This window comes from Centruroides sculpturatus, unplaced genomic scaffold (assembly GCF_000671375.1).
Source record: "Centruroides sculpturatus isolate CEXI.00-Female unplaced genomic scaffold, Cexi_2.0 scaffold2139, whole genome shotgun sequence".
In the NCBI taxonomy this organism is placed as follows: domain Eukaryota; kingdom Metazoa; phylum Arthropoda; class Arachnida; order Scorpiones; family Buthidae; genus Centruroides; species Centruroides sculpturatus.
In genome coordinates, this window is record NW_019386469.1 from 1 (window position 1) to 70,181 (window position 70,181).

The 70,181-nt window shown below is 29.3% G+C and overlaps 6 protein-coding genes across 6 annotated transcripts; 2 read left to right on the forward strand and 4 right to left on the reverse strand.

The window, feature by feature from the left end:
• The first annotated feature begins 4,542 nt into the window (after positions 1 to 4,542).
• On the forward strand, positions 4,543 to 14,495 carry LOC111615080 (venom metalloproteinase antarease-like TtrivMP_A). The gene is made up of 19 exons (XM_023356468.1): positions 4,543 to 4,683; positions 4,778 to 4,947; positions 5,196 to 5,285; positions 5,350 to 5,473; positions 5,549 to 5,727; positions 5,827 to 5,895; positions 5,969 to 6,124; positions 11,123 to 11,211; positions 11,306 to 11,433; positions 11,528 to 11,697; positions 11,818 to 11,907; positions 11,972 to 12,095; positions 12,171 to 12,349; positions 12,449 to 12,517; positions 12,591 to 12,745; positions 13,785 to 13,834; positions 13,914 to 14,028; positions 14,096 to 14,263; positions 14,342 to 14,495. Exons 1-19 carry the CDS (start codon positions 4,626 to 4,628, stop codon positions 14,376 to 14,378), a joined length of 2,220 nt encoding a protein of 739 aa, XP_023212236.1. The 5' UTR covers positions 4,543 to 4,625; the 3' UTR covers positions 14,379 to 14,495.
• A 16,661-nt stretch (positions 14,496 to 31,156) lies between these two features.
• Positions 31,157 to 35,611, reverse strand: LOC111615081 (venom metalloproteinase antarease-like TtrivMP_A). The gene is made up of 9 exons (XM_023356469.1): positions 35,480 to 35,611; positions 34,946 to 35,124; positions 34,782 to 34,871; positions 32,375 to 32,498; positions 32,123 to 32,289; positions 31,945 to 32,013; positions 31,508 to 31,665; positions 31,394 to 31,446; positions 31,157 to 31,311 (listed from the first exon to the last, which is right to left on the reverse strand). Exons 1-9 carry the CDS (start codon positions 35,535 to 35,537, stop codon positions 31,196 to 31,198), a joined length of 1,014 nt encoding a protein of 337 aa, XP_023212237.1. The 5' UTR covers positions 35,538 to 35,611; the 3' UTR covers positions 31,157 to 31,195.
• Positions 35,612 to 38,709: 3,098 nt separating this feature from the next.
• LOC111615082 (venom metalloproteinase antarease-like TtrivMP_A) lies at positions 38,710 to 44,245 on the reverse strand. The gene is made up of 10 exons (XM_023356470.1): positions 44,176 to 44,245; positions 43,907 to 44,073; positions 43,707 to 43,793; positions 42,811 to 42,934; positions 42,512 to 42,678; positions 40,526 to 40,683; positions 40,412 to 40,464; positions 40,217 to 40,328; positions 38,836 to 39,000; positions 38,710 to 38,761 (listed from the first exon to the last, which is right to left on the reverse strand). Exons 1-10 carry the CDS (start codon positions 44,231 to 44,233, stop codon positions 38,710 to 38,712), a joined length of 1,143 nt encoding a protein of 380 aa, XP_023212238.1. The 5' UTR covers positions 44,234 to 44,245.
• A 5,473-nt stretch (positions 44,246 to 49,718) lies between these two features.
• LOC111615083 (venom metalloproteinase antarease-like TtrivMP_A) lies at positions 49,719 to 57,844 on the reverse strand. Its single transcript, XM_023356471.1, has 13 exons — positions 57,788 to 57,844; positions 57,207 to 57,373; positions 57,063 to 57,115; positions 54,517 to 54,695; positions 54,353 to 54,442; positions 52,628 to 52,751; positions 52,375 to 52,541; positions 52,198 to 52,266; positions 51,669 to 51,826; positions 51,555 to 51,607; positions 51,360 to 51,471; positions 49,978 to 50,142; positions 49,719 to 49,903 (listed from the first exon to the last, which is right to left on the reverse strand). Exons 1-13 carry the CDS (start codon positions 57,842 to 57,844, stop codon positions 49,852 to 49,854), a joined length of 1,446 nt encoding a protein of 481 aa, XP_023212239.1. The 3' UTR covers positions 49,719 to 49,851.
• Positions 57,845 to 58,792: 948 nt separating this feature from the next.
• Positions 58,793 to 59,669, forward strand: LOC111615079. Its single transcript, XM_023356466.1, has 3 exons — positions 58,793 to 58,924; positions 59,280 to 59,458; positions 59,533 to 59,669. Exons 1-3 carry the CDS (start codon positions 58,867 to 58,869, stop codon positions 59,641 to 59,643), a joined length of 348 nt encoding a protein of 115 aa, XP_023212234.1. The 5' UTR covers positions 58,793 to 58,866; the 3' UTR covers positions 59,644 to 59,669.
• A 4,225-nt stretch (positions 59,670 to 63,894) lies between these two features.
• Positions 63,895 to 65,251, reverse strand: LOC111615084 (venom metalloproteinase antarease-like TpachMP_A; the record flags this gene model as incomplete). The annotated part of the gene is made up of 6 exons (XM_023356472.1): positions 63,895 to 63,967; positions 64,043 to 64,207; positions 64,277 to 64,388; positions 64,459 to 64,511; positions 64,602 to 64,768; positions 65,183 to 65,251. Coding segments are annotated over 6 exons (639 nt in total), but the record flags the coding sequence as incomplete, so codon positions are not given.
• Positions 65,252 to 70,181: the final 4,930 nt, after the last annotated feature.

The following is a 70,181-nucleotide window of genomic DNA, read 5'->3' on the forward strand; positions in this document are numbered from 1 at the left end:
CTCACAGCGGCTACATTTATTATTATTTTCCGAATAAATAAATATAAAAGTTTGAACTTACTCGTATTTACTTTACCAGACGATACTGTCACTTCACGCATGCTCGGTTTCGCTATTTTGTAAGCAGACGATATTTTTTTTTCGTGGAAAAAATTTTTATTTCGATTGTTATCCCACATTTTATTTCTTGTTAAGATAGTATTTAAATTTAAAAAATGTTTTCACAAATAAAATAAAACGTAAAAACATAAATAATAAAGTAATGCAGCATATACTGTATAAATTTATTACAGTTAGATATGATTTAAAAGTGAAATATTTCATTTTCTATACAAAGATCATTTTTAAACTTATTATTTTATATATTCGAAAAAATGATATAGAATTATCAATGACAACGAATTTAAAACTAGTTCGCTGCACTATAGTCTCTAGCCATCGGCAGAATTCGTGGCTAACCTTGGGCAAGATGGGGTACCCCGTCTTGCCCCAACGTGCACTTTTCATACTGACTGCAAACACAGTTAGATATGATTTAAAAGTGAAATATTTCATTTTCTATAAAAAGATCATTTTTAAACTTATTATTTTATATATTCGAAAAAATGATATAGAATTATCAATGACGACGAATTTAAAACTAGTTCGCTGCACTATATTGCGGTGTCTCTAGCCATCGGCAGAATTCGTGGCTAACCTTGGGCAAGATGGGGTACCCCGTCTTGCCCCAACGTGCACTTTTCATACTGACTGCAAACACGGGTCAACTTTATTTCAAAATTAAACAATATCCGGTCTTAAAGGTTACTTCGAATACCATAATATATTCATCTAAAAGGTAATGTAAAAGTTCGCAATGATGCTTACTTTGTAGAAACTTTGTAGCGGGCGTAAAATTAAATGAAGTATTGCCGAAACGTGGAAAACTGTCTTACTTCCAGAGAGCGATTCGGACGTTCTCTCGTCCTGTAATCCCTTTTGAGGTTGGCATTTGGTTCCCCAAATAACAGCTAGATGAAAGCGCGTTAACCGCGAATAAACAGACTTACCACATGGTCCCATCTTGCACCACCTTCCCCTACTGCTCTGGTAACTATCTCAGGGACGGGTAAGTGCTGAGACTGAACGAACCGTACAGTTGAGCCACTCCACAGGCTGACTGAGGCTTAATAATTCCCGGAAGCCAATCTAGTACGTCAGGCACCACGCTTTGTGTATCCTGTATTTACTATGTTTTCCAACTTGTATACTCCATATATATATGTTGTAAATAAACTGTAAATATTGTCTATCTTGAGTGTGGAGATGTACTTTCAACGAACCCGAATCAAACTATATGGAGTCGTGATAAATTTGGCAAACCAACTCAACGAGACGAAGTTTGGGGAAGAAACTTCACTGGTACCGTCGGAGGCCTTACACATGAAAAAGATTTAAAAAAATATTTTTCTCTAATCCTGTAAGAACAGTAAAAGTATTCTTCATTGTTTTTTAATCTTTCTCTAAGCTTTACTAATTTGATTAAAAAAAAAACAAAAAAATATGAAAAATTTTCGACGAACTCTACGATTGCCTGCTGATTTTCTTCGCCAAGGAAGATTTAAATACTTGAAACTAGTAGCAAATTTCATCTTTTACTCCTGTATATTTATATTTTGATATTATTACTAATGTTTATACAGTATATTGGTTATACACTAAAGTAAAAAAATAACAAATTTATTTTGAGATATAAAGAAATTGAAACTATTATAGCAATATAAATTAATACTTAAAATGCAATCATCATCTAACTATTGTCCATCTTTCCTTCCTTCCTTCCTTAATGGTGTTAGATGAAAATCAAAGGTTTATGTTTTCAAACGTTCTTTTAAGTGGTCATCCAAAGTTTGTGCAAGGCCGACGAGAGGGGAGATGACCACGAAAAATTCCCCGACTCCGGGATCCACGGGGGACTAAATATGAGAAATAGCACGAGGAATTTGGCATGCCAAACTCCTCGTGCTATTTTTCGCGACTTTTTTTTTGATTATCCGGTATAAAGAAATTTACGATATACGATATTTAAAAACATACGTGTGCATCATACTTGTAATAAAGTAAAATAAAAACACATTTATTTAATTTTTCGATAATATATTAAAAATATCAATGTTATTACAATCATAATCCAGTAAGAATTTTAAGAAAATATACAAGTAATTTGAAATCTTTTAGATAATTTAAATTATAAAATATAATACAGATAAGTAAGAATTTAAAATATAAATAATAAAATGAAATTATTGTTTCAGAAATGTTTATTATATTATTTATATAAACAAATAATAGTATCCTGATTCACTGGAGAATCAAGGAAATGCTAAGCACTAAGATAATCCCCCAGAAAATATTTAAATAGTGAATTGTCTTTTTGATCTTGAATAGGATAACTTTTAATTGAGGCAATCGCTCTAATCTTGCAAATCAATTTTAGAATATAGGATATTTTATACCTATTATTATCTAAATTAAATAATATTGGGTTATTACTATTTCGAGTTTAGTTCTAACTACTGATTTCTATATTGGCTACTGAAACTCTTAATGCTAGACAAGTCTAGTAATAAGAGCCTCAGTAGCCAATAAAGCAATTACAAAATAATATCTATCTCTATTTATATTTTAATTATTTAATGTTTATTTAAATTTTCTCTCTCTTTATTTGCATTCTGAGATAACTTTGGAAGTATATAGTAGAACCAACGATATTCCTTTAAATATATTTGTTAAAAAGGACCATCAGATATTGAATTGGATAATATTTAATCAGAAAGTTCTCCCAATCTCTCTCTCTCTCTCTCTATATATATATATATATATATACATATATATTTGTATATAATAGTTTCAAATTAGTCTAATAAATGGCTTTCTTTTTATAGTTTAAATTAACGTTTTTAAATTTAGCAAAAGTAAGTCAACTTGAGTTACATTATTCAAGGTTAAAACTAATTTTTTTCATCAATATTCAAGTTAAGAAAGACATTATTAATCGGCTAAAGAATATGGCCCGGTGGTGGTGAAATCGACTCTGAAATTTTAAACCGAAACCTATCAAAGTATAGAAAAGCAGCAAATTCTATAGGAAAAAGCCTAAATAATGGTTAAGAAATGAGTAAAGAAGTCTATTTGAAAAGAATTATGAATTTTTATTTATTCAAACGTAACCCAATTTACATTCAGACATTTATTTAGTCTCACTACATAGTTTCTTCGAACATCTGCTAACGGTGTAGATGTCATTAATGCACAGGTTGTTTCTGTTCCCTCTTTCATAGCTTAACGTATTTGCCTAACGAGACGAAATAAACGTATGGATTTAAATGGGATTTTTGTTTTAAATAAAAAAAAATCCATAAATTTTATGTTTCAAATTTATTTCTATACCATTATAATTATTATGCCTTTGTGTCTTCTATTTTGATTTAAAATTTATCTTGTATACTAGTACAATATCAATTAATAAGACTTATTATACTGGATTTATGGATGCAGAAACTTTTACTTATAGATCAGAAATAACACTTTTTATTTAATTCACCTGTTTTCTGCGTTCTCCAATTCTGCATAAATCCAGTATAATAAGTCCTGTTAATTGATATTGTACTAGTATACAAGATAAATTTTAAATTTTTTATTTCTATACCAATTTGTTAACCGTTACTTCTATTTTACACGACGCTTTTTATTAAAGCAATGCGAGTTTAAAGATCCGAATAAATTGCAATATTGGAATTCTTTAGCTGAATGGCACCTTTCCTTACTTGAACACCAAACAAATTACTTTTAATTATTGATTGATATATGAGATATTGAGCTGTAACACTTTCTTTACTCATTTCTTAACCATTGGGCCATCCTGTATAAACAATGAACAAAATTCAGAAAAGTTAAATGTTTATTTTTACTTGAATAAACGAACATAAATAGATTAATTCTTGGTTTTGAATATGATATAAGGAGGATATTTTAAATCATATCGCCACGAGTTCAACTAGGCCTTTAATGGCAGCGAATGAGTGTTAAGGGATAGGGCCCAACTTATCAGAGACAATCTCTCCGAAAAATTACTAAGGTTTTTCTGCCTCACGGATTTTATCAGGGTCTTCCAGAGCAGGAATGCTTTAATCGCTCGGACCAACCTTCCATCTGTTATATAACTTAATAATTATTTTACATTTAAATAATTGAAGTTTAGTAATAATACAAAAAAAATAAAATTTTTAAAATATATTTGTTAATACCATAAAAATTAAAATTATATAAAACTATTTAATAAATAAAATTTTGAATTGTTTTAAATATTTATGCCGTTCTTGAATATTTTCAGACATATGGAATAATTTATGTAAGCATTTTAATGAATGACGACATAACACCTGTCGATACCGCCAACACAATAAGGCCGGATCCTTATTTGTGCGTAAAATCGATCGCCTTCTCAAATGACCAATCAAAATGAGATTTGTTATTATATTTGTGATATGATTGGTCGTTAGATATGATTACATAGAAGTCGAAATCTGGCCGAATGTTACGTATATAAAGCCGATAAGAAATTATCAACGGGATACATCGCAATTATGTTCGTATATTTGACAATTTCTCTTTTCATTACTATTACTTCGGCCGTTCCAACAGGTAAGTGAATACATTTTCAATTCGTACAATTGAAACCAATATATTAAATCAAAATCGAGTGAAAAATGATTTTACATTTTCTGCAATTGTTTAGGCCGAGAAGATGTTGTTTATCCATCCGTAGAGACATTAAGATCCGGGATAAAAAGGATCAAATTTAGAGCTATCGATCAGGATATAGATCTCAGATTAATACCGGCCGGTGAATTAATTTCGGACGATTTCGTTATTTACGAAGGAGATCACGAGAGAAGACAACCCACGGTAGATTTTTTTATATAACTCTTAGAGCTATCGATCAGGATATAGATCTCAGATTAATACCGGCCGGTGAATTAATTTCGGACGATTTCGTTATTTACGAAGGAGATCACGAGAGAAGACAACCCACGGTAGATTTTTTTATATAACTCTTATTTTATAAATTCAAATTTTTACCGAAGAATATGGTATAACACGTAGAGTTACGTACATGAGCTATTGTATCTAACCAATCCATTTTATATCTCAAGGAGAAAATTAAAAGCTTGAAGAAGAAGTTGTATAGAGACAGTGAAAAAGGAGCCGCTCTTCATATAGAAGAAGATGGTTTTACATCTATTGTAAGTTTATTTTAGAGTAATGTGAGGGTTTCGCGAAACTCGTCTGACTGCTAAAGTTTTACAGCACGGAATTATAAGTAAGAAGTTGAGAATAGAACCCGAGGAAACAATTACGGAAGGAAGGAGAGCGCATCGTGTTTTCGAAGTGGAAAATATGGAGAGAGGTCGAATTCGAACGAATGACGCCTGTATGTTATCGATGTTTCTTAATAGAAACTGGGTATTTTCTATGAGGCGATTGTAAATGTATATTTCTTTTGCAGTGATGATTCCTCCAGGGGCTATAAGAAATGTAACTGAAGCTGAAAAAAGATCAGGCATTTGCATCGTAGTAGAAATTGTAATTGTTTCAGAAAAAACTTTCACACATAGTTTCGGTGGAAAATATGATGAGACTGCAGAATATTATCATCTCCGTTATTTATATGTAACTATTACTCAGGTAAATGAGAAAAATGATTACGTTGTAGGAAAATTTTGATAAATTTCTTTGGAAATATCACACATTTAACAATTACAATATTAAACTTTTCTTGTGTAGGTGCAAAATTTAATGGACACTATGAAATTGACGTTAAAAGTACTTCTAATTGGAGTTATAACATATGACGTAAATATCATTAATAAGTCATATCTACTAATTTATAGAAAGTTTATGCAGATCGTGTCTGATATATTTACAGAATACCAATGAAGCGTCTTTTATCCAGAAGAGTGCTATTAAAATATGTCCTAATTATCTCGACTCAGGAGACTTAATAGAAAATATGGCTGAGTACTATAAAAATGCAAAAATTCCGTTGATCGATGAAGCTGATGGAGTTATGCTTGTAACACTGTAAGTGTACTGACTTAATATTTAAAGTTTCTTACCGTACTGTACAATCAGTAGGGTGAGGCAGTCGCCTCAGGCGGCAATTTCGGATTATATATTGAAATTTTTATTCATTACAATGTACAGNTGTTACACATTTTAGAAGTCAACCACTTTGAACCCCATATCTGCCACACCCTTATAGCTATCGAGACACAACCAACATAGTGCACGATGGGAGACATGAGGCTACTACCGCACACAAACACCATTCATGTGCGATGTGTAGTTTCGGCTGCAGAGTGAAATATAGGCACACACACGTCCATATATATATATATATATATAGGTATATATAGATACAGATATAGATTATATAATAGCAATCTTATCGTTTTTCTCACATATAGTATAGAAATCTGTAATAAGTTACATAATGCGATTATAATAAAATATTCATTTTAATTAATCCAAAATACGTTAAAATATGAAAATAATCGCACAAAATGTATTTATTTTTTTAGAAAATCTAAGAGAAACGGCGCTTCCACCGCTTCCAATGACGACACGCCACTGAGCATAGGGGAAGGTGGGGCAGGATGAAAAGTTATAAGATGGCAACCACTTTAATGAGAACAATAATTCTTTTATTTTCGGCAACTACAACATTTGGTAATTTATTGATATAATGCCAAATTTAATTTTTGAAAAACGTTTTTAAAAACAAGAAAATTTAATATTTTAAAATTATACGTAAGCCTAAATGCACCATCTTGCCCCACCCGTGGGGTAAGATGGGATTATTTTTATATACAAGAAAAACAAATTAAGATGGTTAAACTGTCGTTTTCTTTAATATTGGCACAAGAACAACGTGCCCATTTATCACAACGGCTACATTTATTATTATTTTCCGAATAAATAAATATAAAAGTTTGAACTTACTCGTATTTACTTTACCAGACGATAGTCACTTCGCGCATACTCAGTTTCGCTATTTTGTAAGCAGACGATATTTTTTTCCATGGAAAAAATTTTTATTTCGATTGTTATCTCGCATTTTATTTCTCGTTAAGATAGTATTTAAATTAAAAAAATGTTTTCACAAATAAAATAAAACGTAAAAACATAAATAATAAAATAATACAGTATATACTGTATAAATTTATTACAGTTAGATATGATTTAAAAGTGAAATATTTCATTTTCTATAAAAAGATCATTTTTAAACTTATTATTTTATATATTCGAAAAAATGATATAGAATTATCAATGACGACGAATTTAAAACTAGTTCGCTGCACTATATTGCGGTGTCTCTAGCCATCGGCAGAATTCGTGGCTAACCTTGGGCAAGATGGGGTACCCCGTCTTGCCCCAACGTGCACTTTTCATACTGACTGCAAACACGGGTCAACTTTATTTCAAAATTAAACAATATCCGGTCTTAAAGGTTACTTCGAATACCATAATATATTCATCTAAAAGGTAATGTAAAAGTTCGCAATGATGCTTACTTTGTAGAAACTTTGTAGCGGGCGTAAAATTAAATGAAGTATTGCCGAAACGTGGAAAACTGTCTTACTTCCAGAGAGCGATTCGGACGTTCTCTCGTCCTGTAATCCCTTTTGAGGTTGGCATTTAGTTCCCCAAATAACAGCTAGATGAAAGCGCGTTAACCGCGAATAAACAGACTTACCACATGGTCCCATCTTGCACCACCTTCCCCTACTGCTCTGGTAACTATCTCAGGGACGGGTAAGTGCTGAGACTGAACGAACCGTACAGTTGAGCCACTCCACAGGCTGACTGAGGCTTAATAATTCCCGGAAGCCAATCTAGTACGTCAGGCACCACGCTTTGTGTATCCTGTATTTACTATGTTTTCCAACTTGTATACTCCATATATATATGTTGTAAATAAACTGTAAATATTGTCTATCTTGAGTGTGGAGATGTACTTTCAACGAACCCGAATCAAACTATATGGAGTCGTGATAAATTTGGCAAACCAACTCAACGAGACGAAGTTTGGGGAAGAAACTTCACTGGTACCGTCGGAGGCCTTACACATGAAAAAGATTTAAAAGAAATATTTTTCTCTAATCCTGTAAGAACAGTAAAAGTATTCTTCATTGTTTTTTAATCTTTCTCTAAGCTTTACTAATTTGATTAAAAAAAAAACAAAAAAATATGAAAAATTTTCGACGAACTCTACGATTGCCTGCTGATTTTCTTCGCCAAGGAAGATTTAAATACTTGAAACTAGTAGCAAATTTCATCTTTTACTCCTGTATATTTATATTTTGATATTATTACTAATGTTTATACAGTATATTGGTTATACACTAAAGTAAAAAAATAACAAATTTATTTTGAGATATAAAGAAATTGAAACTATTATAGCAATATAAATTAATACTTAAAATGCAATCATCATCTAACTATTGTCCATCTTTCCTTCCTTCCTTCCTTAATGGTGTTAGATGAAAATCAAAGGTTTATGTTTTCAAACGTTCTTTTAAGTGGTCATCCAAAGTTTGTGCAAGGCCGACGAGAGGGGAGATGATCACGAAAAATTCCCCGACTCCGGGATCCACGGGGGACTAAATATGAGAAATAGCACGAGGAATTTGGCATGCCAAACTCCTCGTGCTATTTTTCGCGACTTTTTTTTTGATTATCCGGTATAAAGAAATTTACGATATACGATATTTAAAAACATACGTGTGCATCATACTTGTAATAAAGTAAAATAAAAACACATTTATTTAATTTTTCGATAATATATTAAAAATATCAATGTTATTACAATCATAATCCAGTAAGAATTTTAAGAAAATATACAAGTAATTTGAAATCTTTTAGATAATTTAAATTATAAAATATAATACAGATAAGTAAGAATTTAAAATATAAATAATAAAATGAAATTATTGTTTCAGAAATGTTTATTATATTATTTATATAAACAAATAATAGTATCCTGATTCACTGGAGAATCAAGGAAATGCTAAGCACTAAGATAATCCCCCAGAAAATATTTAAATAGTGAATTGTCTTTTTGATCTTGAATAGGATAACTTTTAATTGAGGCAATCGCTCTAATCTTGCAAATCAATTTTAGAATATAGGATATTTTATACCTATTATTATCTAAATTAAATAATATTGGGTTATTACTATTTCGAGTTTAGTTCTAACTACTGATTTCTATATTGGCTACTGAAACTCTTATTGCTAGACAAGTCTAGTAATAAGAGCCTCAGTAGCCAATAAAGCAATTACAAAATAATATCTATCTCTATTTATATTTTAATTATTTAATGTTTATTTAAATTTTCTCTCTCTTTATTTGCATTCTGAGATAACTTTGGAAGTATATAGTAGAACCAACGATATTCCTTTAAATATATTTGTTAAAAAGGACCATCAGATATTGAATTGGATAATATTTAATCAGAAAGTTCTCCCAATCTCTCTCTCTCTCTCTCTATATATATATATATATATATACATATATATTTGTATATAATAGTTTCAAATTAGTCTAATAAATGGCTTTCTTTTTATAGTTTAAATTAACGTTTTTAAATTTAGCAAAAGTAAGTCAACTTGAGTTACATTATTCAAGGTTAAAACTAATTTTTTTCATCAATATTCAAGTTAAGAAAGACATTATTAATCGGCTAAAGAATATGGCCCGGTGGTGGTGAAATCGACTCTGAAATTTTAAACCGAAACCTATCAAAGTATAGAAAAGCAGCAAATTCTATAGGAAAAAGCCTAAATAATGGTTAAGAAATGAGTAAAGAAGTCTATTTGAAAAGAATTATGAATTTTTATTTATTCAAACGTAACCCAATTTACATTCAGACATTTATTTAGTCTCACTACATAGTTTCTTCGAACATCTGCTAACGGTGTAGATGTCATTAATGCACAGGTTGTTTCTGTTCCCTCTTTCATAGCTTAACGTATTTGCCTAACGAGACGAAATAAACGTATGGATTTAAATGGGATTTTTGTTTTAAATAAAAAAAAATCCATAAATTTTATGTTTCAAATTTATTTCTATACCATTATAATTATTATGCCTTTGTGTCTTCTATTTTGATTTAAAATTTATCTTGTATACTAGTACAATATCAATTAATAAGACTTATTATACTGGATTTATGGATGCAGAAACTTTTACTTATAGATCAGAAATAACACTTTTTATTTAATTCACCTGTTTTCTGCGTTCTCCAATTCTGCATAAATCCAGTATAATAAGTCCTGTTAATTGATATTGTACTAGTATACAAGATAAATTTTAAATTTTTTATTTCTATACCAATTTGTTAACCGTTACTTCTATTTTACACGACGCTTTTTATTAAAGCAATGCGAGTTTAAAGATCCGAATAAATTGCAATATTGGAATTCTTTAGCTGAATGGCACCTTTCCTTACTTGAACACCAAACAAATTACTTTTAATTATTGATTGATATATGAGATATTGAGCTGTAACACTTTCTTTACTCATTTCTTAACCATTGGGCCATCCTGTATAAACAATGAACAAAATTCAGAAAAGTTAAATGTTTATTTTTACTTGAATAAACGAACATAAATAGATTAATTCTTGGTTTTGAATATGATATAAGGAGGATATTTTAAATCATATCGCCACGAGTTCAACTAGGCCTTTAATGGCAGCGAATGAGTGTTAAGGGATAGGGCCCAACTTATCAGAGACAATCTCTCCGAAAAATTACTAAGGTTTTTCTGCCTCACGGATTTTATCAGGGTCTTCCAGAGCAGGAATGCTTTAATCGCTCGGACCAACCTTCCATCTGTTATATAACTTAATAATTATTTTACATTTAAATAATTGAAGTTTAGTAATAATACAAAAAAAATAAAATTTTTAAAATATATTTGTTAATACCATAAAAATTAAAATTATATAAAACTATTTAATAAATAAAATTTTGAATTGTTTTAAATATTTATGCCGTTCTTGAATATTTTCAGACATATGGAATAATTTATGTAAGCATTTTAATGAATGACGACATAACACCTGTCGATACCGCCAACACAATAAGGCCGGATCCTTATTTGTGCGTAAAATCGATCGCCTTCTCAAATGACCAATCAAAATGAGATTTGTTATTATATTTGTGATATGATTGGTCGTTAGATATGATTACATAGAAGTCGAAATCTGGCCGAATGTTACGTATATAAAGCCGATAAGAAATTATCAACGGGATACATCGCAATTATGTTCGTATATTTGACAATTTCTCTTTTCATTACTATTACTTCGGCCGTTCCAACAGGTAAGTGAATACATTTTCAATTCGTACAATTGAAACCAATATATTAAATCAAAATCGAGTGAAAAATGATTTTACATTTTCTGCAATTGTTTAGGCCGAGAAGATGTTGTTTATCCATCCGTAGAGACATTAAGATCCGGGATAAAAAGGATCAAATTTAGAGCTATCGATCAGGATATAGATCTCAGATTAATACCGGCCGGTGAATTAATTTCGGACGATTTCGTTATTTACGAAGGAGATCACGAGAGAAGACAACCCACGGTAGATTTTTTTATATAACTCTTATTTTATAAATTCAAATTTTTACCGAAGAATATGGTATAACACGTAGAGTTACGTACATGAGCTATTGTATCTAACCAATCCATTTTATATCTCAAGGAGAAAATTAAAAGCTTGAAGAAGAAGTTGTATAGAGACAGTGAAAAAGGAGCCGCTCTTCATATAGAAGAAGATGGTTTTACATCTATTGTAAGTTTATTTTAGAGTAATGTGAGGGTTTCGCGAAACTCGTCTGACTGCTAAAGTTTTACAGCACGGAATTATAAGTAAGAAGTTGAGAATAGAACCCGAGGAAACAATTACGGAAGGAAGGAGAGCGCATCGTGTTTTCGAAGTGGAAAATATGGAGAGAGGTCGAATTCGAACGAATGACGCCTGTATGTTATCGATGTTTCTTAATAGAAACTGGGTATTTTCTATGAGGCGATTGTAAATGTATATTTCTTTTGCAGTGATGATTCCTCCAGGGGCTATAAGAAATGTAACTGAAGCTGAAAAAAGATCAGGCATTTGCATCGTAGTAGAAATTGTAATTGTTTCAGAAAAAACTTTCACACATAGTTTCGGTGGAAAATATGATGAGACTGCAGAATATTATCATCTCCGTTATTTATATGTAACTATTACTCAGGTAAATGAGAAAAATGATTACGTTGTAGGAAAATTTTGATAAATTTCTTTGGAAATATCACACATTTAACAATTACAATATTAAACTTTTCTTGTGTAGGTGCAAAATTTAATGGACACTATGAAATTGACGTTAAAAGTACTTCTAATTGGAGTTATAACATATGACGTAAATATCATTAATAAGTCATATCTACTAATTTATAGAAAGTTTATGCAGATCGTGTCTGATATATTTACAGAATACCAATGAAGCGTCTTTTATCCAGAAGAGTGCTATTAAAATATGTCCTAATTATCTCGACTCAGGAGACTTAATAGAAAATATGGCTGAGTACTATAAAAATGCAAAAATTCCGTTGATCGATGAAGCTGATGGAGTTATGCTTGTAACACTGTAAGTGTACTGACTTAATATTTAAAGTTTCTTACCGTACTGTACAATCAGTAGGGTGAGGCAGTCGCCTCAGGCGGCAATTTCGGATTATATATTGAAATTTTTATTCATTACAATGTACAGTACAACTAAGTAAATAATTTGTTTAGTTGGTTTCCTTGATAATTTTTCCATGAAAATGCGCCAATTGGCTCTCTATTGTTTTCATTTTGCGCCGCACCGGGGTGCAATGGCGCTGATATTTTTCAGGAAATTAGACAGGAAAGAATTTTTTCTAGTTCTCAATTGTATTCTGTTGTTTCTCTAGAATCGCTATTAGCTAGAATCTTAGCAAATGTTAGCATTCTATAAAATATTTGCACAAAGCAACTGTAGTAAAAAATATTATCAAAATTTGACCCTGTTACAAGTCAATATTTAAGAATCTTCGCATTAGCTAAGTAAAGATATTAAAAAAAAAAAAAAATGAACCATAGTTGTCTAATGAGACAAAAGATTCGAAAGACTATTGTTGTTGTTATTATTAATGATTGTGAATATTGTAGTATACATTTTAGAGACTGTACCCGATATCAACAGAATCAAGCGAATGTCTTAGGTTATTCCAGCAAATCTCTGAACATTTATCCTAAGCTGGTATTTATTAGACTATTAGCTGATAAAGATTCTGAAGTTATTTATAAAAAAAAGAAAAAACTGTTAGAACTTAATTAACTGTATAAAATTTAATGAAATAAAACAAATGTCCACTGAACTTCAACCCCTTTCCTACCCCTTGTACGACTTTGTCCGACTTGTCAATCCCCCTCTCAGGTCCGTGCGATAGATTTTCTCAGTATGATGCAAGTCTCCGAATTGTCACCCCTTACGGTGCCACCTGATGCAGCAGTCTCTCTGTATCATAGCACGGCACTGTCCTGCTCCTTCCCTTCCAGTGTGCACGTCATTGACGAATAACCCCTTATCAGCAACTGCGAAAAAAGACGGCAATTTTTGGCTCGCCGGCCCTGTGTACAATAACTATTTATTTATTTTCTAGGAGACCAATGGCTGACGTTTATAAGAGAAAGTGCGATTTGGGCACAATTGGTAATTTAAAACAATGTTTCCTTCAAAATCTTTATTCATATAACATCTCTGTTGATTTATTAAAAAATATTCCATACAGGAATAGCTTATGTAGGTTCAGTTTGTGATAATGGATACAAATATGGCATTTCAGAAGACGATGAAGGCAATTTCTACGAATATTGTCATACTTTTGCTCACGAATTGGCTCATATGTAAGTATTGATATTTCCAAACTATTAAGAATTTTAAGAAGTGATTTAAAAGAAAATGTTTCTGTAGGATCGCATGTCCCCACGATGAAGATTCTCCCGTTTCGTACATTCCTGGTAATCCGGGAACAGTAGAATGTAAATGGAAATACGGATATATTATGAGTTATGAAACAAACGAACAAAATGGAACCAAATTTTCTCCGTGTTCGAGAGCATGTGTACAACAATTCGTCAGGTAATTATAAAGCATTTGAAATAAAATCATTATGAATTGAAAAACATGTTTTTATAATAACAACTCTGTAATTAACAGTTTGTCAATGGCATCTTGTATTGTAGAAGAGTGCTAAGTAAATCTTTGTTGCAGTTATTTTGAGAAAATTTGGCCAGATAATATTATTTTTCTTTAACGATTACTTCAAAGAAATGTGAAATTGAGTTAAATAAAATTTATTAAACGTAAATAATTTTGTGGTTAATTATTTGTATTTTTATTAGCGTTTCACATATGTGAAATATGTTAATTTTTGATTTTTTTTTAAACATAATACACATCAAAAATTTTAAATTCTATATATATGCAGCTTAAATTAAATAAATTTGATTAAAATCTTTTTAAAAATTAATATGACTACTACAAAATTAGATTAATTAATTAAAGCAATTCAATTACATTTGTAACACAATAGAAAAAAGTGTTTGATAATGTATAAATGAATTTTAGAGTAGTTCTAAGTAAGTAAGCGAACCAATGACTTGATCTGTTTTATACGAAATGGGATACGTTATTCTTCTTTTTACGTATTTAATTGCTACTTAGAAACATCCATAATTATTGCAAGATGTAATATAATTTCGACTGGCAGGCAGCATAAACACGTTAATAATTATATTATATTATAATGATAGATAAATATGCAACATTAATTTATATTTTAAATCATCTTCCTTCTAATAAATTAATATTATACAGTCAAAGTTCAATATAACGCTATCTAGGTAGAGTGCTAATTAATGATGAGTGATATTTCACCATTAAATGACAGCCGTGACTCGTGATTGAGTTAGTTTAGAAAGTGTGATCACTACATTGTTGATTACGCTATTAACAATAAATGACCTATCTTTTTGTTTACCTGTGAAAATCGATCAGACGATTAACATTTATTAATTCATTAAATCCGCGCTGATTATGTGTAATTTCAGGACAATTTAGCTTTAGTTCAACATGTTCAAATTTCAAACTAAATTAAAAGTCCAATTCGTACTTAATTATATTGTAGAGAAATACACGAAAAATCAATTCTTCTTTTCTTTCTGATTTACGGAAGTTAAATAACTTCAAAAATTCTAAAACATAATATCAATAATGAAATAAAAATCAAAGTTAAAAGGGTAAAAGCAAACCCACTTTGCAGAGAAAACACTTTATTACATTGTTAAGTCCCCTAAATGCATTACGCCAAAAATATTAGGCCTCCTCAGTAGGGTTTTCAGCATATAGTTCAAACTCCGACAATATTCCTTAATGAGTTTCCATTCTATTCTTCTATCCGGGTTTATATGGAGACTCTAGTACAGTTATTAATACAACAATGATGAAAGATAGGAGAATTATTAATTTTTAGTCTTACATCTGCTAAATGTTCCAACAATCTAGTCTTGAATTTTCTCTTTGTTTCACCAATATAGAAACTTGGAATATTACATGTGCATTCGAGTCTGTAGCCTTTTTCTTCTAATGGGTCCTTTTTAATACTTTATATAACCATTAGATCGGATAACCTATTATATTGAGTTGGAGCCAGTTTAATTAAATTTTGATTAAGAATTTTATTATATTTTACATATATGCCTTTCATATATCTAATATGTAGATTTCCTCTAATTTCGGTCCAATTAATGAACGCATGGAAATGCCATCAGTTTTCTTTTACTGTAAAATAATTATTAGCCAATGCAAAATTAATTAAATCTTTTAAATAATTGGAAACTCCATACTTATATAGACTCTGTGTAATCATATCATTATTGATAGAAGGGCACATTGATGTAATATCCAAGCTCATTAACTTATATTCAGGCAAAATGTCTTCTTTTTTTAATTTTGATATTTAAATCGTCTGCATTTTTTTACTATGTATTTTGAATTTGGAATAACCTGTAAAGACTTTTTAATAAATACTTCTAAATTATATAATAACGTAAACTTAACATCAATAATTGGTCGGTACTTATTCTGTTTATGTGTTTTAATTCTAATGTTTAATTTAGGAATCCTTACGTTTTCCTTAAGAAGTATTTCTTTACTTTGATGTATCGAGATGTAGCCTTCATTTACTAATTTCTTCAATTTTTTAGATAGCATTCTTGTATTTCGATAAACGGATCTCTTAAAAGTTTTTCAAAATGTCTCTGTGATATAATCTCCTGTCTTCTAAATCTTGTAAGTTTATTATTACTATTTGATGTGATTTGTCTGCTTTTATTAAGCAAAGGTTATATTTTTTAAAGAATTTTTTAATTCTATTCTATTTGCCTATGTCGTATCTTGCTTTATAGTCAATAATACTGTATAACCTTTCTTGGCATATTTATAAATTGTTTTAAATAACTATTTTAAATAAAAAGTGTTAAAATTCTCATCATTTAGAAANTTAAAATAATTACAAATTTAGCAATCTTTGATTATATAATTAAATTACTGTGGTTTATTAAATATATATTTAAAAATTCTATTTAATTTATGTCACGAAAGTATGACTGGTGACTTCATTAATTTTAACGATTTATCTTATGTTAAGTAGTAAATGAGAAAGTAGAAAGAATTTGGTAAAAATTTTATTAGAATGATAAAATCGTACATAATGAATGATAAAGTTTAAACAGATTTTGAATTTTAGAATAAATTTATTGCAGAAAATAGAAAGCAGTAGACCAAAAATACCTAGAAAGAGATTGAAAGATCAGATTAAAGATAAAATAGATAAAGACTAGAAGATGATCTACGAAGTAAGATTTGGGAAGACAAAAAGATAGAAGATTTGACTACTTTGATCCAGTAAAGTATTGGAACAGATTTTTTATTACTTACGGTTGATCATCGTCACTTTATATTAATTTAGAAAATAATTTTTAAGTTAAGAAAAGGTTAGTTACTTAAACCTATTTGCTTTGTTATATTCTCCGAGTTTCAAGCAAAGCATATACTGTATATGGTAAGCGGCGAAACTCTATTGTTAAATTCGTCGCTTGATGATATCAGTTCCCTCTGGTAACAGTTGTGTAGACTCGCTCATTGCCAGGTTATACCATGTGTTCGTGCTATAACCTGGTTATGCTACAGGTTATACCAATGTATCTAGTAATGGTCTGTACAGACCATTATTAGTTACATTGAAAACGAACTTTTTTACACAAGAAGTTTGTATTTCACCAATATGATGTTTTATCTCTATTTATTGTATGTTTGCAAGCTCTATTTTACCTATATATTCAACTGGAAACCGATTAAATCCATATCCCAAGAAAGAAGAAAGGATTTTGATCATACAGCAATTTCATTTGATTGTTGTAGGCCTATATATATATTTAGTTAAATTACAATTTATCGTAATGTTGTTAAAATTTGGATTACGAAGATATAAGGAAGTATTCTTGAACATTTTCGTACATATAATTAGACCAAACACGTCTCTACAGTTAATTTAGTTGTTTAAGTAAATTATTTAGTTATACTGTTTACTGGTATTTATAATTATAAATATCAAAAGCTAAAGTAATATCAATATTAAAAATTTATAATAGTTCCTCAATTTTTCAAGAATTATGTAGAGAATGCGGTAAATACACAAATTATAAGTAAAAATAACGAGAAAAATTGTGTATAAAATAACGGAAAATATATTAGTTGATTGTTCCTAAATAAGGTAATTTTTTTATCTGTATATCAAATTATCATCTTAATTAATTTGCTAGAAATATATTATATATAGATATAAAATTATATTAATAAATATGTTATGTAAATTATAAACATGTATTTATTTTTGTTGTATGTTTCTTATAGATTTTAACTCATACATTGAAATATTGAAAGACCTGGGGAAGGTAATATGATAACGGTTAGATCGATGTAAACTTTCTCACGCGATAGGTTTAATATAGGATTATTAAGTTTAGGTTTAATTTAGTTTGTAGTGACTTAGGTATAAGTACGATTTGTTAGTCATTCATTTGTATACTTTTTATATTTTTGATTTATTAAATGTTTTAGTTTATTTTATAAATATGGTCTGGTTAATGTTCATACTTATACTTATTCAGGCTATTTGCGTTCCTCGTACTCGAAACTCCGAGATAACGCGTGTTAATCCGCGTGTAATAAAACTGATTAACTGGTGTCAAAATCCTGACGTGGATCTAAATCTCAAAATTTGGATCTCTTTTAAACGCCCTTAAGGCCATCCTTTGACTAAAGACCGGATCTCTCGATCCGTGAACTACAGAGAACAGATCTCATCGATCTGTGCTGTTTAAGTGGTACTGTACATCAATTCTAAGGATCTGTACCCCCGGCTAACTCACACATACATTAGTAATCAATTAGAATTTTTTTAATACTTGACAAAATATCATCAAAATTGCTCAGCAGACCCAAACTTTAATGCCCTGGAAGCGTAGAAACATTTATTGGGGTAGAATACGCTTAGATCAGGGATGCCTATCATACAAAACACTTTTCTCAAATAGATAATAGAGAGAGATCTGAACAAACGATAATGATTCTGAATGTTACGGCAGTTTCTCACACTTATTTGTGCTTAAATGATACAATATATAAATTAGGGGAAAACGGAAGAAGTAGAAAAGAGTACATACATCCTGTATGATAAGTCCTACATTTGTCGAATTGTGAGATTTAGGAAGTACAACAATTGAATGGGACAAGAAGCTTTGAGCACTTATAAGCAAGGAGGAGTCTCCCCCATTCGCGAAAAGAAAAAAAAGTGTTAGCACTGGTTTTCATGATAAATCCGGAAAGTATATAGTTAAACTTTCTGTAAAAACAGAGGCTGCCGAATTTGGAGATTTTTTTCATGAAACAAATAAAAGATTTAACCATTTAGAGCGAAAAATTAACGACAAACCCACTATTGAAAAAAAAACCAATACGATTTTTAAAATAATATCTCGCGTTAAATCACACTGAAATAGCAAATGACCGGAAGAATTTATCAAATGGTTCAAAGGTAATCCATTATCTATCTCATCGTTGTGTATTAATCATATTCTTTCCTAGAACAATAATTGTGCCAATGTTGATTAGTCTACATATGCGAAAGAAAATAACCCTGTGTTCATTATGAAGTAGAACATAATACACACAGCATAGGGGAGACCGGGGCAATATCGGCATGTTAAGCTTTACTTAAATTTTGTGTAATAAATACTGCTGTAAACTGAAAAAAAAGCTTTGCATATTGTCTATTGGAATGTTACCTTACTATAGAACTGGTTAAAATCAGTTTGGAAATAAAAATAATTAAAATAATTACAACTTTACAAGAAGAGAGAAATTGACGAAGTTGCCCCGGGTATAGGGGCAAGATCGGCAACTTCTCTCTTTTTGTAAAGTTGTAATTATTTTAATTATTTTTATTAAAGTTGCCCCTGGTATAGGGGCAACAGTAATGGGGCAAGATAGGCACGTATATAAAATTATGTTATTAACAATGTATAAGTTGGAATTCACTATTAAAACAAAGAAATACAAATCCAACACCCATTTAATATTATTACAACGAAATGCAAGTTCAAAGACATATATACATGAATAACAAATGCAAACATGTTTTCATTTATCATCTGTTTGATTTTTATCCTTTGCTTCTAATGTGGCTTTATGTTGCCGATCTTACCCCGCTAGTCATGATTTCGAAACATTAAGTACAACCCTGAGAACAGAATGCCAAGCCACGATCTGGCCACGTGAATAAGTTGAAGTTACATCCTTCTAACAGGAAAAGTAACTTTCGTTATCATGGAATTATAACAAAACCTGCCAATTCAATATAAATGGAAAAAAAATATTATATGGAATTGAACGAAAATGAAAATTTGCTTGATAATTCAACTACGCTTGTTGGAGAACAATAAAAACACTACACTCAACAAGCCACCAATAAAACTCAACTGCCTAACCTATAACCAAAGTCTGCTTTTAATTTGTTTTTTAAAAAAAGCGCTTGACAAACTTGCCCCGCATGCCGAAGTTGCCCCGGTCTCCCCTATATTAAAAAATTATAAGAAGTTTAAACTGTTATAATCAATTTGAAGTTTCCGACATTTTTTGAAGACTCCCTTCTATTCTATTGACAGATTCTTTTCTAATATATGGCTACATTTAAGATCCAACACGTCGGCTCCATTTTTATTCTGTAGTACAGTATACTGAGAAATACTGTACTACAGAAAGATCAAATTTTTCTTAAAATATATTATAAATAAATATTTTTAGTTAAAAAAAGAACTTAAATATATTTACTTAACTAAAAGCCTTGTAGACGAAAAGTCTGTTATTTGTAATCCAATTTGTATTCCATGTAGGACCTATACAGTATTTAAAACTTAATATTATTAGTTAATTCGATTAAATAAAGTCATATTTATCGTGTTATATAGGTCGAATGTAGAAGTAATGACATATTCATATACGTGTTTGTTTGTTCTATAAACAACAGGAACATAATGTTTGCTAAAATATGGGTCTGTGACGTGTTATAGCAGGTGTTTCGAATATTTCTAATTAGGGCATTAATGTTTCTTAATTAACTATTTAATACAGTATTAATAAATTATTTTGAAACTAATCATTAGCGGTATTTAGGCTCTAATAAAAGTTATTTTCAGTAATGATTCGTAAGTCAAATTTACCGATAAAAATATTAGTTCTATAGTGTGAGAGGTTTTACTAATTCGTGTCCTTTACTATTTATTTTCTTAAAAGCTTAAAACAGGGGTGTCCAACCTTTTTGTTTCTCTGGGCCAGATTGGAAGGAGTCATGGCGTTTTGGGCCACAAGTATATATAATATATTTGTGACCTAATCCTTAAATATACAAGTATATTTAAGGATTAACATGTCTAGATTATAGTAATATATATTAAAACTTTATTACGAAAAAGGATATTTTAAAAAATTACTTCTACAGACACTTTCAATTTTTACTTAGAAATAAATAAATTCATTTAGCCTATTATAAAGGAGACAAACAAAAATTTATTTGAAAAACACAAATATTTGTTTTATTTCGATCTCTAATTAATAAAAAACGACGAAACACCATTTTAAAGTGCATTTTTATTCGACTAATATATTTATAAATAATATGTAGCCCAGTAAGTAATCAATGCGCCAAACTAAAAAGTATAGCCAAATCTTGCAATGCTGGAAGGAATACTAAATAATGTTGGAGTTGGAACTCAAAGGATTATAGACCCAAATTTGAGAAAAGAAGAGAGAGGCCAAAAGATAAAAAGTAGTAAGGAAGGTTGAAAAATTAAGGGTAAATATTTGCATAACAGAAGGTCTATTTAACCTTTCTCACTACTTTTTATCTTTTGGCCTTTCTCTTCTTTTTTCAAATTTGGGTCTATAATCCTTTGAGTCACAACTCCAGCTTTATATAGTATTCCTTCGTCATTCACACATTTCCAAGTATTTGAAAATATTTTCTTTTCACTCAAAAATAAAATATGTATAAAAGTTTACGGCTTTGTGAAACTTCTTTTTTGAGTTTATGCCGTTGAAATAAAAAATAAATAAAATAAAACAATTTGTCGGTTTTGTTTACGCGTTTATTGGGCCGCATTCGAACTTGCCTTGGGCCGCATGCAGCCCGCGGGCTGGACACCCCTGGCTTAAAAGATATTACATTAATAAATTCTTTCTATTAGCGAATTTTAAACCTAATTCCCCTCCTCTCTCTATTAAATAACTAAATACAAATACTTTAAAATCATCTAAAAACTCTATAATAATATTATCGCAGTAAAATCAGTGATTGACAGCGAGTGTAGAGAGATTGTGCTGTTTCCACGTGAACACGTGGAAACAGCACAATCTCTCTACAATAGCAACAAAAAAGTTTATTAAATGAATAAATGAAGGAAATAAAAATGAAAAGTGGTTCAAATTTTTAAATATACAGCAAATCCAATACAAAAAAGACAGCGAAGAACAGACTTCGCTCCTGAAAAATTTCTTAAGTGAATGGTTTCACGAGTGTTTCTTCCATTCGAATAATTTCGAAGTATCAAAGTATTAAGTTTATAACAAAGTAATAATTAAGTGATTGTAGGAAAAATCAATGAACGCGATCAGAAAAGTCTCTAGAAAGAATTCTTTATTTTAATTTATGTTTAAACGTAAAAAATTTATTAGAATAATTAATAAATACCACATCTAACAAAACCGCATCTGTGCGTTTCTGACAGCATTTGTTTTTGTAAACAGTGCGTATACTTTTGTTAAATATTCATTAATTTTTTATAATATTAAGCTTAAAAGTTCTGTTTATATACGCGAGAATCCCGGCTAGAATTTTTGTAATTTAGGCTATTTAATTATTTTAATATTTGTTCAAAGAGAAAAAAAATTATTTAAGTCGATGCCGCATTAGACTTTTCGTAAGCCCCACTTTTTTATTTTTTTAAATATAATCTTTTTCTTTTATATTTTTAAATTATTTCCATAACTTTTGTTTTCTCAATTTTAACTGAGAAAACAGAAGTTATGTTTTCTCAATTAATATTTAGTTAAACGTGGAAAAATCTGAATGGCGGCTTGGTGATGAAAGATGTTCTGTACTTGTGTGATTATCGAATCATACAATAATATATTAAAATAAATATGTTTAAAATATGGAATATTTCGTGTTGAGTTGAGTGACGTTTAAATTGAGAGAGAGAGAGGGAAGAGTAATAAGAGGAAAAGGGGAAAGAGTGGGGAATGAAACAGGAGAGGTAGAGAGAAAAAGGAGGTGAGAGAAGAGAGAGAAAAGAGAGGTGAGAGGATAGATGAGGGAGCAAGACGGAAAGAGAGTGGGAGATAGAAAGGCGAGAATAGAAAGATGGCAAGAGATGTAAGTATAGTCTATATATTGTGTTAGCTGTATTGGTATTTAATGTGTTTTAAATTTCCTGTTATTTAAAATTAGTTCTAGTGTTTTTTTAAACAAAGGTTTATTTTGGTTATAGTGTACAAAGAAGTTGTTTTAAAAATCACGAATATTCAAAATTATAGTTTATATAATTATTATAGTAAGTAATGTTATCGAATGTCCTTATTACTTAATTGATTACTTTGTCATTGTAAAGTAATATTGTATATTCGATTGTAGCTGAAGAGGAGACTTTGAATTTTTATCAACGACTCGAAATATAAAGAGGAAAGTAGGGTAATGCCGTGAACCTAAGATAAAAATATTCAAATATTAGGCTACATTACTCTTCAAACATTTACGTAAATTGTGGATACGAACGTTAATCGTATCTGAATAGCGAAACCGATATATAAAAATAATGTTTTAATACTAAAGTTTTAACTATTACAAAAATAGGTATAGATAAGTTAGGGTCTTTTGAACATTATCATAATAGAACTTAATTTCTATTTCATATAAATAGTTTGAAAGTTATTTTTAAAAACAGAACCATCTATTGATTTGCTAGTATAAAAGTAAGCAACAATCTGTTTCCACCTTGTAAATATACCATTAAACTTAAAAGACTAGTGAATGAGTAGCCAAGCCTGTATGATTTGGCAATGTTATCTCGCCACAATATGCATTAGTACTTTGCTTTGAGTAAGCTGTCATAATCTCTTGAACCACAGCTAAATCTCAATCCTAATGCTGTACATACTGACAAACTTTAAACTTTTATTTTCTATTCCTAACTAATCATTTATAAAAATTAGATAATTTAAAGTGTAATTTAGAATATATTTTATCCTTTTTCAATATTATGCTTTTTAAGTGATCAATTATTTTATCTTTACATTTTTAAAAACTGAAATCTTTATTGAATATTGTAGAATTATTATGTTGAAAAGTATCTGTTGTTGATTCATAACTTGATGCTTGTTCAACAAAACTTGCATCATCTTTTAAAATTTTACAGGTTTTTGAAGGAAGTGGATTTCTTACTGGTGGAGCCTTTCTAGATATTTTAACAGGTGCATAAGAAAATATGAAAGGGACAGCATTATGCTTAAATTTTCTAGTTCCATCAACTCTAGTTTTTTCCCACTGATCATCAGGAAAATGTACCAGAAAATCAGATTAAGTGTATCATTTCAGATATTAAGACAGCACATTTTGATTTAAACAATTTATGCTATTACTTATTTAATTGCATGGAACTTATCAAATAATTATACAATTGCAAATCATAACATAAGAACATATAAGGTAATTTTTATTTATATAACATAAGTAAAGAGTCTTATATTAGTAATACATATAAGTTATTAACTAAGAAATAGATTGATATGATATCATATAATTTATATTTAATATAAAATGTATAAAATATATGATTTATACAGGTATACACTATAATAAATCTAATAATATATATATGTTACTGGTTTGTAATTGTATAAGTATTTGATAAGTTCCATGCAATTAAATAAGTAATATAATATAAAATATAGGATATGTTTATAGAATATTAAATGTATTCTACTGTGAGGTGTATTTATAAAACAACTTAATTCCAACACATGATACTTATATATTATTATTGTTATTTATTAAACTGAAATGATAATTATANCTTCGCTCCTGAAAAATTTCTTAAGTGAATGGTTTCACGAGTGTTTCTTCCATTCGAATAATTTCGAAGTATCAAAGTATTAAGTTTATAACAAAGTAATAATTAAGTGATTGTAGGAAAAATCAATGAACGCGATCAGAAAAGTCTCTAGAAAGAATTCTTTATTTTAATTTATGTTTAAACGTAAAAAATTTATTAGAATAATTAATAAATACCACATCTAACAAAACCGCATCTGTGCGTTTCTGACAGCATTTGTTTTTGTAAACAGTGCGTATACTTTTGTTAAATATTCATTAATTTTTTATAATATTAAGCTTAAAAGTTCTGTTTATATACGCGAGAATCCCGGCTAGAATTTTTGTAATTTAGGCTATTTAATTATTTTAATATTTGTTCAAAGAGAAAAAAAATTATTTAAGTCGATGCCGCATTAGACTTTTCGTAAGCCGCATCTGTGCGTTTCTGACAGCATTTGTTTTTGTAAACAGTGCGTATACTTTTGTTAAATATTCATTAATTTTTTATAATATTAAGCTTAAAAGTTCTGTTTATATACGCGAGAATCCCGGCTAGAATTTTTGTAATTTAGGCTATTTAATTATTTTAATATTTGTTCAAAGAGAAAAAAAATTATTTAAGTCGATGCCGCATTAGACTTTTCGTAAGCCCCACTTTTTTATTTTTTTAAATATAATCTTTTTCTTTTATATTTTTAAATTATTTCCATAACTTTTGTTTTCTCAATTTTAACTGAGAAAACAGAAGTTATGTTTTCTCAATTAATATTTAGTTAAACGTGGAAAAATCTGAATGGCGGCTTGGTGATGAAAGATGTTCTGTACTTGTGTGATTATCGAATCATACAATAATATATTAAAATAAATATGTTTAAAATATGGAATATTTCGTGTTGAGTTGAGTGACGTTTAAATTGAGAGAGAGAGAGGGAAGAGTAATAAGAGGAAAAGGGGAAAGAGTGGGGAATGAAACAGGAGAGGTAGAGAGAAAAAGGAGGTGAGAGAAGAGAGAGAAAAGAGAGGTGAGAGGATAGATGAGGGAGCAAGACGGAAAGAGAGTGGGAGATAGAAAGGCGAGAATAGAAAGATGGCAAGAGATGTAAGTATAGTCTATATATTGTGTTAGCTGTATTGGTATTTAATGTGTTTTAAATTTCCTGTTATTTAAAATTAGTTCTAGTGTTTTTTTAAACAAAGGTTTATTTTGGTTATAGTGTACAAAGAAGTTGTTTTAAAAATCACGAATATTCAAAATTATAGTTTATATAATTATTATAGTAAGTAATGTTATCGAATGTCCTTATTACTTAATTGATTACTTTGTCATTGTAAAGTAATATTGTATATTCGATTGTAGCTGAAGAGGAGACTTTGAATTTTTATCAACGACTCGAAATATAAAGAGGAAAGTAGGGTAATGCCGTGAACCTAAGATAAAAATATTCAAATATTAGGCTACATTACTCTTCAAACATTTACGTAAATTGTGGATACGAACGTTAATCGTATCTGAATAGCGAAACCGATATATAAAAATAATGTTTTAATACTAAAGTTTTAACTATTACAAAAATAGGTATAGATAAGTTAGGGTCTTTTGAACATTATCATAATAGAACTTAATTTCTATTTCATATAAATAGTTTGAAAGTTATTTTTAAAAACAGAACCATCTATTGATTTGCTAGTATAAAAGTAAGCAACAATCTGTTTCCACCTTGTAAATATACCATTAAACTTAAAAGACTAGTGAATGAGTAGCCAAGCCTGTATGATTTGGCAATGTTATCTCGCCACAATATGCATTAGTACTTTGCTTTGAGTAAGCTGTCATAATCTCTTGAACCACAGCTAAATCTCAATCCTAATGCTGTACATACTGACAAACTTTAAACTTTTATTTTCTATTCCTAACTAATCATTTATAAAAATTAGATAATTTAAAGTGTAATTTAAAATATATTTTATCCTTTTTCAATATTATGCTTTTTAAGTGATCAATTATTTTATCTTTACATTTTTAAAAACTGAAATCTTTATTGAATATTGTAGAATTATTATGTTGAAAAGTATCTGTTGTTGATTCATAACTTGATGCTTGTTCAACAAAACTTGCATCATCTTTTAAAATTTTACAGGTTTTTGAAGGAAGTGGATTTCTTACTGGTGGAGCCTTTCTAGATATTTTAACAGGTGCATAAGAAAATATGAAAGGGACAGCATTATGCTTAAATTTTCTAGTTCCATCAACTCTAGTTTTTTCCCACTGATCATCAGGAAAATGTACCAGAAAATCAGATTAAGTGTATCATTTCAGATATTAAGACAGCACATTTTGATTTAAACAATTTATGCTATTACTTATTTAATTGCATGGAACTTATCAAATAATTATACAATTGCAAATCATAACATAAGAACATATAAGGTAATTTTTATTTATATAACATAAGTAAAGAGTCTTATATTAGTAATACATATAAGTTATTAACTAAGAAATAGATTGATATGATATCATATAATTTATATTTAATATAAAATGTATAAAATATATGATTTATACAGGTATACACTATAATAAATCTAATAATATATATATGTTACTGGTTTGTAATTGTATAAGTATTTGATAAGTTCCATGCAATTAAATAAGTAATATAATATAAAATATAGGATATGTTTATAGAATATTAAATGTATTCTACTGTGAGGTGTATTTATAAAACAACTTAATTCCAACACATGATACTTATATATTATTATTGTTATTTATTAAACTGAAATACAGTAATAATTTACTATAAGTACTTATGATAAATACTGTGTAATTAAAATATATTTATTATTCACCAATCATTTTTATATCAAATTCTATTTTTTATATATCTTATGTTCTAAATTACAAATCTACTGTAATTTACAATACTTTTTATTAAAATAAAGTAGATTTGTATAATTAAGAACTTTCATATCAGATATTGTATATCACATATTATAAATATCAATACATGTCAATACTCATAAATAATTTATGTATACAGATTTTTTAATTTAAATTTTAAGCAATTTAGACTGTTTTATGAATGAATATATCATCCGTATATAAAATAAAAATTTTGCATACGTAGGTGATTATTAATACTTCACTTACCTCACATAAATTGCTATTGTCGATTGCTTTCCAGTTTTCTCTTTTCACTTTTGTTTCTCAAAGTTAACGACGTGCAGGATCTTTCGGGAAAACTTTCATCAAAAATCCTTTCTCGCTGCGATTTGTGCAGCCGAAAGCAATACATCCAGTCATACTGTACGAATTATTTAAGTTAAAATAAGTTAAATTAACAACAGAATATCAGTTTTCTAAGCATTTCCGACCCTGCATTGCTATGCGATTACGAGTCGTCGGGATGCACCCTACTCCTCTGAGAAGTTCTGAAACGTTTAACTGAGACACCCTGTATAACAACTCGCATAAAACTCAAAAACTTAAGATTAATACAAATAAATAGTATATCGCCATTAGAAATATTGTCTATATAATCTTAATACCTTTGATTCATTTTAATTTGTTTGCGGTACAACGAACATAGAGACGGTAAAATTTATCCAATCTCGCTAACACGTTGTTTGGATGAATAATGGCGGCTTAAGTCACTTGATAACAAACTGCCAATAGGAAAGCGTTCTTTACACGACATCTATCTAATTATAGGTTCTCTAGACAATTATATTTCGAGGAAAAAATGTTATTAGAACAATAAAATTACATTTGACACATTTATAGTAGGCCAATGTGCTCGATACAGGATCTTTCTCTGTCGACCACATGTTGCAACTGTCGCACATAAACATGATTTTTCAATCAACTCCGGAGCCAGAATCATACGTTTTTTGATAGAACAGCGCCAAATTTTCTCCGGTGATAAATATTTCAACTAATTTTCCCTGCAGAGCGCTTCCTCGTGATCTGATTTGCATATGTACCGAGTTTCATTCGATTCGGTTCAGTAAAGCCGGTTCTACGCGTGCCTGAGTACCGTCATTTTAACCACCCTTATAAAAAAGTTCAGCAACGAGTTGATTAACTTTCCCGGCAACATTTGGTGGCGTCATTCGTTATCATATTTTATTAAATACTTTTTATATTTTTAACTATTATAAAATGGTAAAAAGCTTAATTTTGAGAGTAGAGATGGGTTTTATAAAAAAAAATTGTACAGTCTAATTAACGAGTAAAATCGTCATTAAGTCCGACCCTACTGGAGATACACACGACCCCTTTATTTCCCCACTCCTCCACCTTTAATCATTAAAATTTAATAGCATTATTCTTTCTAATAAACAAACCTCCCTGCTAAATTTCAGAAATTTTCGACAAAAATAACAGGCGTTATTAAGCTCCAAACTGGTTTAAAAAATAATCCTTTCCCTCACACACACACACTAACATTTATATAAACAGAAAAAACCCCCCAAACTTTTTTGCATTTCTCGACGTTTCAAAGTGTCCTGAGTCCAGAAATATAAAAACCTAGGCAACGGAGTAGCGTGGGTGTCATCCGCACGGGACGGAGAAAAATTTCGCCGTCCCGTTATTTAGGTAGCTCAATTTAAAAGACTAAAATTCAGTTTCGTAACAGAAGAACAAGTAATAAAAATTTCCTTACCAGAGTAGCCACTCGTGTAAAATAGCTCCACTGGATATTGGAGGTGTATATGAGAACAAATGAATCATACAAGAAAAAAAAAAGGTCAACAGGCTGCGTGCACGGGTGAAATTAATAGTTCACTCGGACGATAAGTCTATTCCCTGACTATTCCGTGCTCATTTCAATCGGTCCGGATCGTAGGTGCGACGAGGCTATGGGATAAAATGGTTCAAATTTTTACAAGATAATATTATTTATTGTGAAATTTTGCCGCNTGGTTGCTATGCCTTGACTCTGGTCCGGCATAGTACACAGCCACCGGTGTGAACCGAGTATAACTCACAAAACCCAACATAATAATAATAATAATAAGCGGAGAGTCCAAACGGTTAGGAGTTGAAAGTTGAAATTTGGTACACAGTTAGGGTACGTTACGAGAATGTACAGTACACTAAGAAGGGATTTTTCGAAATTCCTTCCCGGGGGAGAGAGGGAGAGATTTAAGGCTTATCCTAAGAAACAGCTTCTACTGTACTATTTTAGATGCGATTTTTTTTATTTTTATTTTTACTGCACTTTAGATTTTAGGATTTAAAATTAATCATTTTATTCAAGTAAGGATATCACAGTTCTTACGCCCGGTGAAAACGGGTAAGATCGGCTATAATCTAATAATCTTAATCTTCGCTTCTGTTACTTTCTGCCCGAGCAACGCTGGGCTCATCTGCTAGTTAAATATAACTATTAATTACAGAATATACGCAACCGTAGACGGTAATCGACTGTTAGTTATTTTCCCTTAATTGTGTTGATTCTTTGACTCTAATCATCATCAATATATATTATAAAGGTAAGTGTACAATGTGCGTGCCGCTAAAACTGAAAAACGAGTCCCGATACGATTAAGGGAGTTATATGGTGTGGTAGCCCTCTATCCCCCATCTATGAAGAAGGTTCCCGTTTTTACCTGAAAGGCGTGCTGTTGAAGATATAAGGGCTGGAAGTTTCGCCCTCTAGAAATTTCTAGAACAGTCCAGAACATTCGAGAGTATTCCAGAACATTCCAGAACATTCCAGAATGTTCCGGGATGTTCTGGAACGTTCGGAAACATCGCGGAACATCCCAGATCATTGTGCAACATTCCAGAACACTCTCGAACGTTGTGGAATGTTCTGGAACATTATGGACCATTCGAAGCCTTTTTTGTATGAATGGGACTACCTACTGGTGGAGGTATATAAAGCAAGATTCGTNTTTATTTAGATACCCTGAAAGTATACATAAGCATTACATTATACTTTATGTTTAGTAAAATCATTTTGAAAAGAGATGAGAGCGTATAAGTTTCCTATAACAATATTTTTCTATCTCGAGACTAGAAGATATTAAACACTGTTCGTCGCTGCTATAAAGAATGTGGATAAGCTATTGCAGGTTAGATCGAACCCATAACAAGATTGAAATATAAGTTGTTATGGATTAAAGTGAAGAAACAACTTTTTTATATAAGAAGACTTATAATACTTTACAAGTTACTTTATAAAAAAATTTTTTTATAAAACTATATATAGTCATTTACAAAGTAACATTTAGGAATTGAAATGATTCATAAATGTTATTTTCTTGTGCCGTAATTTATTATAAGAGCCGATTACTTACAAATGTGCCGATTCGTGAGCAAAAGTATCATCTCTATCGACATAAGAATCATCATCTTCCATTATACCACATTTTGAACATGGATCACAAGCGCCTCCTAAGTTTGCAATTCCTACAAAAATATTTCAAATATATTTGTATAAATTTAATAAAAATTAATAAAGTGTACTTTAAAAAAGAAAAATGACAAATACCTACGGTACCGTCAGATATAATTCCGTTGGAATTAATGTCTCCCAGTTTTCTCCTAAGAAATATGAAAGAATTATTCTAAATCATTGTACAAATGAATCAAGTTTGAAACAAACCTAATTATAAGCATAATTATATCTGCCTGCTTGACTATTGGATCATTTTCTAGTTTACAATAATAATTTGACATTGTATCGAGCAGTTTTCCGGAATCGAGAAGATGTTTTGCTCCCGGAATTGCACTCTTTTCTATGAAAGAAGGCTCATTTCTTTTCTGAAAATAAAAACAATATAATAAAAATAAATAATTTGTATCTGTCTCTGTCTCTTTCTTTCTTCATTCACTCTTTCTTTTTCCGTCTCCATTTTCTCTTCTCTCTCTCTTTATCACACTACTTTCTCTCCTCTCTCCATTTCCTTCATTCTCTCCATTCGTTCTCTATTTTCTCTTTCCTCTCTCTTCATTCTATTCTCCATCTCTGTCATTCTGTCGTCTCTCGCTCTCCTCTTCTCTTCTCTATTCATAAATAAACTTTTCCCCCATTGCACTTACAGTAAAGGGCATCAATGCAATCAAACGGAGTTTAATTCCGAAATGTAAAGTGTCAATCAAATTTTGAGCCTAAGGAATAAAATGGATTTGAATTCCCAACAATTTTAAACTTATTTAAATTAAATTTTTAACTTATAATTATTACAATGAGTAACATTAAGCACAAAATATATCTTACTCCGACAAACATAAGAGATAAATGGACTTTCATATCTTCTATATTCGAAAATCGGCTTGTGAAATTGCTTTCAGTTACCAACAAATATTCTATCACTATGCATTGGTTATAGCTTAATTTCTTCATCTTTTGATCCGTGTACATTTTTTTTATGTTCGGAGGAATTACTAAAATAAATCACGAGAAAAAATGGAGTAAAGTTATATAATTTCTAATGTAATATGTAGACAATTTATAGGAATTGCAACTTACCCACGTCATTGAATTGACGTTTCTTGGATAAAAGTTTTGTAATTCGGTGAGCTTTTTTTCCATCTTTGATCAATTCGTTGGATTCATAAGGCATGATTTTAAATTTGGAATTGATTATTCCATTCTAGAAGCAAATAAAATTCTGAAGAACTGATATTTATATTCATCTAAATGTTTATAAAAACGTTTATTAAATCTTAATTACTTGTTTCTGAAATATTTCGTAAACAATAATAAATCATTTTGATTTCTTGAAAAAATTTGAAAATAAAATATAATTTTGCCTGAGACACTCACATAATCAATTTTGTCGAGTTTCGATACACATTTAAAATAGATTAAATCGACTATAAATTCCATGTTAATAAGTTATTTTCATGAATTTTACAGATAAATGTATCCACATTACAATTGCAATATTTTAAATTTTAATCAATAATTTCTATTCTGAGTATATCATTAAATAATTCATCCTTTTATGTTCTCAAAAACTCCGATTACAATACCGAAACTTAATGATAAATTTAATCTATAAAAGCATAAAAGTTACTAAAACTATCAATTATTTTCATTATGACCTATCGCTTTGAGGGATCCGGGATCAATCCCATAAGTTTCTAGGTCAGTTTCTGTTTCGCCACCATCCGATAGCCCCATTCTAAACCTGGCCAAACCCACGGTGGCTATGGAAAAAAATACTTTTTAATACCCACAAACGGGAAAAGTCATAACAAATAGGCCGATATTTTTATTAGCATATTATTGTTGTACGATCACTTAATATAACTAAATTAACATAAATGAGTTACTATTCACAGTTACTCTAAAATTATTTATGAAATGTTTTTTCACGACAAATTTATTTGTGTCATTTAAAAAAAATTGTTTAGATTTAGCTACTTTCAAAATATTAGGACGAGAATTTTCAAACGCATTAAGACATCATTTGCAGTATATGATTCATTAACAGTATAAATACAAACAATTTAGTTATTAATTAAGAAAATAAATAATATTTAATAAGTAGTTCACCTAACATTCTCTTTTATTAATCTTATTTAACCTTTTTTTTTTGAAAAAATATCTGCTAATCTTTACCCATAAAAAACTGAGGAAACCAGATTGAAAAGTAAAGCTGAAAGAAAACACCTAAATAAAGAAAATTTTCGAAAGTTCTGGCATAACAATAGTGGTTGCAGATTTGACAGTAAGTGTCAACATCTGTATAAAGTACGCATTACTCAGACTACAACTCCGAGAAGTTTTGGATGAAGCAATGTCACCGTGATAATAAATCGGGAAAACAAGCATCGTCACAAAAGGGCTTCGAAGTTTACTTTGGGCTTTAGAGTAGTTGCACCCGCAATAATTTGGCTGAACCTTTGAGCAACGTTAATGAAGAAATTTTAAGGCATAAAGTACAGCTCGAGGTATTTTTCTATGACAGCGATTCCCAACCGTGTTGTGGTGGTTTAAGAGTAAGCGGAAAAAATTAATAATGGCAGATGTAGTCTACTATAAGAATTTGCGGATTTTGCGCTGAGGCCTTCATCAACATCATGACATTCGATACTTAGTTTTAAATAAAATTATATTTATGTGTCTTTCCTCTAAAGCTTTTCAAACGAGCTATTAAACATACGTTGTATGCAGACTCCTACATTGTTCGGAAGCTCGGTGTCTCTCTTCTCTCTTCTTATAAATCTAAGCCAGAATATGCCGATCACGTAAGTCAATAACGATTCAACGATTTTATTCAAAATTTAAGATGTCCAGAGTACTCGTCGTGGACAGTAAATATTTTAAATTTCATCCCAATCGGTTTATTAGTCGTGGAGATATTAAGGGTAAAAACTGTCACTTACGTTAAACGTGTGATGTACAGTATTTAAGTTAAATAAGTTGTAAAAAGTGTTTTTTTATACTTTACGGATGTTTTTCTATTTTTGTTTTTATGTTAATGTTTCCAATGTTCTCTTTTATTCTATAATCTTTTCCATTATTCATCTTTTATTAACTACATTTTTATTCTTAATTGCTACTTGTACTTTACAGTACTTCATTGTACCAGTAATATTTTAATTCATAATTAAAATTAACAAATAACCGTTCACATCCTTAAACTAAAATTATTCGTAATTGGTTAATTTTTGACTCTGACTTAATGCTCGATAAAAAAATGAGAATGATAAGATAATAAAGAGACATATTTCTCTGTTTCTTTCTTTTAGTTGTTTCTAAATCTGTCTATACTAACGGGTCAGAAAGTTATATTGCACTGAGCGACGAATGAGAAATATGCTAAGAGCTATCATAACAAACAGTAAATGACTAAAATTTAAAAACTAAAAGGTAAAAAAAAAATGATTTATATCCAGGCAAAATTTTAAAACTGAATAAAACTAACTATTGTTAGTGGTCCATCTTCATCGATATGAAATGCTGCTCCTTTTTCTTTATTTCTGAACAGTTTCTGTTTAAAATTACCTACATCAGCCTTAAAACACAAAGAAGATTGAGCAGTTAGGTTATTTTTATACGTAATTATAATGAAAAATAAATTTAAAATACCGAATAATGTTTATTTTCATCATTTAAATGAGTTATAGTAAAATTGTCCGCTATTAGTTGATCAGCAGGTTCCAATATTATATCTACGTCTTGTTCGTCAACACGAAACGTAATTCTCTTTTCTCCAGATTTTAATGTCTTCAAAGTTGGGTAAAATACATCAACTCGATCTGGATTATCTGAGATAAAATACGGTTTAAATTACTTATCTAAATTTCGGTTAAGGTAAATTTGACAGCGTAAAGAATTGATATCGAGGAGCCAAACGATTGTTAATAGAAATAAATGGAAAGGCGGGATAAACTACGTATAAAAGTTTAATGTCGTTTGTAAAGTAAAATAGAAAATTTATGCAAGAGATCATACATTTAAAACAGTAATGCTCTTTGAAATATGTAAAAATGCAAGCTAATAAAAATAAAGAAATTTATAATAAACCTGCAGAAAGTTTATTGATAATATATATAACTCTATTTTTCGGTTGTTTCTAGAACTTATTTAAAATATATGTTATATAAATTCTTATTTACTTACCAATTGGTGAAGCCAAAACGACTGTAGAAAATATAAAAATCGTTAGTAAGGAAAACATAGTTTATAAAAATTAAAATTCTAATTCATTTATAGATATCACTACTTCGGAGTAGAATTGGCCTTTAATTTCTTCTCATCTAAAAGATTTATTATATATATATATATATTTATGAAAGAATATATAAATAGGTAATTGTACTTTGGATATTTATCTTCTGAATATAATCTATTAATATAATCAATATTGATATTGATTATATATCACATAATATATTATTCTAGCTCGTACTAACTTATGTTTATAGTAAATAAAATGAAAATTCAATTTGAAGAATAAATTTATTTCAATATTTATTTTAACCCAGATGACGTTTTATATTTAACACTTTAAAATTTTAGAATTTTCATTTTGTAGCGGAAATCATCATCAAAAATGAAAAAAATATCAAGTGTTTTCTTATAACATGCTTTTTGTTTGAAACAGTAATTTATAAAATTTATCTTTGTATCTTATAACATTGTCAGAGGTGTCTAGCTGACAAATAATGCGTTTGAATATCGAAAAAACGGAAAAGCGGAAGAATCGACATCACATAAGCGTACTGTATGATTTTTCGGACGATCGTTTGTATCTAATTTCTTCTAGAAATGGCTCTTAGACACATTTTAGAAAAATAATTCGATTTACGTGTAAAGAAATAATACAGTTATTCATAAATTCAACGAATAATGTTAAGCCAGATGTTAACTAATAGTAAGATGTTAGACTAACTCACGGGTTTTTAACCTTGTTTTGTTCCATTAACCCCTTTCCAGTAAGGTGAAAATCACGGACCTCTTCTGAGAATAATGTTTTTAGTTGATGCACAATTTTTCCAAACTTTCCTAATTCAGAAGAAATCAAAGTCTATTTAACTATGGCATTAGTGTGAGTAAGCTGAAATCCTTCGTATCATAATTTATTACTATTTGTGAGTTTTCGTGTAGTGTTTTAATGGTTTTTTTAATACAATCAATGTAATAAATTGTTAATTTTATGTTGTTTTATAGAATATTGATATATTCTAGGTTCAAAATATAATGGATACGTTAAATCTGCGAATAAAGGTGCGCTTGATCGGAGTTACAGAATACAATGTAAGTAGAATGCTGAGAAATATATTAATTAAAACTGCAGGATGACAAATTGTAATTAAATTCTTCACAACGTGTGAAAGGGGACGACTTGTGAAGACATTTTTACTTTAATGTAATCTTTTTTATAAACTTTGTAAACTTTTATCATATAGAGCTACAAAATTTAATAGCCTACTTGGTTATCCTTTATTACATAAAAGTAATAAATTATAATAAAGTTATGTTATAATTTTATTATTTAGCTACAATTTTTATATTGTAATATTTGTTATCATTAAATATTTCTTATAAAATAAAAGTCTTGTTACGAAAGTAAAGTAAATGTATATCAATCTTTATGTTACTTTTTTACTGACGATTTTATTATATTTTTTACACAGCAATTTTTTTTAAATTTTTATTTTCTGTTTTCAGGAAGAAAATGAACCTAATTACATCAAACAGAGTGAAATTGCTGGGCATAAAGGAATTATATCTGTTAATCAATTAATAGGAAATATGATGGATTATTTTTGTCAACACCAAAATGACAAAGGTTTTGAAAAATATAAAAAAGCTAATATAATTATGCTTATAACTAGGTGACAAATTAATTTTATTCTTAATTTTCTAATCTGTTTAAAGCACTTTTAATTATAACGGTAATACTTTATATTCTTTACTGCGTTTTAGACGAACATTTGGTAATCTATATCCGGATGGAAAACTTTTTACATGCATAACAGGTATTTAATTTTACTTATAAATTCTTAATTACATTACCTAATGGCGCTATCTCTAAATGAATTCAATAAAATATTTAATTCATTCATCCCTAAATGAATTAAATATTTTATTGAATTCATTTATGGATAGCGCCTTTAGTGCTGCGGCTTGCGACTCTTGCGGTTAATATGGAGCCGTTAATGTCGGTGACGATCCTCTTTATAGAGATGAAATTATAGCTCACGAATCTGCTCATTTGTAAATAATTTTTGTATTACAAAGAACAATTAAAGTCATTTTATCATCTAACAAATATTTTTCTAGAATGGGCAGCCCTCACGACGGGGAAGGCCTCGAAAAGGAGTCCAGGGGCTAAGGGTTGTCCCGGAAGCGATGGATTTATAATGGGCGATGAGATTGGTGAAAATAAACGAAAATTTTCTAATTGTTCGCACGAGAATATTAAATATTTCCTAAGGTAAATATAATTCCTCTGTGTCAAAGTATTTTAAAATAAACACATTTTAATAACTTTTTTCATTTTTAACAGCTTGCCGACTTTCCAATGTATTACTCGAGATTGCAAAAAATAAAAAATGATACAATAATGTAAACAATCCTATGANAAAAAAACTATATTACATACAAATGTACGAACAAATAAAAACCCAGCGAAGCGGGTCCTTGCAGCTAGTCTATATATATAATCGAGACGGGTTGATAATAATAATAATAAGCGCAGAGCCCAAACGGTTAGGAGTTCAAAGTTGAAATTTGGTACACAGTTAGAGAATGTACACTAAGAAGGGATTTTTTCGAAATTCTCCCCACGGGGGAGAGGGACAGGATTAACGTTTCGACAATGGAAGCTTTAAGAGAAAGCAACGTGCAAGATTTACAGGCGCAGATGCGGTTTTTTTGCGTTTTTGCGTTTTTGCGAGAAATCGAACATATTTTTAGCACCATCTAAAAATTTTATAATTAGTCTGGAAACAGGGGCACCTGGTTATTGCATTCTGTGAAAACGGGTAAGATTGGCTATAATGTAATAATCTTAATCTTCGCTATCGTTACTTTTTGCCCGAGCAACGCCGGGATTATCTGCTAGTGGACATATAAATAAATGATAGTTACAATTCACATGTCAGTATCCATAGATGTAATTCATTGCAGTTAAAACCCATAAAATACATAATAAGAGAAAAAAATTTCATATCAGGATTTTTTTCATAAATTTTAATAAACTCCCTTTAATGAAAGCATTTTTATTTATTTGACGAAGTGTTATTTCTACAGAATATTTCCAGAAATAAATGAATATTATGTGAACATCACCAATATTTTAAATATTTACATATAAAATGTGCTCTATATACTTTCAATTACCGTTATTTTCGATCATCGTAACAATTGTCGAAAAGACAATTGGCACTAAAAGACCTGTTAAACATAAAAGTATATAAAATAATATTTGCTTTAAATCATCAATTTTAATTAGATAAAATGTCACTTACCATAGAAAATGTATAAAATGTTCTCTAGAACACGAAGAAAATTTCATTTTATTTGCACCTGTATCATCACCCATAATATAACCATCTTCACTTGGACAATGTACTGCTGTTGGACTACCAGATGAGCCATCTTCTTCGTCTTCTCCGTCATGATCAATTCCAATTCTAAAACAGAGATTTCTAAATTTATCTATAAGTATCTTATTATTTGTAGGATATATGTATAAATATTAAATATTTAGGCTATGTATCTTAATCAAAGAAGTCAAAGTCTTTTATATATACTGTAATTAGCCTAAATAACCGGCTTCGCTCGAGAAAATGATATGTGAAATAAAGGTAATATATTCATATAAATATTTACACACTTATAAAAATATATGTACAGTACTTGTACTAAACTTATAAGTAATATAATAGATACTACAAAGAAAAAAAAATCATTTTTACGTCGAAATTTACTTTAAATAAATTCTATATCATGAGATGTATTCAGCCGTTCTGACTTCATACTCGAACAGTCAGACAGATAGGCCTGAATTCGAAAGTATTCTATTTTCTTCCCAAGTCTATCCTGAATATATGCACTAACTGTCTTAGAAATCGGTGCATACGATACTCGAACAAACAGACAAACAATTTTAAATAACAATAAAATGAAGGGTGTTTGAAATCATATCTTTTCAAAATAAAATGATCATTTTTATTAATAAAACCTTATTATTAACCATAATTTCTTATATTAAGTTTTATATCTCGTAGTAAAGTAAGTCAAATATGCGTTATTCTTAATAAAATAATAAATTTATTCAGCAAAATATCTCTTCTGTAACAGATAGCTCGTGGTGTCTTACTCTGCCTCTACTAGCTCACAAAGTAACCTATGAGACTAGTGTTCATTAACATCCAAATTGATGAAAAATGACACAAGTTTTTTGTATAAGTTAATATTCTTGTGACTATTTTTTTATTATAAATAATACTTTTTATTAAACTGCTTTATTTATTATGAGATATAACATTCAAACAAAGTTTAAATATCTATGCTTTATGAAATCATTTGGAAAAGTGATGAGATCGTATAAGTTTCCTGTAACAACACTTTTCTATCTCGAAGCTAGAAGCTATTAATTAAACACTGCTAAACCATCTGGATAAACTATTGTAGGTTCGGTCGAACACATAACAAGATTGAAATAAAAGCTGTTATGGATTAAAGTGAAGAAATATTTTTTCATATAAGACGATTTATAATACTTTATAAGTTACTACTTTTTATAAAACTGTATATAGTCATTTACGAAGTAACAATTAGGAATTGAAATGATTCATAAATGTTATTTTCTTGTGCTGTAACTTATTATAAGAGCCGATTACTTACAAATGTGCCGATTCGTGAGCAAAAGTATCATCTCTATCGACATAAGAATCATCATCTTCCACTATACCACATTTTAAACATGGATTACAAGCGCCTCCTAAGTTTGCAATTCCTACAAAAATATTCCAAATATATTTTTATAAATTTAATAAAAATTTATAAAGTGTGCTTTAGGAAAAGAAAAATGACAAATACCTACGGTACCGTCAGATATAGTGTCGTCGGAATTAATGTCTCCCAGTTTTCTCCTGAGAAATATGAAAGAATTATTGTAAATCATTATACAAATGAATCAAGTTTGATACAAACCTAGTTATAAGCATAATTATATCTGCCTGCTTGACTATTGGATCCCTTCTTAGTTTACAATAATAATTTGACATTTCATCGAGCAGTTTTTCGGAATGGAGAAGACGTCTTTCTCCCGGAATTGTACTACTTTCTATGAAAGAAGGCTCATTTCTTTTCTGAAAATAAAAACAATATAATAAAAATAAATAATTTGTATCTGTCTCTGTCTCTTTCTTTCTTCATTCACTCTTTCTTTTTCCGTCTCCATTTTCTCTTCTCTCTCTCTTTATCACACTACTTTCTCTCCTCTCTCCATTTCCTTCATTCTCTCCATTCGTTCTCTATTCTCTCTTTCCTCTCTCTTCATTCTATTCTCCATCTCTGTCATTCTGTCGTCTCTCGCTCTCCTCTTCTCTTCTCTATTCATAAATAAACTTTTCCCCCATTGCACTTACAGTAAAGGGCATCAATGCAATCAAACGGAGTTTAATTCCGAAATGTAAAGTGTCAATCAAATTTTGAGCCTAAGGAATAAAATGGATTTGAATTCCCAACAATTTTAAACTTATTTAAATTAAATTTTTAACTTATAATTATTACAATGAGTAACATTAAGCACAAAATATATCTTACTCCGACAAACATAAGAGATAAATGGACTTTCATATCTTCTATATTCGAAAATCGGCTTGTGAAATTGCTTTCAGTTACCAACAAATATTCTATCACTATGCATTGGTTATAGCTTAATTTCTTCATCTTTTGATCCGTGTACATTTTTTTTATGTTCGGAGGAATTACTAAAATAAATCACGAGAAAAAATCGAGTAAAGTTATATAATTTCTAATGTAATATGTAGACAATTTATAGGAATTGCAACTTACCCACGTCATTGAATTGACGTTTCTTGGATAAAAGTTTTGTAATTCGGTGAGCTTTTTTTCCATCTTTGATCAATTCGTTGGATTCATAAGGCATGATTTTAAATTTGGAATTGATTATTCCATTCTAGAAGCAAATAAAATTCTGAAGAACTGATATTTATATTCATCTAAATGTTTATAAAAACGTTTATTAAATCTTAATTACTTGTTTCTGAAATATTTCGTGAACAATAATAAATCATTTTGATTTCTTGAAAAAATTTGAAAATAAAATATAATTTTGCCTGAGACACTCACATAATCAATTTTGTCGAGTTTCGATACACATTTAAAATAGATTAAATCGACTATAAATGCCATGTTAATAAGTTATTTTCATGAATTTTACAGATAAATGTATCCACATTACAATTGCAATATTTTAAATTTTAATCAATAATTTCTATTCTGAGTATATCATTAAATAATTCATCCTTTTATGTTCTCAAAAACTCCGATTACAATACCGAAACTTAATGATAAATTTAATCTATAAAAGCATAAAAGTTACTAAAACTATCAATTATTTTCATTATGACCTATCGCTTTGAGGGATCCGGGATCAATCCCATAAGTTTCTCGGTCAGTTTCTGTTTCGTCACCATCCGATAGGCCCATTGTAAACCTGGCCAAACTCATGGTGGGTATGGAAAAAATTCTTTTTTAATACCCACAAACGGGAAAAGTCATAACAAATAGGCCGATATTTTTATTAGCATATTATTGTTGTACGATCACTTAATATAACTAAATTAACATAAATGAGTTACTATTCACAGTTACTCTAAAATTATTTATGAAATGTTTTTTCACGACAAATTTATTTGTGTCATTTAAAAAAAATTGTTTAGATTTAGCTACTTTCAAAATATTAGGACNCACTTTCAGCCTCATATCTCCCGCACCCTTATAGCTATCGAGACGCAACCACCCCTATGCACGAATGGAGACTTGGGGCTACCACCACATACAAACACCATTCACGTGCGATGTGTAGTTTTGGCGAAAAAGTGAAATATAGGGACATACATGTCCATTTATATATATAGATATAGATATAGATGAAGATTTTCAGCTTACTCCCATTAATGCCATCGATAAGTTGACTTTGATCTCATATTTATTGTTAAAGCGATGAGTAAAGGTACTTTCTGTCACAAAAAAGTAGTCAATAACTACACATTGATTATCTTGCATCACCATTAGAGAGTCGTTTGAATATATTTGATTAATACTCGGAGGAATGACTATAAACGATAAATAAAATTTCAATTTATTTACAATAAAAAGTATAGTATAATATTCAAAATATAAGTAAAGATTTATGACGTATTGAAATACTGTACTTCCATAACGTACAGTACGTACTGGTACATTACCTGCATCATAAATTCGCTTGTCGTCTTCAGAACGTCTTGTAATGCAGTGAGCTCTCCTCCCTTCTTTATTTTCTTCGTTTGACGCACAAGGCTCAATTTTCATCCTGGAAGCTATCAAACCTTTCTGAAAATGCATAAAGTTAAGCAAAATTTTGTATAAATTTTATAAATATTGTTTTGTTCCACTTTTCATTATGATATTCGAAGCTAAAAAGCAACTGATAAAAGCCTCTCCAAGAAAGCTTTGTAGAAGCTTTAATGTATTTAGAAAATTCTTCTCTATTTTATGTATAGAATTGCATTGAAAGAGTAACAAAATAACAATAAAATTAAATCTAAAGAAACTAACTTAAACGTTAATTAATGAATGTTATAATTTTTTAACAAAACGAAAACAGAACAACAATTATTGTATTCAAATCAAATCAGAAAACATACCTTGTATTTTAAAAGCCTAACTTTTGGTAAGTAAAGTAGAGATGGATTTTATTATTTCACCTTTGTATTTTGAATTATATCTTTAATTTTATTTTATTTTTAAATCATTAAATAGATCCACATCAATACCATCATAAAAGTAAGTTTGACGAAAAAAAATGACTCAGATATTATGCTAACTGTAGCTTATATACATGAATGTACTGGTAAATAAAAACGATTGGAAATATTATTTATTTTTCGATACTTAACAGAGATTGCAATTCTAATTAGAAAATAATTCTTATAAAAAATTTAATAATTAAAGCATAAGCAAGTTTCGTGTTTTTCAGAGAATATTTATAATGAATTGCATGTAATCAATAATTTATCAAATATAAAGTAATTTTAGGACTTGTTTAATTCAAGAAACCACTCAAATTTTAATAACAACAATAAATCTATATTTAAACACTTACAATTTCTAAAGGTCCTTCCTCATTAATATACAGAGCTGCATTCTTTTCTTTGTTTCTAAACAGCTTGCTTTTCAAGTTTTTCACATTCTTCATCGAGATAACAGAATATAACAAATAAAATATACTAAAATAAATTTAAATTTACGAAATTTGCAGAATACTCGCCTACGTAATATAGGCCTAAACAAGAAAATACGCACAGTTTTATGAATTTTTCCGTCTCCTTCCATAAAAGTGAAATCATCCGCTATGACATCGCCAGCCGATTCCAATTTCAATGCTATATCATTGCCAAAAGCACGAAGTGTCAGTATTTTCTCCCCAGATCGTAATGTTTCCAGAGATGGATAAGTTATCTCCGTTCGACCTGACACAGGGTTAGAAAATGAAACATTGAATTCCAGTTATAACGTATATTTCATATATCATTTAATCCATAAATTAGTGAAGATGAAACGTAAACACTTACTACTAGGAATGGCCAAAACGGGGCAACAAAAGAGAACAGCTATCACGTAACGAAACATGGTTGATCCCCATCAACACTCCAGTCCTTTTATAGGAAGTTTACACGTGTGCTCCCAGTTGTCGTGATTTTGCAACGTGTGTTACAAGGCGCCGATGACGTCATTCGTAATCTGGAATGTTTTTTAGTGATTAGAACACTGGTAATTTTTCGGATTTTATTTATTACCATCTAAAAGCATAGGAAACATTTTCGAAATTACGTTTTTTTGCTTGTTTCTTAGTTTACCCGAAAAACTAAGAAACCAGCAATGATTGAATTTCACATCATCATTACATGGTTGGTGAAAGAAAATGTGTTACAATATTCCAATTTCTCGTGTTAGTGTATTGCAGCCAGTCTCACATGAGTCGCACGAGGCACGCTATAAAGCGTGAAGTTTTCCCAGTAATTGTTAGAAGGAACCGTGGGTATCTGCAGGAAGGACGAGCCTTTGTTAGTGAAATACCTTTGCCAAGAGGTAGTTATGATTTCGCGAAATCTTTATTATAAGTCTATTTGAAAAGTCGAATTTACCAAAGTAATGTTTAATTATTTGCTTGACTGAAAATCAGGATAAAACGTTTCAGGCTGTTATTTTTTAAAACATGCTTCTAGTTAATTTGAACCATATCCTATTACGTTTTCAGCATTTTTCTTACTAAAAGTTCAGATATTGAATATACGAACCATTCCTATGTAAAATTTACAGGAAACGTAATACATTAAATCACTAAAACGTAAAATAAAGATTATACTTGTTTTTTCACGAAGTATTTTTGTTTTTTAGCGCACCAATAAAAAGTTAGTTAGTTTTCATGACAACAGATGACATTATCTGTTGTCATGAAAACTAACTAACTTTTTATTTGCAAATTTCCTTTCCCATATTCTTATTGTGATAATCAGCAGTTTTCACCGTCATCCGTAGAATGGATTCTTTTCTACACCGCTCTGAGTACTGTAAGGTAAATTATAACCACCTGCACAGTACATTTACAAATTTTAATTGCTTTCATTCAGCATTCTTTATGGTTTGAATTTCATTTCTTGAAAGTTTTCGAATTTTTATTGTTATTAGTAGCTGTTAACCAAAAACCAGTGCAGTAGTCAATTTGGCAGAGGAATACTCCATGTTTTTTTTCAAAGCATTAATCAGCTGATTGATAGAGTGGGAAGAGCATGCAACTGTGGGCATGCAGATGAAGTATACACAAAAAGTAACCATCTCTGTAGAAAAGAAATGAACTCTTCCTGCGTAAAGGTCGTACATAACACAAGTTTGTAGTGATCTGTTGTTATATAGTACACGTGTAAAATAAAATTTTTAAAATGTTAAAATGTAAGCGCCTTTCTTTTGAAGATAAAGTAAAATTATTAGAAGTTAAAGTACACTTTGGAATAACTCTAAGTAGTGCTATTTTAATTAAACATGTAATGCGTCAATTATAAAAATGTTTGTAGAATGAGCCAACTATAATCAAATAAAGCATCGGAGAACGTGCAATTATAAGGAGATGTAGATGTGAGACTCAGCAATACGTAATTTGTTTACGTGCTTAACTCATAACATAACTTCCTAAAAATACCATTTTGTCGCATAACTGTCAACTTTCACACCTGGGAGCTAATCGTTGTGTGACTTCTCAGCAGCGAAAGTGACGCTTTCACGTAACCTTCCGATCTATTGTCTTAAGTTTATCGGTTTAAGATAACAAGAAACTGAAAAATTGAGGCAGTCGTCGGCCGTTCTCCAAAAAGTGCAGTCGTTGTCCCGTCCTACAAGAGACGCAGTCTCCAGTTCCGTATCCCTTTACGTGTGCGCTGTGTGCGCTTTCCACTGGATTAACTTTGTCATCCATCGGACTTATTAAGTGCCTCTTATTTGGATTAACGTCGTTGCCGAACCGGAATACTTGATTGCCTAACTGGACTAACTTCGTCGTCAAGAAACTCAAGACCTACTAGCGAATCAACCAAACTTCACGTATTTATCGCCACGCGAATAGCCTGTGAACTCTCTCACTATTCCACGCGACCCCGGGGAATATTTAGACATATTTTGAGATCGTTAACGATATTACATGTATAAAATATATAAAATTCTACTTTTATTAATAAATTGTTTAGTTAACCTTGTCTTTGTTCGAGTCACTTCCGGCGCGCTGTCTCTCGCTCCATCCGCCCGATCGCCCGCACATGCGACCGCTCGCGTGACTTAAGTTAACAATCTCGACTGAACAGATGTTACACTGGTGTCAGTCCTGACAGAGATAGAAGAGGTGCCGACCCTCCGAATACATTGATGCTCTTTCGTTATCGTTATAAAACAGTTTAAATATACTTTATTAATACTCGGAAAAATAACTAAATTTCAATGTATTTAATATAAAAACTATTGTATAATGTCTGTGGCGTAATTAGGAATTATACTACTTAAAACTATATAAACAATTGAGTTATCTTCGTCTTTCTTTCACCATACCGCCTGAAAGCCCTGAAAGCGAGCGTTTGCCTATAGAAACAAGAGATTCTTAATCAAAATTGCAGCTAAGATGTTTAAAATATATATTTAATATATATAATGTGANTTCAATTTGAAGAATAAATTTATTTCAATATTTATTTTAACCCAGATGACGTTTTATATTTAACACTTTAAAATTTTAGAATTTTCATTTTGTAGCGGAAATCATCATCAAAAATGAAAAAAATATCAAGTGTTTTCTTATAACATGCTTTTTGTTTGAAACAGTAATTTATAAAATTTATCTTTGTATCTTATAACATTGTCAGAGGTGTCTAGCTGACAAATAATGCGTTTGAATATCGAAAAAACGGAAAAGCGGAAGAATCGACATCACATAAGCGTACTGTATGATTTTTCGGACGATCGTTTGTATCTAATTTCTTCTAGAAATGGCTCTTAGACACATTTTAGAAAAATAATTCGATTTACGTGTAAAGAAATAATACAGTTATTCATAAATTCAACGAATAATGTTAAGCCAGATGTTAACTAATAGTAAGATGTTAGACTAACTCACGGGTTTTTAACCTTGTTTTGTTCCATTAATCCCTTTCCAGTAAGGTGAAAATCACGGACCTCTTCTGGGAATAATGTTTTTAGTTGATGCACAATTTTTCCAAACTTTCCTAATTCAGAAGAAATCAAAGTCTATTTAACTATGGCATTAGTGTGAGTAAGCTGAAATCCTTCGTATCATAATTTATTACTATTTGTGAGTTTTCGTGTAGTGTTTTAATGGTTTTTTTTAATACAATCAATGTAATAAATTGTTAATTTTATGTTGTTTTATAGAATATTGATATATTCTAGGTTCAAAATATAATGGATACGTTAAATCTGCGAATAAAGGTGCGCTTGATCGGAGTTACAGAATACAATGTAAGTAGAATGCTGAGAAATATATTAATTAAAACTGCAGGATGACAAATTGTAATTAAATTCTTCACAACGTGTGAAAGGGGACGACTTGTGAAGACATTTTTACTTTAATGTAATCTTTTTTATAAACTTTGTAAACTTTTATCATATAGAGCTACAAAATTTAATAGCCTACTTGGTTATCCTTTATTACATAAAAGTAATAAATTATAATAAAGTTATGTTATAATTTTATTATTTAGCTACAATTTTTATATTGTAATATTTGTTATAATTAAATATTTCTTATAAAATAAAAGTCTTGTTACGAAAGTAAAGTAAATGTATATCAATCTTTATGTTACTTTTTTACTGACGATTTTATTATATTTTTTACACAGCAATTTTTTTTAAATTTTTATTTTCTGTTTTCAGGAAGAAAATGAACCTAATTACATCAAACAGAGTGAAATTGCTGGGCATAAAGGAATTATATCTGTTAATCAATTAATAAGAAATATGATGGATTATTTTTGTCAACACCAAAATGACAAAGGTTTTGAAAAATATAAAAAAGCTAATATAATTATGCTTATAACTAGGTGACAAATTAATTTTATTCTTAATTTTCTAATCTGTTTAAAGCACTTTTAATTATAACGGTAATACTTTATATTCTTTACTGCGTTTTAGACGAACATTTGGTAATCTATATCCGGATGGAAAACTTTTTACATGCATAACAGGTATTTAATTTTACTTATAAATTCTTAATTACATTACCTAATGGCGCTATCTCTAAATGAATTCAATAAAATATTTAATTCATTCATCCCTAAATGAATTAAATATTTTATTGAATTCATTTATGGATAGCGCCTTTAGTGCTGCGGCTTGCGACTCTTGCGGTTAATATGGAGCCGTTAATGTCGGTGACGATCCTCTTTATAGAGATGAAATTATAGCTCACGAATCTGCTCATTTGTAAATAATTTTTGTATTACAAAGAACAATTAAAGTCATTTTATCATCTAACAAATATTTTTCTAGAATGGGCAGCCCTCACGACGGGGAAGGCCTCGAAAAGGAGTCCAGGGGTTAAGGGTTGTCCCGGAAGCGATGGATTTATAATGGGCGATGAGATTGGTGAAAATAAACGAAAATTTTCTAATTGTTCGCACGAGAATATTAAATATTTCCTAAGGTAAATATAATTCCTCTGTGTCAAAGTATTTTAAAATAAAGACATTTTAATAACTTTTTTTATTTTTAACAGCTTGCCGACTTTCCAATGTATTACTCGAGATTGCAAAAAATAAAAAATGATACAATAATGTAAACAATCCTATGAACTGTCTCCAATAATTAGGCTATAGAATATTATAAAATTTCTAATTTGTGAAGTAGAAAACTATAAACTAACAGAATTGTAATACTTTTAACGGTAAATGACGATAAAATAATTTTAAACGATTAATTTGTTTTGCATAAATAAATAACATTTTTTCTTTTCGTTGCAAATCATCTAATACGTTTTACAATGGATTTAATATAAATTCATTATTTATTTTTTAATGCATAGCATCAGTGACGATTTATTTAAATGTTATTTAAACTTTTGTTCGCTAAACATAGCGTTTTAATTAAATACATAAAATAAAATTACAAAAGAAACTAGTAATATAGAAACATATTTATTAACAATATGTTGGCTTCTTTCTTAACACAATAATTAACAATACTGTGACCGCAAGGTCACCATCAAATCTGACTATATGTTGGAGGAAATTTTCGGCTTTGTAAACGACAATTTGTTTTTGTATTCTTTAACGTATACGATAATTTTTATAGTTGTATTCTTGAATATCACATGGCCGAAGAAATTAAAGAGTATTTTTTTTCCTTCTGAATAACGTATTTTAGAGTACAACTCCAATTTTTCAGGCTTTGTACCTCACCATTCGATTATCAGCTTGCTTTAATGATCAAATTCGTAATGATTTAGTAAAAATATCCTATACTTTTACTGCCTAGTAAAAAAAATTAAATTAAAAGCCACTTCTTGTATGTCCCTAAATTAATAATTACTTGAGTAGAACATTGAAATAAATAAGATGAATAGATATAAATTTTATTTATTTGACGAAGTGTTATTTCTACAGAATATTTCCAGAAATAAATGAATATTATGTGAACATCACCAATATATTGGATATTTACATATAAAATATGCTTTATATACTATAATTACGTTATTTTCGATCATCGTAACAATCGTCAAAAAGACAATCGGCCCTAGGAAACCTGTTAAACACAAAAGTATATAAAGTAATATTTACTTTAAATCATTAATTTTAATTAGATAAAATGTCACTTACCTTAGAAAATATAAAATATTTTCTCTGGAACACGAAGAGAATTTCATTTTATTTGCACCTGTACCATCACCCATAATATAACCATCTTCACTTGGACAATGTACTGCTGTTGGACTGCCAGGTAAGCTATCTTCTTCGTCTTCTCCGTCATGAGGACTTCCAATTCTAAAACAGATGTTTCTAAATTGATCTATAATTATCTTATTATTTGTATGATATATGTATAAATATTAAATATTTATATATCTTAATCAAATAAGTCAAAGTCTTATATATATATATATACTGTAATTAGCCTAAATAACCGGCTTCGCTCGAGAAAATGACATGTGAAATAAAGGTAATATATTCATATAAATATTTACACACTTATAAAAATATATGTACAGTACTTGTACTAAACTTATAAGTAATATAATAGATACTACAAAGAAAAAAAAATCATTTTTACGTCGAAATTTACTTTAAATAAATTCTATATCATGAGATGTATTCAGCCGTTCTGACTTCATACTCGAACAGTCAGACAGATAGGCCTGAATTCGAAAGTATTCTATTTTCTTCCCAAGTCTATCCTGAATATATGCACTAACTGTCTTAGAAATCGGTGCATACGATACTCGAACAAACAGACAAACAATTTTAAATAACAATAAAATGAAGGGTGTTTGAAATCATATCTTTTCAAAATAAAATGATCATTTTTATTAATAAAACCTTATTATTAACCATAATTTCTTATATTAAGTTTTATATCTCGTAGTAAAGTAAGTCAAATATGCGTTATTCTTAATAAAATAATAAATTTATTCAGCAAAATATCTCTTCTGTAACAGATAGCTCGTGGTGTCTTACTCTGCCTCTACTAGCTCACAAAGTAACCTATGAGACTAGTGTTCATTAACATCCAAATTGATGAAAAATGACACAAGTTTTTTGTATAAGTTAATATTCTTGTGACTATTTTTTTATTATAAATAATACTTTTTATTAAACTGCTTTATTTATTATGAGATATAACATTCAAACAAAGTTTAAATATCTATGCTTTATGAAATCATTTGGAAAAGTGATGAGATCGTATAAGTTTCCTGTAACAACACTTTTCTATCTCGAAGCTAGAAGCTATTAATTAAACACTGCTAAACCATCTGGATAAACTATTGTAGGTTCGGTCGAACACATAACAAGATTGAAATAAAAGCTGTTATGGATTAAAGTGAAGAAATATTTTTTCATATAAGACGATTTATAATACTTTATAAGTTACTACTTTTTATAAAACTGTATATAGTCATTTACGAAGTAACAATTAGGAATTGAAATGATTCATAAATGTTATTTTCTTGTGCTGTAACTTATTATAAGAGCCGATTACTTACAAATGTGCCGATTCGTGAGCAAAAGTATCATCTCTATCGACATAAGAATCATCATCTTCCACTATACCACATTTTAAACATGGATTACAAGCGCCTCCTAAGTTTGCAATTCCTACAAAAATATTCCAAATATATTTTTATAAATTTAATAAAAATTTATAAAGTGTGCTTTAGGAAAAGAAAAATGACAAATACCTACGGTACCGTCAGATATAATTCCGTTGGAATTAATGTCTCCCAGTTTTCTCCTGAGAAATATGAAAGAATTATTGTAAATCATTATACAAATGAATCAAGTTTGATACAAACCTAGTTATAAGCATAATTATATCTGCCTGCTTGACTATTGGATCCCTTCTTAGTTTACAATAATAATTTGACATTTCATCGAGCAGTTTTTCGGAATGGAGAAGACGTCTTTCTCCCGGAATTGTACTACTTTCTATGAAAGAAGGCTCATTTCTTTTCTGAAAATAAAAACAATATAATGAAAATAAATGATTTCTATATCTCTCTGTCCCTGTCTCTTTGTTTCTCCATTCACTCGTCTTTCTCCTCTTTTCATTCTCACTTTCCTTTTTCTCCCCGTTTACTCCTTTCTTTCCTTCTCTCTCCATTTTTTCTTCACTCTATCCATCCACTCCTTTCCTTTCCCTCTCCCCATTTTCTTTCTCCTCTCTGCATTCTCTCCATTCCCCTTTTCTTTTTTTCTCTCTTCATTCTATCGCCTCTCTCTCTATGTTTCTTTCTTTTTCCCTTATCTCCTCTCTCTTTCCCATTCTGTAGCCTCTCTTTCTCCTCTTTTCTTATCTATTCATAAATAAACATATGTACTTACAGTAAAGAGCGACAATGCAATCAAACGAAGTTTAATTCCCAAATGTAGAGTATCAATCAAATTTTGAGCCTAAGGAGTAAAATGGGTTTGAATTCCCAACAATTTTAAACTTCTTTAAATTAAATTTTTTCTTATAATTATTACGATGAGTAACATTAAGCACAAAATATATCTTACTCCGACAAACATAAGAGATAAATGGACTTTAATATCTTCAATACTCGAAAATTGATGTGTGAAACTGCTTTCAGTTACCAACAAATATTCTATCACTATGCATTGGTCATAGCTTAATTTCTTCATCTTTTGATTCGTGTACATGTTTCTTATGTTTGGAGGAATCACTAAAATAAATCACGAGAAAAAATCGAGTAAAGTTTATATAATTTTTAATGTAACACGTAGACAATTTATAGGAATTGCAACTTACCCACGTCATTGAATTGACGTTTGTTCGATATAATTTTTGTAATTCGGTGAGCTTTTTTCCCGTCTTTGATCAATTCGTTGGATTCATAAGGCATGATTTTCAATTTGGAATTGATAATTCCATTCTAGAAGCAAATAAAATTTTGAAGAACTGATATTTATATTGATCTAAATTTTTATAAACAATTTTTATTATACTACGATTAATGTACCGAAACTTAATAATAAGTTTAATCTATAAAAGCATAAAAGTTACTAAAACTATTAATTATTTTCCTTATGACCTAGCGCTTTGAGGGATCTGGGATTAATCCCATAAGTATCTCGGTCAGTTTCTGTTTCGCCACCATCCGATAGCCCCATTGTAAACCCGGCCAAACTCATGGTGGGTATGGAAAAAAAATGCCTTCTTAAAAAAACTTTCAAAAGAGTAAACAGCAGACAAGCGGTTCTAGAATGAGCTATTAAACATATGCAGACTCCTTCATTGTTTGGAAGCTCGGTGTCTGTTCTCTCTCGTTGTAAATCCAAGCGACAAAATGCCGATCGCGTAAGTCAATAACGATTCAACGATTTTATTCAAAATTTAAGATGTCCAGAGTACTCGTCGTGGACAGTAAATATTTTAAATTTCAACCCAATCGGTTTACTAGTCGAGGAGATATTAAGGGAAAAATTGTTAGTTTAACGTTAAACGTGTGATGGAGCTTTACTTAAGTAAAACAGTAAATAAGTTGTAAAAAGATTTTTACACTTTACGGATGATTTTTTATTTTTGTTTTTATGTTAGTGTTTCCAATGTTCTCTTTTATTCTATAATATTCTCAATTATTCATCTTTTATTAACTACATTTTAATTTTTGATTGCTACTTCTACAGTATTTCATTGCAACAGTGTTATTTTCATTTATAATTGAAAATAACAAATAACAACAGTTTATATTCTTAAAGTAAAATTATTCGTAAGTAGTTAATTTCTGACTATGATCTTTAATACTTGATAAATAATTGGAATAATCAGATAATAAAGAGACATATCTCTCTGCGTTAATTATCTTATCATTTACTTTAGTTGTTCCCAAATCTGTCCATACTAAACGAAGGTACAAAAACTCACATTGCACTGCGCGACGAATGAGAAATATGCCAAGATACTATCATAATAAACAGTAAATGACCAAAAATTTGAAAACTAAAAGTTAAATACTTAATATTTAAACTGTTATACAGTAATACCCCGAACTTACGCGATAGGTGGGACCGAGCGATAACCGCGTAAGTCAAATTCGCGTAAGTCGGGGTATAATTTTGCAATTTGTGTAAAATCCAAGTCGGATGTATGTAACCTAATAAACGTTCTCGTTAATCTTATCTCGTCTTTTGATTCGTTCACGGTTGTAAGAAATCACCAAATAGAGTCTCTCAAATCTCCGTAGATCAAACAAACACAGAAATAAATAACACAAAATAAATTGTAGCTATGTGTCGATTCCGCGCGGCATGTCCGAACACGTGAGCTAAACAATAGTGTGAGGGGAGTGAGTAATCAAGAGTTGCGTGGCGCTTAAACAAAAGACGAATTGACGAGATTTGAAAATCGCGTAACTCCGAGTTCGCGTAAGTCGGGGTAGCGCAAGTCGAGGTATTACTGTATATTATTTATGAAAATTGAATACAAAGATTTCATTTATTTTGAAGTAAAATTTTAAAGCTAAATAAAACTAACTATTGTTAGTGGTCCATCTTCATCGATATGAAATGCTGCTCCTTTTTCTTTATTTCTGAACAGTTTCTGTTTAAAATTACCTACATCAGCCTTAAAACACAAAGACGATTGAGCAGTTAGGTTATTTTTATACGTAATTATAATGAAAAATAAATTTAAAATACCGAATAATGTTTATTTTCATCATTTAAATGAGTTATAGTAAAATTGTCCGCTATTAGTTGGTCAGCAGGTTCTAATATTATATCTACGTCTTGTTCGTCAACACGAAACGTAATTCTCTTTTCTCCAGATTTTAATGTCTTCAAAGTTGGGTAAAATACATCAACTCGATCTGGATTATCTGAGATAAAATACGGTTTAAATTACTTATCTAAATTTCGGTTAAGGTAAATTTGACAGCGTAAAGAATTGATATCGAGGAGCCAAACGATTGTTAATAGAAATAAATGGAAAGGCGGGATAAACTACGTATAAAAGTTTAATGTCGTTTGTAAAGTAAAATAGAAAATTTATGCAAGAGATCATACATTTAAAACAGTAATGCTCTTTGAAATATGTAAAAATGCAAGCTAATAAAAATAAAGAAATTTATAATAAACCTGCAGAAAGAGTTTATTGATAATATATATAACTCTATTTTACGGTTGTTTCTAGAACTTCTTTAAAATATATGTTATATAAATTCTTATTTACTTACCAATTGGCGTAGCCAAAACGACTGTAGAAAATAGAAAAATCTGTAGTAAGGAAAACATAGTTTACAAAAATAAAAATTCTAATTCATTTATAGATATCACTACTTCGGAGTAGAATTGGCCTTTAATTTCTTCTCATCTAAAGGATTTATTATAACATATGTATATTTATACAATAATTCATAGATAGGTAATTGTACTTTGGATGTTTTAACTTTTGAATGTAATCTATTGATATAATCAATATTGATATATAATCGTCATTATACTCATACTACAACATAAAATAATATATATCAAGATATATTATTCTATGTTGTACTAACTGTTTATTGTAAATAGAATGAGATTTCGATTTAAAGAATAAATCTATTTCAAGATTTATTTTAAATTAGATAAATGCTTTATATTTAACATTTTAAAATTTTAGTATTTTGACTATGTAGCGTCGTCAAAAATGAAAAAAATATATATGTTTTGTTATCATATATGCTATATGTTTGAAACAGTAATTTATAAAATTTATCTTCGTATCTTATAACATTCTCAGAGGTGTTTAGCTGATACATAATGCGTTTGAATATCGAAAAGGAAAAGTGGAACAATTGACCTCACCAAAGTATACTGTATGATTTTTCGGATGATTGTTTATATCTAATTTTTTTCAGAAATGGCTCTTAGATTCATTGTAAAAAAATTCGATTTACATGTAAAAACCTAATAGAATTATACATAAATTCAACGAGTAATTTTAAGCCAGATGTTACCATATAGCAAGATATTAGCCTAACTTACTTGTTCTTAACCTTGTTTTATTCCACCAACCCCTTTCCAGTAAGGCGAAAATCACGACCTCTTTTGGGAATAATGTTTAATTGACCCAAGACACCGACACAATGTTAATTACTGTCAGGACGATCCTGGGCTACTGTTCGATGTGGAGTTAGGCCAGGGGTTCTTAACCAGAGGACTGCGGGTTTGCAAGACTAAAAATCAACTTTAACTTTTCTATATTTTAAAAGTTAATTATTGTGTTAAGAAAGATTTCAACATATTACTAATGAATGTTTTTCTATATTACTAGTTTCTTTTGCAATTTTATTTTATGCATTTAATTAACCCCTTTTTCTTTAGCAAAGGAAGTTTAAATAACATTTAAATAAATCGTCACTGATGCTATGCATTAAAAAATAAATAATGAATTTATATTAAATCCATTGTAAAACGTATTAGATGATTTGCAACGAAAGGAAAAAATGTTATTTATTTATACAAAATAAATTAATCGTTTAAAATTATTTTATCGTCATTTACCGTTAAAAGTATTACAATTCTGTTAGTTTATAGTTTTCTACTTCACAAATTAGAAATTTTATAATATTCTATAGCCTAATTATTGGAGACAGTTCATAGGATTGTTTACATTATTGTATCATTTTTTATTTTTTGCAATCTCGAGTAATACATTGGAAAGTCGGCAAGCTGTTAAAAATAAAAAAAGTTATTAAAATGTCTTTATTTTAAAATACTTTGACACAGAGGAATTATATTTACCTTAGGAAATATTTAATATTCTCGTGCGAACAATTAGAAAATTTTCTTTTATTTTCACCAATCTCATCGCCCATTATAAATCCATCGCTTCCGGGACAACCCTTAACCCCTGGACTCCTTTTCGAGGCCTTCCCCGTCGTGAGGGCTGCCCATTCTAGAAAAATATTTGTTAGATGATAAAATGACTTTAATTGTTCTTTGTAATACAAAAATTATTTACAAATGAGCAGATTCGTGAGCTATAATTTCATCTCTATAAAGAGGATCGTCACCGACATTAACGGCTCCATATTAACCGCAAGAGTCGCAAGCCGCAGCACTAAAGGCGCTATCCATAAATGAATTCAATAAAATATTTAATTCATTTAGGGATGAATGAATTAAATATTTTATTGAATTCATTTAGAGATAGCGCCATTAGGTAATGTAATTAAGAATTTATAAGTAAAATTAAATACCTGTTATGCATGTAAAAAGTTTTCCATCCGGATATAGATTACCAAATGTTCGTCTAAAACGCAGTAAAGAATATAAAGTATTACCGTTATAATTAAAAGTGCTTTAAACAGATTAGAAAATTAAGAATAAAATTAATTTGTCACCTAGTTATAAGCATAATTATATTAGCTTTTTTATATTTTTCAAAACCTTTGTCATTTTGGTGTTGACAAAAATAATCCATCATATTTCTTATTAATTGATTAACAGATATAATTCCTTTATGCCCAGCAATTTCACTCTGTTTGATGTAATTAGGTTCATTTTCTTCCTGAAAACAGAAAATAAAAATTTAAAAAAAATTGCTGTGTAAAAAATATAATAAAATCGTCAGTAAAAAAGTAACATAAAGATTGATATACATTTACTTTACTTTCGTAACAAGACTTTTATTTTATAAGAAATATTTAATGATAACAAATATTACAATATAAAAATTGTAGCTAAATAATAAAATTATAACATAACTTTATTATAATTTATTACTTTTATGTAATAAAGGATAACCAAGTAGGCTATTAAATTTTGTAGCTCTATATGATAAAAGTTTACAAAGTTTATAAAAAAGATTACATTAAAGTAAAAATGTCTTCACAAGTCGTCCCCTTTCACACGTTGTGAAGAATTTAATTACAATTTGTCATCCTGCAGTTTTAATTAATATATTTCTCAGCATTCTACTTACATTGTATTCTGTAACTCCGATCAAGCGCACCTTTATTCGCAGATTTAACGTATCCATTATATTTTGAACCTAGAATATATCAATATTCTATAAAACAACATAAAATTAACAATTTATTACATTGATTGTATTAAAAAAACCATTAAAACACTACACGAAAACTCACAAATAGTAATAAATTATGATACGAAGGATTTCAGCTTACTCACACTAATGCCATAGTTAAATAGACTTTGATTTCTTCTGAATTAGGAAAGTTTGGAAAAATTGTGCATCAACTAAAAACATTATTCTCAGAAGAGGTCCGTGATTTTCACCTTACTGGAAAGGGGTTAATGGAACAAAACAAGGTTAAAAACCCGTGAGTTAGTCTAACATCTTACTATTAGTTAACATCTGGCTTAACATTATTCGTTGAATTTATGAATAACTGTATTATTTCTTTACACGTAAATCGAATTATTTTTCTAAAATGTGTCTAAGAGCCATTTCTAGAAGAAATTAGATACAAACGATCGTCCGAAAAATCATACAGTACGCTTATGTGATGTCGATTCTTCCGCTTTTCCGTTTTTTCGATATTCAAACGCATTATTTGTCAGCTAGACACCTCTGACAATGTTATAAGATACAAAGATAAATTTTATAAATTACTGTTTCAAACAAAAAGCATGTTATAAGAAAACACTTGATATTTTTTTCATTTTTGATGATGATTTCCGCTACAAAATGAAAATTCTAAAATTTTAAAGTGTTAAATATAAAACGTCATCTGGGTTAAAATAAATATTGAAATAAATTTATTCTTCAAATTGAATTTTCATTTTATTTACTATAAACATAAGTTAGTACGAGCTAGAATAATATATTATGTGATATATAATCAATATCAATATTGATTATATTAATAGATTATATTCAGAAGATAAATATCCAAAGTACAATTACCTATTTATATATTCTTTCATAAATATATATATATATATAATAAATCTTTTAGATGAGAAGAAATTAAAGGCCAATTCTACTCCGAAGTAGTGATATCTATAAATGAATTAGAATTTTAATTTTTATAAACTATGTTTTCCTTACTAACGATTTTTATATTTTCTACAGTCGTTTTGGCTTCACCAATTGGTAAGTAAATAAGAATTTATATAACATATATTTTAAATAAGTTCTAGAAACAACCGAAAAATAGAGTTATATATATTATCAATAAACTTTCTGCAGGTTTATTATAAATTTCTTTATTTTTATTAGCTTGCATTTTTACATATTTCAAAGAGCATTACTGTTTTAAATGTATGATCTCTTGCATAAATTTTCTATTTTACTTTACAAACGACATTAAACTTTTATACGTAGTTTATCCCGCCTTTCCATTTATTTCTATTAACAATCGTTTGGCTCCTCGATATCAATTCTTTACGCTGTCAAATTTACCTTAACCGAAATTTAGATAAGTAATTTAAACCGTATTTTATCTCAGATAATCCAGATCGAGTTGATGTATTTTACCCAACTTTGAAGACATTAAAATCTGGAGAAAAGAGAATTACGTTTCGTGTTGACGAACAAGACGTAGATATAATATTGGAACCTGCTGATCAACTAATAGCGGACAATTTTACTATAACTCATTTAAATGATGAAAATAAACATTATTCGGTATTTTAAATTTATTTTTCATTATAATTACGTATAAAAATAACCTAACTGCTCAATCTTCTTTGTGTTTTAAGGCTGATGTAGGTAATTTTAAACAGAAACTGTTCAGAAATAAAGAAAAAGGAGCAGCATTTCATATCGATGAAGATGGACCACTAACAATAGTTAGTTTTATTCAGTTTTAAAATTTTGCCTGGATATAAATCATTTTTTTTTTACCTTTTAGTTTTTAAATTTTAGTCATTTACTGTTTGTTATGATAGCTCTTAGCATATTTCTCATTCGTCGCTCAGTGCAATATAACTTTCTGACCCGTTAGTATAGACAGATTTAGAAACAACTAAAAGAAAGAAACAGAGAAATATGTCTCTTTATTATCTTATCATTCTCATTTTTTTATCGAGCATTAAGTCAGAGTCAAAAATTAACCAATTACGAATAATTTTAGTTTAAGGATGTGAACGGTTATTTGTTAATTTTAATTATGAATTAAAAGANGTTTAAATCGCTAAGAATTAACTTAAGAAACTTTAATTTCATATGTTGTTTGATTAAATATAAATTTAGGCCTATATTTAACTGAATACAACGTTTAAATAAGAAAAATTCATTTTATTTCTTTATAAATAGGTGTAAATGGAAATTTTAATGAAGATTTGATATTTAAACTCGATTTCTAATTTTTTTAAATAAACAAATTAATTAATTACCCTGCCGAAGAGTTTTTAAAAAAGAAATTCTGTCATAAAATAACGAATCGAAGAGAAAAAAAGTGAAAATTTTCGCCATTTTTTCGATTTCGATATACCTAAATTCATACTTATTTAGATGATACAAAAGCAAAGAAAACCCCGATACCTCCAGCCAGCAACAGATGACTCAACACACTATTTAAATTCTCGCCGGAAAAGCTATGCAACTCGTCGTCGCCAGACTTTTATTATTTTCTCGTCACCTATGTATGTGATATTACTTGCAATTATTTATTGTGGCATCGTCACAATACCGGGCTGCAATTTTCAAACATATTTTCAATTAATTTAATATTAAATATATGCCCTCTACTTCAAATTAGTAATGGGTTGCCCCCTGTGCTTTATACTTTCCCGTTAGTAATTGAGTGGTTCAGGTCATCTAAGTAACTCAGAGACAGATTATTTCATATGTACTGTCTGATGTTTTTAGACTGATCCGAACGAATGCATTGGATACATCGGGAATGCTTCGAGGATTTAGAAAAAAACATCCATCGAATGGAAAATTCAATGCCGAAAAGTCAACACACTTCTGTACCAATCGAGTGCAAAACGTATTGTTGACGACCGTTTACAATAAATTATCAATTGTTGAAAAACTGAAGGTATTTTTTTGTCTATGAATTTTATTTTACATTTTTTTTAGTTTTTATAATAGATTTAGAGAATTTTTGAAATTCATAATCCGAGAAAAATGTATTTTATTTTTAATCTTAGGGGAGGACAAAAATTTCAAGTCTCGATTTATTTACGCGAATTATTTCATATAATATAATTGTATCATAAAATATAAAATTCAAAATTTACAAGTTTTGAGATGTATAAAATGATAAATTGGAAATATGTAAAGTAGTCAATAAATTGATCAATCTACTACATGTAATTCGTTTAGAGAATTCGTTGCAATCTCAACGATTTTGCGATTTTCTAATAAAAATCAGAGAAGAAAAGAAATGTTTTCTGCGTAAGATCTTCAAAGGGAGATCTTCAGACAAGAAGAAAAATATAGAGAAATGAAGAATGGTTTATATGATTACAACGAGACACGGTGGCAACGAGACAACATGGCGATCCACCGAAAGGAAATGCCCCCATGAAAACTTTCTATGAGGTTTTCATTTGGTTATAGTAACGTAAAGAAAACACAGAAAATCAGTATTAAGTATTAAACTTCTGAATTTCGTTTTCACATATGACTGTTCTGAACTGTGCCCAAAATGTGGGCCAGTCACATATGTCTCTTTTAAAAGTATCAATATTGATTTTGGTTAATTTAATTTTACAAGACCTACGAGCAGTTTGTCGAATTTCGTTACTCATTCTGTTGTTCTTCGAAACGCAGTAAATAGTCTCTTTCGTTTTTCAGTAGGCGCCGCAGTCAAATTTAAATCAAATTAATTAAAAAAGAGTTAATTAACATTCACAAAATATAAATGACATCCAAGAATTCGTGTTTAAATGTACTTAAGTTAAATTAAATATAAAAAAATTTATTACATATAATACAGTATTCTATTATATATAATATATTACATTGCATTTGTAGGCATTTTAAGCATGAAATACGTGACTAAAAAGGTTAAAAATGGCTTTATTTTGGAGATCAGAAATGGATTAATTCATTTTATATCATTTCTTATGTAAAAACTTGTTTCGGTTTTAAAAAAAAACTTTGAAGAATGAATTATGTTCGAAAACCGAGGTTTGAACTGTATTTAGAAAATTCTTCATTTCTTTTTTGTGTATTGTATAGAACATATATTAAAATATAAAATGAACATTGTTACTAAAAAGCTTAATATAACAATCAGTAATTAAAATCGTTTAGCTTTTCATACACAACGAGCAATCATTTATTGTGACGTGGTAACAATGCCGGGTTGTAATTTTTAATCATATTTGAAATTAATTTAATTTAAAATATATGCTCAAATATATGCCCTACCTTAAATTAGCAGTGGCTTGCCCCTAAACATCATACTTTTCCTTTAAGAATAGAGTCGTGCTGGTTAACTATTAACTACTTCTAGAGGAAAAACATTTTGAATTGAAATAACGTGACTTCCGATTTTTATCAGAAGTTTACATATAGTTAATCGGGACTTCTTCCTCCTTAGATATACATAACTTTCCTCAATTTTCATCCATCTAACTTCGTTCTCGAGATTAAGAAAAGACAGTCTGACAGTTGGACGACAGTGGGAATTTATAGGTCTGCAATTTTTTTTTCAAATTGCAGCCTAATCTGTCATAAAATAACGAATCGAAGAGAAAAAAAGTGAAAATTTTCGCCATTTTTTCGATTTCGATATACCTAAATTCATACTTATTTAGATGATACAAAAGCAAAGAAAACCCCGATACCTCCAGCCAGCAACAGATGACTCAACACACTATTTAAATTCTCGCCGGAAAAGCTATGCAACTCGTCGTCGCCAGACTTTTATTATTTTCTCGTCACCTATGTATGTGATATTACTTGCAATTATTTATTGTGGCATCGTCACAATACCGGGCTGCAATTTTCAAACATATTTTCAATTAATTTAATATTAAATATATGCCCTCTACTTCAAATTAGTAATGGGTTGCCCCCTGTGCTTTATACTTTCCCGTTAGTAATTGAGTCGTTCAGGTCATCTAAGTAACTCAGAGACAGATTATTTCATATGAACTGTCTGATGTTTTTAGACTGATCCGAACGAATGCATTGGATACATCGGGAATGCTTCGAGGATTTAGAAAAAAACATCCATCGAATGGAAAATTCAATGCCGAAAAGTCAACACACTTCTGTACCAATCGAGTGCAAAACGTATTGTTGACGACCGTTTACAATAAATTATCAATTGTTGAAAAACTGAAGGTATTTTTTTGTCTATGAATTTTATTTTACATTTTTTTTAGTTTTTATAATAGATTTAGAGAATTTTTGAAATTCATAATCCGAGAAAAATGTATTTTATTTTTAATCTTAGGGGAGGACAAAAATTTCAAGTCTCGATTTATTTACGCGAATTATTTCATATAATATAATTGTATCATAAAATATAAAATTCAAAATTTACAAGTTTTGAGATGTATAAAATGATAAATTGGAAATATGTAAAGTAGTCAATAAATTGATCAATCTACTACATGTAATTCGTTTAGAGAATTCGTTGCAATCTCAACGATTTTGCGATTTTCTAATAAAAATCAGAGAAGAAAAGAAATGTTTTCTGCGTAAGATCTTCAAAGGGAGATCTTCAGACAAGAAGAAAAATATAGAGAAATGAAGAATGGTTTATATGATTACAACGAGACACGGTGGCAACGAGACAACATGGCGATCCACCGAAAGGAAATGCCCCCATGAAAACTTTCTATGAGGTTTTCATTTGGTTATAGTAACGTAAAGAAAACACAGAAAATCAGTATTAAGTATTAAACTTCTGAATTTCGTTTTCACATATGACTGTTCTGAACTGTGCCCAAAATGTGGGCCAGTCACATATGTCTCTTTTAAAAGTATCAATATTGATTTTGGTTAATTTAATTTTACAAGACCTACGAGCAGTTTGTCGAATTTCGTTACTCATTCTGTTGTTCTTCGAAACGCAGTAAATAGTCTCTTTCGTTTTTCAGTAGGCGCCGCAGTCAAATTTAAATCAAATTAATTAAAAAAGAGTTAATTAACATTCACAAAATATAAATGACATCTAAGAATTCGTNTTTATTGCAATCTTGAATAACGCATTGGGAAGTCGGCAAACTGTTAAAAATGAAAAAAAAAGTTATTAAAATATGTTTATTTTAAAATACTTCGACACAGAGGAATGATATTTACCTTAGGAAATATTTAATATTCTCGCGCGAGCAATTAGAAAATTTTCTTTTATTTTCACCGATCTCATCGCCCATTATAAATCCATCGCTTCCGGGACAATCCTTAGCTGCTGGACTCCCGCGGAGACTTCTTTCGGGGCCTTCTCCATCGTGCGGGCTGCCAATTCTAAAAAAAAAATATTTGTTAGATGATAAAATAATATTAATTGCTCTTAGTAATAGAAAAATTATTTACGAATGGGCAGATTCGTGAGCTATAGTTTCATCTCTGTAATCTGGATTATCATCGTCTGTTATAACTGCGCATTTACCACAAGGATCGCAAGCACCACCTAATTTTGCTAGTCCTGAAAGTGTTCAATAAATATTTTAAAGAAAACCGACGTGATTAAGAATTTTATAAGTAAAATTAAATACCTGCTATGCCACGAAAAAGTTCTCCTTTCGGAGATACATCACCCAATTCTCGTCTAAAACGTATTAATTAAAGGATATACTAACAATATAATTAAAAGTGCTTTAAGCAGATTAGAAAACTAAGAATAAAATTAATTTGTCACCTAGTTATAAGCATAATTATATCAGCTTTTTTATATTTTTTAAAATCTTTCTCATCTTTGTGTTGACAAAAATATTTGATCATATTTCCCAGTAATTTATTAGCAGATAAAACTTCTTTATGATCAGAAATTTCACTCTGTTTGATGTAAGAAGGCTCATTTGCTTTCTAAAAACAGAAAATAAAAGTCAAGGTGAAATTGCACTGTAAAAAAATAGAATAAAATGTCCAGTAAAAAAGTCAAAATAATGATTGATATATATTCTTTTTACTTTGGTAACAAAACTTTTATTTTATAAGAAATATGTAATTATAACAAATATTGCAAAATGAAAATGTGTAGCTAAAAAAGAAAAATTTAATTTAACTTTAATTACATAAAAGTAATAAATTATAATAAAGGGTAAATAAATATTAAATTATGTAACTCTTCATATTAAAGTCTACAAAGCTTAGAAGAAACACCACATTAAAGTTACTATGACTTCACAATTCTTCCCTCCTTTCACACTTTGTGAAGAATTTAATTACAATTTGTCATCCTGCAGTTTTAATTGATATATTTCTGAACTTTTTACTCACAGTGTAGGCTGTAACTCCAATCAAGCGCACCTTTATTCGCAGATTTAACGTATCCATTATATTTTGAACCTTGAATATATCAATATTATCTTTTTTAAAACATGATAAAATTAATAATTCATTACAATGATTGTAAAAACACGTTAATACACTGCACGAAAACTCATAAATGGTAACAAATTATAAAATACTAGCTGCAAGGACCCGCTTCGCTGGGTTTTTATTTGTGAACAAAAAGTAACGATAGTGAAGATTAAGATAATTACATTATAGCCAATCTTACCCGTTTTCACAAAATGCAAGAATTAGGTCTCCCGTTTCCAGAGAATTTTCACGAGCATAAAAATATGTTCGATTTCTCGCAAAAGCGCAAAAAACCGCCTGTAAATCTTGCATGCCGCTTTATATTAACACTTCCTGGTCCGATTCTATTTCTGAACGTCTCCTGTTCACGTCCAGTCAAACGAACTATTTTCAACGTTTCTGGAACGTTTACGATCGTTCTATAATCGAANTGTCGAATTTCGTTACTCATTCTGTTGTTCTTCGAAACGCAGTAAATAGTCTCTTTCGTTTTTCAGTAGGCGCCGCAGTCAAATTTAAATCAAATTAATTAAAAAAGAGTTAATTAACATTCACAAAATATAAATGACATCCAAGAATTCGTGTTTAAATGTACTTAAGTTAAATTAAATATAAAAAAATTTATTACATATAATACAGTATTCTATTATATATAATATATTACATTGCATTTGTAGGCGTTTTAAACATGAAATACGTGACTAAAAAGGTTAAAAATGGCTTTATTTTGGAGATCAGAAATGGATTAATTCATTTTATATCATTTCTTATGTAAAAACTTGTTTCGGTTTTAAAAAAAAACTTTGAAGAATGAATTATGTTCGAAAACCGAGGTTTGAACTGTATTTAGAAAATTCTTCATTTCTTTTTTGTGTATTGTATAGAACATATATTAAAATATAAAATGAACATTGTTACTAAAAAGCTTAATATAACAATCAGTAATTAAAATCGTTTAGCTTTTCATACACAACGAGCAATCATTTATTGTGACGTGGTAACAATGCCGGGTTGCAATTTTTAATCATATTTGAAATTAATTTAATTTAAAATATATGCTCAAATATATGCCCTACCTTAAATTAGCAGTGGCTTGCCCCTAAACATCATACTTTTCCTTTAAGAATAGAGTCGTGCTGGTTAACTATTAACTACTTCTAGAGGAAAAACATTTTGAATTGAAATAACGTGACTTCCGATTTTTATCAGAAGTTTACATATAGTTAATCGGGACTTCTTCCTCCTTAGATATACATAACTTTCCTCAATTTTCATCCATCTAACTTCGTTCTCGAGATTAAGAAAAGACAGTCTGACAGTTGGACGACAGTGGGAATTTATAGGTCTGCAATTTTTTTTTCAAATTGCAGCCTAATAAAGAATCTATTCTGTTAATAAATTTATCATCTATATACTAATACAACTTCAGACAGCAAATCTAAACCTTTTATAAATATAAATAATATTAGTTCATTATTGCACTTCAATTAGCATAAGGGACTGATATAATTAATAACTTTATTAGTATTACTGTATATCGTTATATTATAAACATAATATGCAGTGGCGCTTCCACCGCTTTCCTTGTATTTTCTAAAATATGAAAATAATCGCACAATATGTATTTATATTTGAAAGTATCTTATTACAAATTTCTATACTATATGTGAAAAAAAACGATAAGATTACTATTACATATCAGTGGCGGAATGAATGAATAAATCACGAGTAGATTTATAACTTAACCCATCGATAGGAGTTTACTGGTATGATTTTATGATAGTTCTGTATAGTTGACAAGCGTTTAAAAAATCCATTAAAATATTTTATATATTTATTTTGCTCTCCCATCTTGTATTACTTACAGATTTCAATGTTAACTAGTGATATTACGATTTAGTATGTCCCATCTATAAGGGAATGCAGAAAGAAATGTTTACAATTCATGTAAATGTTAAAAAAAAATTAACTGTTACTTTGGCAACATCATTTACAACTAAATGTAATGAATGAGATGCACAAGATACAAAAACCTCTAAAACTTATTTTCCTTAAATTTACGATTTATATATCTGTTGTAATAAAAATTTGTCTTTCCACTACTTTTCCAAGACTACAAATATTCGAGTACAAAGTAACCGGTTTCGACTTATTTCTAATTAAGAAATAGTTAAATAATTAAGAGATTAGGGAATTAGAGACATAAATAAAACACTGTTGAAAGAGCCGAAATTTTGCTTAAACAAAAGTTTAACCGAATCAATCTCTAGCCGAGTACAGTGGGGACTGATTTCTTCGTAATATTACATAATAAAGCCAGAAATTTTTCCAGTTCAATGAGAGTAACCGAAAAGTTGTAAATTTTGGAAATTTCCGTGGACACCATCTGGTCGTAAACGAATTAGTTAGAAAACAAATGACGGACAATCTATTAAGTTTAACATATTTAGATTTTTACGGCTATGGTGAGAAACGTTTAAAATGTACAACAACCCCGTCGCCTCCTTTGAGGTATATTAGTGATGCAAGAAAAGAGGCATTTGACATTATCCGTTATCGGCACCCTCGGGATTTGACAGCTCGCGTGCATGCACCTACCAGAACCGTCTCTGATTCTATCCATTAGCCACTAGTAGGGAGCTATTTGATTAAGTGGACTGTTTTAAGATTTAAAAAGTAAAGAATATTTTATGTTATTTTTATGTACGTTTCTTTACAAAGCTATATTTAATTATAATTATATTGACATATTTTCAGACAAAATCTTTACAATTTTTATCACTTTTAGATGTTAATAATTTTAAATATTATGTAAAACAATTTTCCGAAGCGAGTTTTAATACTTTAAATAAATTTTATGAAGAACTTTTTGATTTATGTAAATTACGTAGTGAATTGCAATATTTATATTCGTGTTTAGACTATATTGGCAAGTCACTCTTAAACATAAAACATATTATAATTAATGATGATCTGAACAAACATGACATGGGTACTTATCGGTTAATGGATAACCCATAAGTATCTAAACATGTTCTAAAGGAATTATATGATTTAATATTATTAATTTTTACGGTACGATCTAAGAGTGAGTCTGTTGAGTGCAGTTTTTTCCATGCAGCGAATTGATTGGCAAGGAACACGCAGTCAAAAGAAAGATTATAGTCGTTAGCGTCGCTTTCGATAGAAAAAGAGCTTTTAAATACTTTGATGGAATCGACGACCAGTAATTTTTATGATAAAGTAATTGACGACTTTGCGGAAAAAAGACTGCCGAATAGAGTTAGTTTATAAAAAATAATACAAACAAGTTTTTATATCTGTTTCGTCTCAATTATCTATTTCAGAATTGAAATAAATAAACTGTTTATTTTTCGTCATTTCAAGTATTTGTTTAAGATTTTTATGGAAACACAGCTTTCCTATCGTCAATTGTCACGGCACGCCACTGCTATCTAATTTTTTCTACAAATGGCACTTAGTCTCATTATAAGTATCATCAAAATAATTCGATTTACAAACAAAGACCTAATCCAATTATTCATAAATTCCATGAATAATGTTAAGTCAGATGTTACCATATAGTGAGATGTTATCCTAACTCACGGGTTCTTAACCTTGTTTTGTTCTACGAACCCTTTTTCCATTAAGGTGAAAATCACGGGACTCTTCTGGAAATAAGGTTTTTAATTGACGCAAGACACCGACACAATGTGAATTATACGATCAGCCATAATTACTCTCACGACGGTTCTGGGCTAGAACATGACTACCAGGATGGTCCTGAACTACAGTTCAATGTAAAGTTAGGCCAGGGGTTCTTAACCTGGAAACTGTAAGCATGCAAAAGTAAAAATCAACTTTAACTTTCCTATGTTTTAAATGTACTGTATTGTTAATTATTGTGTTAAAAAAAAGCGAACATATTACCTAATAAATGTGTTTCTATATTGCTAGATTATTTTGTAATTTTATTTTATGCATTTACTGTAATTAAAACGTTATTTTTAGCGAATAAAAGTTTAAATAACATTTAAATAAATTGTTACTGACACGATGTATTAAAAAATTAATAATGAATTTATATTAAATTCATTCTAAAACGTATTAGATTATTAGCGACGAATTGTTTTATAATCATTTACTGTTAAATAAATTACAATTCTGTTAGTTTATAGTTTTCTACTTAACAATTATAAATTTTACAATATTCTATAATTATTGAAAACACTTCATAGAATGGTCTACATTGCTGTATCATTCCTTATTTTTTGCAATCTTAAATAATGCATTAGACAGTCGACAAACTGTTAAAAATAAAAAAAAGTTATTAAATACAACTAATAAACCAAGCTTACTATACTCATATAGTATTCAATTAACTCTTTCCGGAATGCATTTCGTCATTACTGGTCTTATGAAAAAGACACAGTCTATGGCAAACATTACAGTAATTATAAATTATTATTACAATTGTAAGTTATATCTAAGTTATATCTAATAACCGACTCGCCGGTTCATTTCGCCATTTTTATTCGCATTGTGAATTGTTAATTTCGGTAAATTACCATCGACTTGCTAATGCGAGTACCACGCTGTACTACGCAATNATTAGATTATTAGCGACGAATTGTTTTATAATCATTTACTGTTAAATAAATTACAATTCTGTTAGTTTATAGTTTTCTACTTAACAATTATAAATTTTACAATATTCTATAATTATTGAAAACACTTCATAGAATGGTCTACATTGCTGTATCATTCCTTATTTTTTGCAATCTTAAATAATGCATTAGACAGTCGACAAACTGTTAAAGATAAAAAAAAGTTATTAAATACAACTAATAAACCAAGCTTACTATACTCATATAGTATTCAATTAACTCTTTCCGGAATGCATTTCGTCATTACT

What these genes read in the sequence shown, in the direction of transcription:
- LOC111615080 (XM_023356468.1), top strand. Translation starts at nt 4,626, where the DNA reads ATGTTCGTATATTTGACAATTTCTCTTTTCATTACTATTACTTCGGCC. An exon ending in TACTTCGGCCGTTCCAACAG is followed by an intron (nt 4,684 to 4,777) that starts GTAAGTGAATAC and finishes GCAATTGTTTAG; the next exon opens with GCCGAGAAGATGTTGTTTAT. An exon ending in TACTTCGGCCGTTCCAACAG is followed by an intron (nt 11,434 to 11,527) that starts GTAAGTGAATAC and finishes GCAATTGTTTAG; the next exon opens with GCCGAGAAGATGTTGTTTAT.
- LOC111615081 (XM_023356469.1), bottom strand. Translation starts at nt 35,537, where the DNA reads ATGTTTTCCTTACTAACGATTTTTATATTTTCTACAGTCGTTTTGGCT. An exon ending in TATCTCTTATGTTTGTCGGA is followed by an intron (nt 32,014 to 32,122) that starts GTAAGATATATT and finishes TTTATTCCTTAG; the next exon opens with GCTCAAAATTTGATTGACAC. An exon ending in ATAATTATGCTTATAATTAG is followed by an intron (nt 31,447 to 31,507) that starts GTTTGTTTCAAA and finishes CATATTTCTTAG; the next exon opens with GAGAAAACTGGGAGACATTA.
- LOC111615082 (XM_023356470.1), bottom strand. Translation starts at nt 44,233, where the DNA reads ATGTTTCGTTACGTGATAGCTGTTCTCTTTTGTTGCCCCGTTTTGGCC. An exon ending in CAAGCGAATTTATGATGCAG is followed by an intron (nt 42,679 to 42,810) that starts GTAATGTACCAG and finishes TATCGTTTATAG; the next exon opens with TCATTCCTCCGAGTATTAAT. An exon ending in CATTTTATACATTTTCTATG is followed by an intron (nt 38,762 to 38,835) that starts GTAAGTGACATT and finishes TATGTTTAACAG; the next exon opens with GTCTTTTAGTGCCAATTGTC.
- LOC111615083 (XM_023356471.1), bottom strand. Translation starts at nt 57,844, where the DNA reads ATGGATACGTTAAATCTGCGAATAAAGGTGCGCTTGATCGGAGTTACA. An exon ending in TCGGAGTTACAGAATACAAT is followed by an intron (nt 57,374 to 57,787) that starts GTAAGTAGAATG and finishes TTCTGTTTTCAG; the next exon opens with GAAGAAAATGAACCTAATTA. An exon ending in TATATCTGACGGTACCGTAG is followed by an intron (nt 51,472 to 51,554) that starts GTATTTGTCATT and finishes ATATTTTTGTAG; the next exon opens with GAATTGCAAACTTAGGAGGC.
- LOC111615079 (XM_023356466.1), top strand. Translation starts at nt 58,867, where the DNA reads ATGTTTTCCTTACTAACGATTTTTATATTTTCTACAGTCGTTTTGGCT. An exon ending in CGTTTTGGCTTCACCAATTG is followed by an intron (nt 58,925 to 59,279) that starts GTAAGTAAATAA and finishes ATTTTATCTCAG; the next exon opens with ATAATCCAGATCGAGTTGAT. An exon ending in ATGAAAATAAACATTATTCG is followed by an intron (nt 59,459 to 59,532) that starts GTATTTTAAATT and finishes TTGTGTTTTAAG; the next exon opens with GCTGATGTAGGTAATTTTAA.